A 72,089-nucleotide genomic window follows, 5' to 3' on the forward strand; every position below is an offset into this window, starting at 1 on the left:
AGATGGTTACTATCACATAAATTCCATTTTTGAAGATGAAGGGGAAGATGGTCCCGCAACTGACTCGGAAAGTGTCGCTGACAATGAGTCTCTTTATCCTAAAGACTGGGAAATACATCCTGAAAATTCTGAAGATTGTGACTCATCTTATGCTCTTCAAGAAATAGAAGAAGACCGTTTCAACTCTACAAAGAACAAGGTTGACAAACCAGGACCTTCAAATCCTGCTCGACCAGCGGTCAATGTCAATACTGAAGATAATTCTGAGGAGAATTTTCCTGAATACATAATACACAGAGGAGTTCGTTGCTACTGGACAGCTGTCGACGTTCCGAATGTTGTTCGCCGCTCAAAGTAATCACCTCGCTGTTATTTTGACCTCCTGCCTTGCCCAAAGCAGAGAGATGTTTTATAGGGCTTTGCTTTTAAATGTTCCGCCCAAATAACTTTGTGTATAGGGCTTTTTTTTTTTTAAAAGTTTCCCTCTTTGTCCCGCCCAAGACAAATGAGTTTTTGTTTAGGGCTTTGTTTCAAAAATGAATCATAAATAAAGTGTCATTTTGAATTCCCTACATTATATGTTTTATTTTTTGCTTTTTTTTTGGAAATGGTAATCCTAAAAAAACCAAAAAAAAAACTTTTCAAAAAAATCTGCATACACTCTTGCATTCATAAATTTTCTGAAATAAATATAAATCATATGTGCAGATTAACTATTGATAAACCCATTGAATGCAATAACCCTATGCCCTCTCCCAACTTTGAGTTTCCTGTGTTCGAAGCCGAAGAAGAGGAAGAAGAGGAGATCCCAGACGAGATCTCTCGATTACTTAAGCACGAGGAAAGAGCCATTCTGCCTCACAAAGAGCCTCTAGAAAAGATCAACTTGGGTTCTGAAGAAGACAAAAAAGAAGTGACCATTGGATCGCTGCTTGATACTGATGTCAAGAGTAAGTTGACAGACCTTCTCAAAGAATATGTTGACGTGTTTGCCTGGTCCTACCAAGACATGCCTGGGTTGGATACCAATATTGTTCAGCATTACTTGCCATTGAAGCCAGAATGTCCGCCAGTTAAGCAGAAATTGCGAAGGACTCACCCTGATATGGCTAACAAGATCAAAGTGGAAGTTCAAAAACAGCTCGACGCAGGTTTTCTAGTCACCTCCGAGTATCCTCAATGGTTGGCCAACATAGTGCCAGTTCCAAAGAAAGATGGAAAAGTCAGAATGTGTGTTGACTACCGTGATTTGAACAAGGCCAGTCCAAAAGATGATTTTCCATTACCACACATTGACATGTTGGTTGATAGCACTGCTAAGTTCAACGTCTTTTCTTTCATGGACGGGTTCTCCGGTTATAATCAAATCAAGATGGCTCCCGAAGACATGGAGAAGACATCTTTCATCACCCCATGGGGTACCTTTTGCTATAAAGTGATGCCGTTTGGATTAAAGAATGTAGGTGCAACTTACCAAAGGGCAATGACTACTCTCTTTCATGACATGATGCATAAAGAAATTGAAGTTTATGTGGACGACATGATAGCCAAGTCCAGCACAGAAGAAGAACATATTGAATACCTTTTGAAGTTGTTTCAACGACTAAGGAAATATCAGCTTCGCTTGAATCCTAATAAATGTACTTTTGGGGTTAGATCTGGAAAACTCTTGGGTTTCATTGTCAGCCAAAGAGGTATTGAGGTAGATCCCGACAAAGTCCGAGCTATTCAAGAGATGCCTGCACCAAAAACTGAAAAGCAAGTAAGAGGATTTCTCGGACGATTGAACTATATCTCCAGATTCATCTCTCAAATGACTGCTACTTGTGGGCCAATTTTCAAGCTTCTCCGCAAAGATCAAGGGGTTGTATGGACTGAAGATTGCCAGAAAGCGTTCGACAGTATCAAAGAGTACCTGTTAGAACCACCAATATTGATTCCTCCAGTTGAAGGGAGACCATTAATCATGTACCTTACTGTGTTAGAAGAATCCATGGGCTGTATGCTTGGACAGCAAGATGAAACCGGTAAGAAGGAGCATGCTATCTATTACCTGAGTAAGAAATTCACAGATTGTGAGTCTCGTTACTCCATGCTCGAAAAAACATGTTGTGCTTTGGCCTGGGCTTCAAAACGTCTCCGCCAGTACATGATCAACAATACTACTTGGTTAATCTCCAAAATGGATCCGATCAAGTATGTCTTTGAAAAGCCTGCCTTAACAGGAAGGATTGCCCGATGGCAAATGCTGTTATCCGAATATGACATTGAATACCGTGCTCAAAAAGCAGTCAAAGGAAGCATTCTCGCCGATCATTTGGCGCATCAACCAATTAATGAATATCAATCTCTCAAGTTTGACTTTCCTGATGAAGATGTCTTGTACTTAAAAATGAAAGATTGTGACGAACCGTTACCTGAAGAAGGTCCTGATCCTGGATCAAGATGGGGCCTAATTTTTGATGGAGCAGTAAACGCTTTTGGCAATGGAATTGGGGCAATCATCATCACTCCCAAGGGTACTCATATCCCATTCTCCGCCAGATTGCTATTTGATTGTACCAACAACATCGCAGAATACGAAGCTTGTATTATGGGTCTCGAAGAAGCCATTGACTTAAGGATCAAGATCCTCGACATATATGGAGACTCAGCTCTCGTGATCAACCAAATCAAAGACAAGTGGGAAACTTACAACCCTGGCTTGATTCCCTACAGAGATTATGCAAGACGTCTGTTGACTTTCTTCAACAAGGTTGAATTGCATCATATACCTCGAGATCAGAATCGAATGGCAGACGCCTTGGCTACTCTATCTTCCATGTTCAAAGTCAATCATTGGAATGATATGCCTAAAGTCAGAATTATGCGCCTTGAAAGGCCCGCCTATGTGTTTGCAACTGAAGCAGTCATCGATGATAAACCGTGGTTCCACGACATCAAGCGCTTCCTTCAAACTCAAGAGTACCCGCTTGGGGCATCAAACAAAGATAAGAAAACTCTAAGGAGACTTTCTGGCAGTTTCTTCCTGAACGGAGATGTACTATACAAAAGAAACTTCGACATGGTTTTGCTCAGATGCGTGGACAGACACGAAGCAGACATGTTAATGCACGAAGTGCATGAAGGGTCCTTTGGAACTCATTCAAATGGGCATGCAATGTCCAAAAAGATCTTAAGAGCAGGATACTATTGGTTGACAATGGAATCTGATTGTTGTAAACACGTGAAGAGATGTCACAAGTGCCAGATCTACGCAGATAAGATCCATGTACCACCGACGCTACTCAACGTTCTCTCATCTCCGTGGCCTTTCTCCATGTGGAGTATCGACATGATTGGAATGATCGAACCGAAAGCTTCAAACGGTCATCGTTTCATCTTGGTAGCAATTGATTACTTCACCAAATGGGTTGAAGCAGCATCTTACGCCAATGTTACAAGACAAGTGGTTGTAAGGTTTATCAAGAATAACATCATTTGCCGATATGGTGTTCCCAGCAAGATCATTACTGACAATGGTTCAAACTTGAACAACAAAATGATGAAAGAATTGTGTGAGGAATTCAAGATTGAGCATCATAACTCTTCTCCTTATAGACCAAAAATGAACGGCGCCGTCGAAGCCGCCAACAAGAACATAAAGAAGATCATCCAGAAAATGGTCGTCACTTACAAAGACTGGCATGAAATGCTGCCATTTGCTTTACATGGGTACCGTACTTCAGTGCGTACTTCAACAGGGGCAACTCCCTTTTCTCTAGTATACGGCATGGAAGCTGTGCTCCCCGTAGAAGTGGAAATCCCATCAATGAGAGTCCTCATGGAAACTAAGTTATCAGAGGCTGAATGGTGTCAAAGCAGATACGATCAGTTGAACTTAATCGAAGAAAAACGTATGACTGCTCTATGCCATGGACAGTTATACCAAGCAAGGATGAAACAAGCCTTCAACAAAAAGGTTCGACCTCGTGAATTTAGAGAAGGCGACCTCGTGCTTAAAAAGATCTTGTCTTTTCAACCAGATTCTAGGGGCAAATGGTCTCCTAATTACGAAGGCCCGTATGTTGTCAAAAGAACATTTTCTGGCGGCGCCATGACTCTTGTAACCATGGATGGTGATGAACTCCCACATCCTGTGAATGCTGATGCAGTCAAGAAATACTTTGTCTAAAAAATACAAAAGAACAGCTCGGTAAGTCGAAAACCCGCAAAGGGCGACTTAGGCAAAAATGAGCGTCTCGGTGGACTGAAAACCCGAAAGGGCGGTCCAGGCAAAAATTAGAGACAATAAACAGAAAAAATTATCCTGGTAGATTGAAAACCTGAAAGGGCAATCTAGGCAAAAATTAAGGATTTATGACAAAGTAACTGCATCAGTCCATACTTCGTCACCTGAATCGTCTTTTCCATCAAAGGATCTACGATCAAATCATCACCAATCTGAAGCGACAAGCACAGTTGGAACTCAAAGTTGTTAGGGGGAATAGTGGTTATTGCTTTCAATGTAGCCTTTTCCGCATAATTACCATTTCCAACTTTTGTAAATACTCCATGGAATCACGCCTTTAGCTGATTTCCATCCTATTAAATAAATTTGAGCCTTGTGCCCCTTTGTTTGCAATCTCTAATTTCTTTTAGCTTGCAAAATGACGCTTTAATTGTGTTATTCACTTTTGAAAAAAAAAAAGAAAAAATAAGTTTTAAATGAATTTACTTTCCTTTTTTCAAAATAAAAGCGAAATTTTCCTTTGAGTTGTGAACAACAGAAGGAACATCAACAGCTATCTCCGTAGGATGAATCAAGGATTATGATAGGAAAAGCTCTTCTATCCCCAGTGAAGAAGGTCTTCTATCCCCAATGTCGAAGATTTTCCATCTCCAGTAAAGAAGATTCTTCCATCTCAGTGAGAAAAATTGCTCATCTTCCCCAGAGAAGTTTAAAACATGCAGCACCATTCATCACCCGTGCTATCTACAACGAGTTGAAAAACATTAACCTAGTATCTGGTTGTATTGCGACGTTGGTCCTTCTCCAGTATATACTTCATTGTCTGTCAGTTTCGTCAGCATGCATGCTACAATTCATGACATTCATCATTCATACATATTTGCATCATTTATGCATTCTTGCATTTTTCAATGTTTGCTTCAATAATCACTTGTTTAGGATATATCTATCCCAAAAAAAAAAGAAAAAGGAAGAGAAAGAAAAAAAAAGAAAGAAAAAAAAGAAACAAGTATGGGCGTGTCATCTCTCCAGTAGGTTGTCACCCATAAGCAGAAATAACATCCTTTCTTTCTCCAGTTCCCCACTGAGATCATTCCTCGTGGAAGAAGGTTTCTTTAGTTTCTCCTCTCAAAACAAAGGAGAAAATCCCCATTTGAGTTCATTCCTCATGGGAACAAAGTCTTGTTTGACTGTTTCTTTCCAATTCATTCATGGATAGAACCTTGTCTTTACCAGAGATTCAAATTCCGATTCCTCAAACAGAGTCGTGAAAAAATAGACAATAAGCAATAGCCTCGTCATCTGAGCAGCTTATGTCTCTTTCAAAAGTTTTTTCCTCTCAAGGAAATCAATCATGAAGACCATTTGACAATTAGGGCCTTATTACTGTTCACAAGGCTGAATAACCAGTAATTCCCCTAGCAAAATCTCCAGGATCATTTTGTCACTTGGCTGATAATTGATCATGTCTTCAAAACCACTATCACGAGGCTGGTAGTCGGTAACTTTTTGTTCTGGTTATATTATTAAACATGTCTATCACCATGCTGATAGTCGGTAATATTAACCGAACCTTTGAAACTCTTTTACCATGTCAAGTCTATCACCATGCTGATAGTCGGTAATACAGTTTCATACCTTTCACCTTCGCATTATTAAACAAGTCTATCCCCATGCTGATAGTCGATAATGTCGATAGGCAAGCTTTTCTTACAAAGCTATCATTCCCCGGTGAAGCATACACTTGCTTTCCCGAAAAGACAAAACGGATTCTCTTCCTAAAACGGATTGAGACATCCTTCCCGATCTCTTTTCCCCAGTGGAGTCAGTTTGATATCCCTCGGTAAAGATATCCTTGCATCATTCGCAATTTTGGTATCTTAGGTCCAAAATTTGCGTCTTCTGATATTTAAGTCTCTTCCACCCTATCAAAACGAAGATTTTCAATCTTCATGTCTCAGGTTGAAGAAACTTAAATAGGGGCATCTGTCATACCCCAATTTTTGACCTAAGATACCACCTCATATCATCTGCATATGCATCATTTGCATCTCTAACAAATTGCATAGCTTGTGTTTGTTACTTGTGCTCAGCAGGGTTTAAACAAGAAATCACTCCTCAGTACAAGTAACAATCAATTAGGGTTTTGTTCTCCCTTCATCTCAAATGAACCATCTTCATCAACAATCAACATTTGGTCCTCAGAGATTCATTTCAACAAGCTCAAAGGCACTGAATCAACCAGATCAGGGTTTTGACTAAAGATAGCATACTCCTGACTTTTGCTCAGGATTTGACCTAATGACTTGGGACAAGACCTCAAGACCCCAAGTACATCATTTTGACCTAATCCATTAGCTCAAGACATCTCCTACACAAAGATTGATCAGACAAATCCTCAGATCAGGGTTTTGAACTATCAGGGACTGAAATCAGGGATCACATTTGGGAAACCCTAAAAATCCCCAGGAAGTCAATCAAAGGTTTAAATCATCTTCAAATAATCCCTATGACAACATCCAATGGAAATTGTGTCTCAATTCAAGATCCACAGTCATCAATTTCATCAGGTCGACAATTAGGGTTTTTTGACCTAATTCACTGAATAACTGACTTTTTAATCAGGACATGGTGCCACAACTCAAACCATGACTCAAGGTCTTCCAATAACTCAATATGATTCATTCATTCACTCATTCTTTGCAAGATACATTCATGTTCGTGGGTGATTTCATTTTAAAGGCGCCATTGCCAATTGGTGCGATTTAAGAGACTTGCTTGGAATCTATTTCTTGGTTTTTTAGGCTCATGGATTGCTCATGGTGAAGATTTGATTCATATGAATTATTTGATCATTCATGGGAATTTCATCAAAGTTGCAAAGAAAATATCATGTTTAATTCATTGTTGGAAAATTACTTCAAAAATGATTCAAGATTATGGGTTCAAGGATTTTAATTCAAGATCATTTCTAATTCATGGTGCAAGAATACATTTCAAGACTTGAAATTCAAAACTTCACTACTTCAAGGATATTCCACCATTTCCTTTTGAAAAAGGATCATTCAAAGGAATTCAAGAATTGATTCAAGACATAGAAATTGCATTTGAAATTCATTCAAGAAATATTCAAGTTTCATACAACTTCATGTTAGAACAAGATTTGTTCTGATCAATTATCTTAGTTTTGATGATAACAATAATATGAATTTTGCTTAAGATTGTATGGTACTCTAATCCAATGCAATTTCCCTTTCAGGAAATATATAAAGAGTACGCATAATTCAGCGCTCAGAAGCTTTGTCTCAAAGGGTTCAGCATGCAACATCAAAACATGGTCTGGCAAGACATCAGAAGATGGTCGAAGCAGAATCAGAACATGGGTCTATGGAAGCATCAGAAGAACAAGAGAACAGAAGCACTGAAGTTCTGATGGTATCACGCTCAGAAGCACTTCAAGGTCAGAAGATCAGAAGATGCTATGCACCAAGCTGTTTGACTCTGATGATATTCAAACGTTGTATTCACAAACATCAGATCAGAAGGAAGTACAAGTGGCAGGCTACGCTGACTGACAAAAGGAACGTTAAAAGCTATTAAAGGCTACGTCAGTAGACACAGCGTGAACAAGGCTCGAGGTAGTTGACAAAAGCGTATAACATTAAATGCGATGCTGTACGGAACACGCAAAGCATTAAATGCATTCAACGGTCATCTTCTCCAACGCCTATAAATATGAAGTTCTGATGAGAAGCAAGGTTAACGATCCTGAACAATACAATTCAAATTAACTTGCTGAAACTCTGTTCATATCAAAACTCAGAATCTTCATCTTCATCAAAGCTCACTACATTGCTGTTGTAATATATTAGTGAGATTAAGCTTAAACGATTAAGAGAAATATCACAGTTGTGATTATCGCTTGTAAGAAGCATTTGTAAACTCTTAGAATTGATTACATTAAGTTGTAAGGAACTAGAGTGATCGTGTGGATCAGAATACTCTAGGAGAAGTCTTAGGAGTGAACTAAGCAGATTGTAACTAGAGTGATCGTGTTGATCAGTAGACTCTAGAAAAAGTCTTAGAGGGTATCTAAGCAGTTGTTCCTGGAGTGATCAGTGTGTGATCAGAAGACTCTGGAAGACTTAGTTGCTGACTAAGTGGAAAACCATTGTAATCCGTGCGATTAGTGGATTAAATCCTCAGTTGAGGTAAATCATCTCTGCGGGGGTGGACTGGAGTAGTTTAGTTAACAATGAACCAGGATAAAAATAACTGTGCAATTTATTTTTATCTGTCAAGTTTTTAAAGCTACACTTATTCAAACCCCCCCTTTCTAAGTGTTTTTCTATCCTTCAATTGGCATCAGAGCGCCGGTTCTAAGGTGCAAGCACTTAACCGTGTTTAGAAAAGATTCAGGAAGAGAAAAACGCTTCAGTAAAAGATGGTTGATGAAAGTGAAAAGTCTACACCTACACCTGCATCTACATCTGGCTCTGCTGAGCAATACAACGGTAACAATGGTTATACTAGACCGCCGGTATTTGATGGTGAAAACTTTGAATACTGGAAAGATAAACTGGAAAGTTACTTTCTTGGTCTAGATGGTGATCTATGGGATCTTTTAATGGATGGTTACAAACATCCAGTAAATGCCAGTGGCGTAAAGCTGTCAAGGCAAGAAATGAATGATGATCAAAAGAAGCTTTTCAGGAATCATCATAAATGCAGAACTGTTTTGCTGAATGCTATCTCTCATGCTGAGTATGAGAAGATATCTAACAGGGAAACGGCCTATGACATATATGAGTCCTTGAAAATGATTCATGAAGGAAATGCTCAAGTCAAGGAGACTAAAGCTCTAGCTTTAATCCAGAAGTATGAAGCCTTCAAGATGGAGGATGATGAAGACATTGAAAAGATGTTTTCAAGATTTCAAACTCTTACTGCTGGATTGAGAGTTCTTGACAAGGGATACACCAAGGCTGATCACGTAAAGAAGATCATCAGAAGCTTACCCAGAAGATGGGGTCCTATGGTGACTGCATTCAAGATTGCAAAGAATCTGAATGAAGTTTCTCTAGAAGAGCTTATCAGTGCCTTGAGAAGTCATGAAATAGAAAAAAGCTTCAAAGACATTCTTGATTTCACTCTTCATTCTTCAAAGTCTTCATTCTTCAAAATCAAATTTCTTCATGCTTTCCTCAAGGATGCTCATGTCACATGAAAAAAGAAAACAAAAAGGGGTGAAATTAGCAAAAGTCAAAGAAAGCCAAAGAGAGATTTTTATGTCATAAAATTATGCAACTTAGAGATATCATAAAATGACATAAAAATTTCCACACATGGCTTATATCATGAAAAATATCTTTGCATAAGAATATTCTTATTCTTATTTTTTATTCTTGCAATGATGAAGAATATATTCTTTTTCTTATCTTGCAATGATTGAAACTTGCCAATCAAGATTACCAATTGCCAAACACATCCTAAGCTTTTCCTATAAATAGAAGTGTTCACTTCATTGCAAATCACACCAAAGAAACTAAAACTACTTGCTTTCTCACTTCTCCCTCTTCTCTCATAGTTTTCAAGTTTCTTGGCAAGAAGAGGCAATTCTTCAAACCAAAGAAAATCACTTGAGAAGTGAGAATTCCTAGTCACAAAGTTCCATGGTTTGAAGAGAGTGAAGAAGAAATTCTTCATACCTTGGTGTGGAGAGTTCCAACTTGAAGTCCATCTTCAAGTCTTGAAGCAAGTCACTTATACGGCATTCATCCAGAAGCATCATATTACCACTGAAGCGACAGTATCTGATGAAGAGCATATTGCTTTTCTAGCATTATGGCTTTCACGATGTGCCTTTTGTTCAAGGTCTATCCAAGTTGCGAAAAGGTACCTTTGCATGGCTAATCAATTGCATGCTGGGAAAAAGCTCAACCTCAGCCAACTACTTCTAGGGTCTCTTTATGAAAACCTTAGTGAAGCTGCAAACCTTACCAAGAATTTCAAATATGGTAGTTTACTTTACGCTGGTCCTTTCTGGCTATTGCAATTGTGGCTTAATGCTACATTCGAAACTCATCTTCCCTTTCGAGGAGATGTCAATGAGGAGGACAGCATAATCAAAAATCGAACTATAGAGGGGACCAGGTTAGCTTACCTAACTCCAAAAGAAGAAATGGGAAAGCTTCATGAACATTTCCTGGCGTATTCGATGATGTTTGCTCGGCGTGACCAGTTCGATCCTTCTATGGCCCCATTTGTACACAGAACAATAGGTCCTGAATGGTTTACTCGAAAATTTCCACCAACATCTCAGGATCAACAAACTGAATCTATGGAAATTTAGGAAGCCTTTCTGACCCCAAGATTGTTTTCCCACCGTCTTCGACCATCAAAGGGTCAATGTATCCTCATGTGCTATCAACCGAATTTGGTCTCAAGACAATTTGGGTTAACTCAAATAACACCCAAGTGCTTATATGAGAAAAGAAACCATATGTGTTTCCACACTTTGCATTTGACTGAAGAGGAATGTGAACAAAAAATCGACAAATATGTTGACGTCGCCAATCTTTCTCCTATTCCTTTTGAACCTTCTTTTTACTCTACACCAGATTTTCATCAATGGTGGACAGAGTATTATAGCTCTCAAATTTTTGATGCTGATAACCTTGCTCAGGAACTAACTACAGCTTTCAATGATGTGCAGGAGAACTTCCAAAAAGGTACTTCCACTCATATTAAAGAAATCCAAGCTTTTCAAAAATTCTTTGAAACTATCTATAGGCCTGATGATCTTAGTCGGACTGTTCGTGAGGCTGCAGTTACTTCGCGCGAAAAGTTTTCCGACAAACTAAATAAGTTGAAATTGCCCTCGTATGTTCGACCAGAACTACGTTATGAAGTGGCTTTCAAACTCAATCCTCCAAAATTCCCCCCACTACCAAGTGCTGATTTTGGTGTGGCTCTAAGTCCTCCTTTCCCAGACTGGTTCGTGTGTGGGAATGCTCTCAAAATTCTTCAAGAGAGTACCAAAAAACGCGCTGAACGAGTGGTTCCGACTAAGCATACCTTGGATACTTTCAAAGGACATCTTCATATAGATCTTAAACACGTTCGTGTCCTGACTCCAATACCTGAAGGTTTGGATTAAGGCAATCTTTTCGACTGACTTATCTTTTCTTTATTGATATACTGATTTCAGTCTCAACTACAGCTGTTGCACGAAGGAGGAAGATTAAGGAAGCTTCTGCCCCAAAAGACTCTGGGACGTCTAAAAGCAATAAACCAAGTGGGAGTGACTCCCTCGTCACTGATAAGAAGCCCACGGTACATACTTATCTCGTACTCTCAATCTTGTACAATACGTGATTAGTACTCATCTTTCTCATTTTCGACTTGCCAGAGTTCGAAACCCCCAACGGGTTCGAAGCGTAAAGCTTCTTCGACCACTGGTTCGGATGGCGAAGATAAATCCCCTCCTCAAACTAGACAAGGACAGAAGAAAAAATATAAAGCTGTTACCCCTTCGAGAAAAGGGAAAAAGGCAAGTCCTTCCAAAGCTGCTTCTCCTGGTGATAAAGCGTCCTCTGAAGAGTCTCCTTTGAAAGCTGCTAGTAATGCTTTCGTTGTGGAAAGCCATAATTCAAGTCCAGACAATATTCCACCCAAGGTACTTTGGGTTTGTCCCACATATTATCTTGTGATTTTAACTGAATAATCGTACTGACACTTTACCTTGTTATTGCAGGATGATGCTGGCACTGCTACTTCCGGTTTTAAAGACCCTGGCCTCACCATTGATGTTGACAAACTTTATGGTAGTTGTCAAACTTTAACTTTCGTTAACTAGACTCTTCGAAAGTTTATTTATTTTTGAATAACTTTGCTCTGTTTAACATAGGTACCTCTCAAAATCAAACTCGTGTTCTTTCACCAGTCTTCGAAGACGTTAGGCCAATTGCTACCATATTGCCTAATGAACCAGTCGAAGAAAGCCACTCTACTGACGAATCCCCACCTACCCATCAAGGCAAAAATTTGGAAGAGGATCATCCATTCTCAGGCAGCGATAATGTGAATCAGCAATCACATGGCAACGAAGATTCCGCGTCGGAGAAAGATGCTATGGAAGAAATTTCTCAGCCTGAAAAACCAGTTTCTCATGGAACTTCAACTCTTGACGCCAAAACCATTCATGAGACAACTTCGACGCCTGCCCCTGCAAAGCTTACTCCTTCAGAGCTTGAACAACTTAAGCAAACTGATCCTCTCAGTTTCTTAAAGGCCATTATGAATGTGAATACTCCTTCGCCTCCGGAGCTTAATGTCTCAACAGCTGTTACTGCAGACTCTAGTGACAAGGAAGATATCCCCAGTCTTCTTCGACAAATAAAAGAAAGATTCTTTGGGGTCAATCTTGTAGATGTTCTCAACCGGGACCCTATTAAGAGCCACAACTTAAATCAACTTCTAAAGAAAGTAGATTTGCTTCAAGTTTCCACAGAAGTTTCAGAGGTAATTGTTCTGCTGGGCTCTTTACTCGAGCAACTCCAAGCTAACATCCTTCGAAGGCAAAATGTCGAAAAAGAGTTATCTGAGAAAAAGGCCTCTCATGACTCTTCATGGAATTTTGCTATGGACGCAACGAAACAAGGTGAGGCCCTCAGGCTCAAACATTCAGAAAATCAGAAGGCCATTGATGATTATGAGAAGAAAATCAGCTCTTGGAAACAAGAAATCAAGGTACTCGAGGGCAAGATAAAGGAGGCTGAAAATTGTCAAGCAGTCCTACAAAAGTCTAATCAACAAGACTTGCTCGAAGTGGTGCAGTCAGGAATGAAACATTTCGAGGCTGCACAAAAGTTAGTGCCAGAAATCGAAAAGTTGAAGAAACACCGGGCACTAATTGAACTTCGCATGTCTTCATGGGAGACTCAATATTTGAAGATCAAAAAGGATCTCCCTGAGGATTTCAACTAAATGTTTTCGATCTTGTTACTTATTGCACCTTTATTTTGTAATCGAGGCCACTGTAGACATATAATATTTGTACGCTTGACTCCCTTTTATCTTTATCATATTTGCCATTGTTGTTTTAGCAAATCTTTCAATTTCTTGTCAAGATATATCTTTAGATTTCCTACAGTGCTTTTATTAAATGCAACATGTAGAACCTGAACATCCTTCGCAGCACTTTTGCCTCTAGACTTGACGTTTCCACTTCTTCTAGCCATAATCATTATTAAAAGTGACGTCACTTTCTCCAAAACGTCGGTTTTCAGACGTGCGTGCATCAGTTTTAATGATTACTTCTCCACTTCCAAGGGCGGGAAACGGCGGAAGCCATAACTTCTTTCTTTGGAAAACCAACCGCAGTCCAATCACTCATTGGCAATTAAAACCCACCCTTCAGTATTCCCCTTCTATATAAAGGGTCCAATATCACCTTTATTTCTCATTCATGCGTTTTCTCTCCAAACTAAACACAGAAAAAAGAAAACACACAACTTCTCTTTCAGAACAACTTTCTTACCTTGCAATGGCTGAACCTCTCTTCTTTAACGACATCAAAGCCCTCATTAGAGGCGAGTTCAGACTCTCTGAGGATGAACTTGTTCGCCATTTCATCAACATCGAAACCCTGTTTGTTAACCAGGAACTAGACTTCTACTTTGAGGAAGTCCTGGAGGGTGCCATTTACCCCAACATGGTGGCAGAATTCTGGATGAATGCGTCTTTACGCATAGATCCTGAAGGTAGGACCACCATTGATTCTGTTATTCGACACGCTCGTCTCAGCATTACTCCCACCACTATTGCTAATCTAATAAGATGCAATAACTCTGGTGAAACTTTTGATGACAACAGTTTCAACATGACTACTCATCTCATGCTGAGAGCTCTTGTGGATAATGACCGCTTCAGTGCCAAAGTCATCAGGATCTGGCACAAGATGCTCGTGGGGAACTTCCAACCTCGGCGGATTGACGAAAACGACATCATGGTTGAAGACTTGGAGTTTATCCTTTGTGGTCTTCGAGGGAAGAAAATTAACATCCCTTTGATGATCTTCAAGGGACTTGTTAAAGCTGTCTCTGCCGGTGTCGACCGTCGAGGGGTTGTGACTTGTCTTCCGTACGGGAGACTCCTTAGCTATATTTTTCTTAAGAAAGGCGTAGTGAGAAGGATGCGTACTTCTGAAGCTATGGATATGTTCGAGGCTGAACCTTCTCCCGTGTTGTGTTTGGACGATTTAAACCAAAGGATTGACTAGCAAGTTTTTTACCTTAGGTTTAATCTTTTTATATATATTTATGCCTTCTTCCTTTTGTAACTTCAGATCCTATTCTTTGGATCTTTTTGTAATGAATGTACTCCCATGCTTGAAATGAAAAAGAATATTTTGGTGCCTTCTTTGATTTTTCTTTCCATAATTCTTCCTGATTGTGAAGCCATTTTGGTGCCTGACCATTTTGGCTTTTCGTAGTACCCTGGGTATCTACGTCTTTGCAATCCTTACTTCGTGCATACTTGGTTTATATCTCTTCAAATATTTCCCGTTTACTCTCAAGATCCTATGATCTTCTGCTAATTCTTCGATTTCATAAGCATTGTTCGAGAATACTTTTAAGATTCGAAAGGGTCCTTCCCAATGTGGGGACCATTTACCAAGTGCCTGATTCTTTCGATCTATAGGCAAAATAACTTTCCAGACTAAGTCATTATTAACAAAAGTTTTACCTTTCACCTTTTTATTATAAGCTCTGGACACTCTTTCCTTTTGCCTTTTTATCATTTCCAGCGCTCGAAGTCTGTCTTCGTCCAAATCTACTAACTCATTCATCATCAACTCCCAGTATACATTGGGAGGAATGTCTGCTTGTCTTTGTATCCTTACTGATTGCAAACATATCTCAATTGGAAGAACTGCGTCATGTCCAAACGTCAACTGGAAAGGAGTTGTATTCGTAGCTTCTTTTGGAGATGTTCGACAAGCCCAAAGTGCTTGATCTAAAGTCTTATGCCAATTCTTGGGTCTCTTTCCTACATGCTTCTTGATAAGACCAATTATTATTTTATTTGCTGCTTCAACCTGTCCATTTGCTTGGGCATAATAAGGTGTAGAAGTAAATAGCTTGAAACCTGTTTCTCTGGCAAAATCTTGCATTTTTCGTCCAGTAAAGACTGATCCCTGATCAGTTGTTATACTTTCTGGGATTCCAAATCTATATATAATGTATTTCTGAATAAACTCGATCACCGCCTCTTGATCCACGTTTGCCAGTGGTATTGCTTCAACCCATTTTGTGAAATAGTCTATTCCTACCAAAATGTATCTTTGCCCTTTGGATGATTTGGGGTGAATCTCTCCAATCAAATCTAGTGCCCATCCCCTGAAAGGCCATGGTTTTACTATTGTACTTAGCTCGTTTGCTGGAGCGTGTTGGATACCTGCATGTTCTTGGCACTCTTGGCACCCTTTCGCGAACTCTATACAATCCTTTAGCATCGAAGGCCAATACATCCCATAACGAAACAAGAGCCATTTCATTTTGTGCCCTGCTTGATGTGCACCACATGCTCCACTATGTACGTTCGACAGAGCCAAGTATGCTTCTGCTTCTCCCAAGCATTTCAACAATACCCCTTCCGGAGTTTTCTTGAACAATTCATTTCCCATCAGAAAATATGACAGGGCTCTATACTTGATTTTTCTGTCTGTATCCGTCGAAGGATTTTTTAGATAGTTAATAATTGGATTCCTCCAATCTGTGTCAGCCAATGAATCTATATTTAGTACCTCGAATTGTTCTTTATTGGCATAACCCAATTGTGAATCTTCCAGATCACTTGGCGAAAGTTTAGTAAACATTGCTCTTCCTCTTACTTCAATCAATTCTTGCAACTTTTCTTTTGATACTTTATATCCCGAAGCTAATTGAGCCAAGTCGTTTGCTTCCTGGTTATTCGCCCTTGGTACATGTTTTAATTCCACGTATTCGAATTTCTTGAGTAACCTATTTGCGATGATAAAATACATGATCAGATTCTCTTTGATGCACTTGTACTCCTTTGTCAATTGTTTGATGACCAATTCGGAGTCTCCTTTAATTTCGACTCTGGTTGCCCCCAATTCTAACAAAGCCTCAAGTCCAGCGATTAAAGCCTCGTATTCAGCTTCATTATTGGAGCATGATGGACCTTCGATTTTATACTTGAGCTTTGTTGGAATTCCATCAGGAGAAATTATCAACATTCCAATACAAGTTCCCTCTCTATGTGTTGAACCATCGAAATATAACTTCCAAGGTTTCAAATCTACACAATGCTGATGATTCTCAACCACCGCATGGTCAACAATGAAGTCTGACACAATCTGACCTTTCATTGCCTTGAGAGGCTGAAATATTAATGAATATTCAGTAAGGGCTAAAGCCCATTTGCCAATTCGACTATGTAGTATTAGCTTAGATAACATATGTTTAATAACATCATAATGAGATGAAACGTAAACATCAATTGGTTTTATATAATACTTGAGTTTGATACAGGAGAAATACAAACAAAGGCAGAGTTTTTCTATATCTGTATATCTAGTCTCTGCATCATTGATTACTCTACTTAAATAATAAATGGCTCTTTCGATGCCATTCTCATCCTCCTGGGCAAGCATGCTGCCTATTGTTTTATCTGATGCTGAAATATATAGGCGCATGTGCTTCTTCCCATTTGGGGGAGATAGAATTGGTGGACAAGTCAAGTATTGTTTTATCTGATCGAAAGCTTCTTGATGTTCAGCACGCCATTCGAACTTCCCTTGCTTAAGCCGAAGTAGAGGTGAGAAAGCTTGCGTGCGTCCACTTAAATTAGAGATAAACCTTCTTAAGAAATTTACCCAACAATGATTGTAATTCTTTCTTCGTGGAGGGAGACTTGGTCTCCATAATGGCTTTTGTCTTATTTTGGTTGATTTCTATCCCTTTTTTGTGGACTACGAAACCCAAGAAATCTCCTGCCTGTACAAAGAAAGCACATTTAAGGGGGTTCATCTTCAAGCCATATTTCCTCATTCTTTCGAATGATTGGCTCAGATGATCGAGATGACTCATACCCGAGGTAGATTTTACCATAATGTCATCTATATACACTTGCATGAATGTTTCTATGAAGTCGTGAAATATGGAATTCATTGCTCTTTGATAAGTTGCCCCTGCGTTTTTTAAACCAAAAGGCATCACAACCCATTCGTAAGTGCCTATTGCTCCTGGACAACGAAATGCTGTCTTGGATACATCATCTTCTGCTATAAAAATTTGATTGTATCCCGAATATCCATCCAACATGCTTAAATACTCAAAACCTGCGGCCGAGTCTACTAGCATTTCTGCTATAGGCATAGGATACTCGTCTTTCGGAGTAGCTGCATTAAGGTCGCGAAAGTCTATGCATACTCTTAATGAGCCATTCTTTTTAATTACAGGTACTATATTAGCAATCCACTCAACATACCTTGTAGTTCGGATAAATTTGCACCGTAAGAGTCTTTCGACCTCTGCTTTAATCTTCGAGTGAATCTCTGGCGCGAATCTTCTGGGAGTTTGTTTTATTGGCTTCTTCCCTTCTTTTATTGGTAGTTTCAATTCGACTAAGTCTCTTTCGAGACCAGGCATCTCATCATAATCCCAAGCAAAACAATCTCTATTGTCTTTCAACATTTTGATGACCGTCGCTTTCAATTCTGGTTCTAGTTTCGCGCTGATATATGTTATTCTCTTTTGATCATTGTCTCCAAGATTGACTTCTTCAAGCGGATCTTGGGCCAACATCTTTATGTTCGACGCCATCGGGTCTTTTTCAAATCCCAACGGTTCTTCGTCGTATATTGCATCTAACCTTTGACTTGGTTCTTCTCCTATGATTTCTTCAACTGGACCCGTATCTTCAGGGAGTTCGAAACTCGTACGTATTTCTAATTCTGATATTCCTTCTTTGGTTAGGACTGTATTTATCTTTGCATTTGATAGTCCGGCTTCGAGAGCCGTTTTTCTTTTGTTCTCGGCCACATAGGCCGAAATCTTTTCGAAGAACGCAGACTCAGACATGATTAATGTCATCGTCCCAGCCCGTTGGCCGTACTGCTGGATAATTCTCCGATGTTGCTGGATCTGGTGGACCATCCATGATCTCCCTATCCCATTGGAATCCATTTGGGTGTAAAGTCAAATAGTACATTGCATTTTTGTTTGGGGTATACATCTCTTCAGCAGCATGACAAGGGCCTATGTTTGCCAAGTTCCTGTCGAAGTTGTTTTTGTTCACCTGGTTGACCTCAGCCATGTAATAACTCTGATCACCTTCGATATTCTCCACTATACCATCTTCTCTCCAAATTGTCACCCTCTGATGCATGGTTGAGGGTACAGCCGCTACTCCATGAATCCATTCCCTACCAAGCAAAAGGTTGTAGTTTGCCTTTGCTGGTATAACCATGAACATGGTTGGCCTGGTAACTGAGCCTACTGTCAAATTGACTTGAACAACTCCCAGAGTTTGTCCTATTTTGCCTTCGTAGTTGGATAAAACCATGTTATGTGGCCTTATATCCGTATCGAACATACCAACTCTTTTTAGCATGTATTGAGGCATTAGGTTCACTGCTGCTCCCCCATCAACTAGGACTTTATTTATGCCCATGATCTCAATCTTAGCCCTGATATAAAGTGGCTTCAAATGATTTCGCATACCCTCATCAGGCCTTTCGAAGAAAGCATTCTGTTCTTCTACTGCACCGTTATTCAGCACATAGTAACACACGGGTCTGTGTTTTGCCATTTCTTCGATATCAGCCTCTTCACAGTCTTCTACTTCAGTTTCCTGATTAAACTCGTGAGGGAGTACCGAGACAACATTGCAATTCAAGTTTATAGATGATACTCCATCAGAGTCAAAATCATTCGTCATTCTATCCTCTTCTTTCCAAGAATTTGAACGCATCTTGTCTTCTTCATCCAAGAGTTTTTCAGCTTCGAATAGTCTGCGTTCCACCGGAGGTTTGTTCGACTTTGCCCCCTGGTATGGGACTTGGTTGCTACTAGAGTCTCCTGCTTCTCTTGGCCTGTATTCCTTCTGAGCCTTTTTTATTCTCTGATGCCTTCTCCACTGGGACCGAGACATAGGATTTTTTCCTTTATAATTCTCCAACCGATACGCCTCTCGATTTGACCTTTGAAATTGTTTCCTATATGCCATTGCAGTTCTACCATCTTGGTCCCAACTTCGCCATTTGTTGGTTCTTGCATCAGCTTGTACCCACCTATCCCTGGGTGCATTTGCAGGGACTTTGAACGTCACCCTTCGAGTCCTAGGATGTGGGCTATCAGGCCTCTTTGCTGGAGTCCAAATGTCGAAACCGTACAGGTTGGGACGCAACCCCTGAGTTTCTTGACTCATGTAGCAATACACACGTTCGAATGATCGTGCTAGCATTTCGTCATAGACTGCCCCGCATCTTGGGCAGAGAGCAACTTCAGTGTTTTCTTTGTGACATCTGACCAAAAATCCTACCAAGCTTTCCTCCATCTTTGGGTACAGTCGTAGTAGGGGATTTGGCTCTCTTCCTGGGTGTTCCCACCTTTCGCGTCGAACCCTTTCAAAGTTGGCTTCGACCCTTCGATTCAGCATGATCGAACACCTTGGACACATCCATTGCTTACCACCATTTCTCTCGTGGCAATTCCAGAGATATTCTTTGAGGCTTTCAGTTCTTGGAGGAACTTCGATGCCCCCATTTTTCCTCGTCAGCCATGTCTCTAGTTCGCCAAATTCAGACGCTGGTCGTCTGGCGCTAACCATGTTGACCGCTGCTGGAGGAACTTCAGAAATCTGGATTTTCTGGAGTTTCATCCTGAGGTCTTCAGTGGCCTCGCTGTTTTCTTCCTTCGAGGCTTCAGTTATTTCTGCCTTGGAAGATTCTTCAACATCAGTATTGAAGATTATGTCACTATTTAGGCTTTCAGTAGCCTGCTTTCCATTGAACATTGCTTTAGTCTCCTCAACCTCGATTTCAGAAACTTCCACCATGTTGATATCTTCTACCTCGCAGAGGCTGGCGTCAGCAATGTTTAAGGGATTGGTATCGACCCTCATATGACTCTTGGTCTTGTCAGCAAACTTCAACCTTCCATCATTGAGAGCATTTTGAATTAGATCCCTGAAAAGAAAACATTGAGAAGTTTTATGGCCTAAAAACCCATGATATTTGCAAAAACCTCTTTTCTTCCGTTGTTCCAACGGAGGAATTTTTGAATTTGAAGGTAGTATCATTTGGCCATCTTTTACCAATAAATCAAATATTTCATCACACTTGGTAATGTCGAATGTATAAGTTTTCTTAGGGAACCTATCATTCTTATCGTTTTCTACTGGATTTTTTCCATTGGCAGGATTTAGCAGTTTGCAAGCATAAGGTGGCGCTTCTTTCAATTCAGCCAAGTCTATTTCGACTTCTTCAGGGCTATATGAGTCATCGAAAGACTCATTCTCAGCATCCTTGGCTTCGACGTATGCCACTCTTTCTTTCTTATAACTTTTATTTGCCCTAGCTTTTTCTGCCTTCAGGCGTTCGACTTGTCGAACCCTATCTGCTAATTGGGCCATGTCCCTAAGGTATTGCGTATCTAGTTTCTTTCTTATTGAATAATCTAGACCACCTGCAGCCATTTCAACAAGTTCATGCTCTGGGACTGTTGTAAAACACCTTGACTTCAACAGACGGAACCTATTTAAATAATCATCAATTGTTTCTGTGAATTTTCTTTTAACACTGGCCAATTCTTTCAAACTTATCTTAGTTTGGCCCATGTAGAATTGCTCATGGAAAAGTCTTTCCAAGTATGCCCATGCATCTATCGAATTTGGTGGCAAAGTAGTAAACCAAATGAAGGCATTTTTTGTCAGTGAACTAGGGAAATACTTGATCCTTAAATCTTCGTTTCCCGCTAAGTCTCCTGCTTCCGTCAAATATCTAGCAATATGTTCCACTGTTGACTCGTTCGTTTCGCCTGAAAATTTTGTAAATTTGGGTACCTTGGTGCCCCTAGGCAATTCTGTTTGCATGATATAATCTGATATAGGGGATGTATAGTTTGGACGTCTAAGTCCAGTACTAAGGCCATTGTTGTCCATAACCCTTTCTATCATGGCAGTTAAGTTATTTTCTGTAGCCAGATTTTCTCTTCTGACTCTTTGAACAATCTCATCTGGGTGTTCGTTCCTACCCACAATCCTTAATCTGGGTTGCTCATCCTCCGTTTCTTGTCGGACGGGGACAGTTCTTTGATTTGAAGCTTCTAAGTTAATTATTGGAGTTCCTTCGAACACCTTTGTTCTTCGTGAGGGGCCTACATCCCTAGTAACCGTCCTAGATGATGGAACTATGTCTTGTACACGTTCTAAAATGGGCCTCTCTTCTTGATTCGAAGGCTGTTTGTCTTTTCTTTTGGGCGGCGTTACTCCCATGAATTCTGCCATTCGATTCATCTGAGATGATATTTTTTGGAAAGTTTCCATGTTTTCTCTATTCGTGGTAGTAACATTTGCCATTAGTGGGCTTAAAACTGAAGTCAATTCTCTGGCCAAAACCCCTACCATATCATGGTTGCTTGCATCCATTTCTTGTCGAAATGCTGCTTGGTTATTTGTGGTAAAGTGAGGCATCTGGGTAGAGAAACCAGTGTTATGTGCACTTCGACCCACTGAACTAACATTTGGTGAAAATGTCGCATTGTTAGTTGGGGCATATATATGTCCTGCCCCTCGTACGCCTGTTCCATGTGGGTATGGCATTCCGTATGGATTATTTGGTCTCCATTCGAAAGCGGAGTTCGTGCCTTGACCAAATAAATTGTTTGCAGCATTTGTCGAGGCAAACAATACGTCCTCTGCGCTTGTGGATGAGGGTGCGGTTGTCGACACTGGAACTGGAACAGTCCTTGAGGGTGCTGTATTATTTTCAGGCATATTCTGGGAATTATCTGCAGGTCTCGATCCATTTGGACCCGTTGCATCTCGTGTTTCTTGAGTAGAAGTCGAATTTGCCGCTCCTGAACCTGAACCTTGTGGGGGATCTTGATTACCCCCTGCACTGGCCGTAACGACCATTTTCCTGTTGTACCTTCGTTTGGGAATCGGTTGTGCACTGTTCTTTAATTTACCGTTCCTAAGGTTCATACAAGATCTTGATATTGTCTAGACAAAAATAAAGCAATTGATTAAAACAATCTGCTTGACACTGTCCCACTGGGCGTGCCAATTTGTTTACGGTGATTTCCGGTAAACAACCGCTAGTCTTCCAAACTATAATAAATATGATTTGGTTACTTGCAGGATCGACTAGATTGATCCTAGGACACATAGTCAAGAAGATTGTTATCAATGTTTGTTCTGACCATATTCATCATTTGTCTTCTTCAATAAGCGTTGTTCGATTAACAGAACAAATAGTCTCGACAATCACTTTGTTATATATAAATATGACTTCATCGAAGTGACATGACATAAAAATTAAAAGGACAATTGAAACGTAAAGAATCTTAAACTGCAGAAATATAAAAGACTTTGAAAGTAAATAGCGTGAAAGTAATTCGAAAGTAAATGACGTTAAAGTAAAGATGCAGAAACGTAAATGGCAAGAAATAAACGAAATGCAGTAATTCTGAAAGATAAAAACAAAAAGATAATACACATGTATTAAAATGGTGGTGTCATACGTACATTTTCTCAGCGAACTCTTTCTCTTAACGCTTGATACTTGAGTAAATATGTGAGTGATTTGTACAAAATGAACACACAGAATCCTAACACTAAGACTCCTATTTATACTAGTTTCGACCTTAACGGTCCTACACTAATCTGCTGCCACGTTTCTCATCAGAACTTCCAGCGAAGCCATCTGTTGTTGAACGGTTACGAAACCGTCTTCGAATTTCAAATCTTCCCGCCTGAGTCCATCTTCGACGCGTGGCAGTGTATTAAACAAACACTACTAAAAAACACGCTAAGTAGTAATACTTGAATACATATTCTATGAATTTTGTCTAAGTCCCGAAGACATATGCTTTCATTAATCTTTCAGCGTTCACTTATCTTCATCGAACTTAGAAGTCTTTATTTTTCCGAAGCATGACCATCAGTAGCCATTTTTTAAGGGATGGCCATCAGTAACCATCTTTCCTTCGATTCTCAACTCCTTCGAAGGATAAACAACATAAAACGAAATCTTTAGCTAACACTGTCCTAAATGGAAGCAGGAATCAGAAGCTGTGAATGTTCTGAAGATCAAAGAAATTCAAGTTCTGAAGCTGTCCTAAATGGAAGCAGGAATCAGAATCTGTGAGTGTTCTAGGGATCTAAAGAAATTCAAGTTCTGAAGCTGTCCAATGGAAGCAGAAGTCAGAAGCTATGAATTATCAGAAGACATAAGCTTATGTGATCGTCTCTACCGAAATAATCAGGGAAGTCTTTTATTATTAAAGTTCTTCGAGTATTTATTTCAGAGGGAGATTATTCATCTCAGGGGGAGATTGTTAATCTCAGGGGGAGACATATTCACATGCTTGCTATAGCTGTGTAATTTGTCTTTAGCCGTCTGCTCTTTCTGATCGCAAATTCATATCATTTATATATGTTTTTTGTCATCATCAAAAAGGGGGAGATTGTTAGAACAAGATTTGTTCTGATCAATATTCTTAGTTTTGATGATAACAAGGATATGAATTTTGTGTGAGATAATGTGGTACTCTAATACATTGCAATTTCCCTTTCAGGAAATATATAAAGAGTATGCACAAATCAGCACTCAGAAGCTTTGTCTCAGAAGGTTCAGCATGCAACATCAGAACATGGTCTGGCAAGACATCAGAAGATGGTCAAGGCAGAATCAAAACATGGGTCTATGGAAGCATCAGAAGAACTTGAGATCAGAAGCAGAAGCACTAAAGTTCTCATGGTATCACGCTCAGAAGCACTTCAAGGTCAGAAGACAAGAAGATGCTATGCACCAAGCTGTTTGACTCTGATGATATTCAAATATTATATTCACAAACATCAGATCAGAAGAAAGTACAGGTGGCAGGCTACGCTGACTGACAAAAGGAACGTTGGAAGCTATTAAAGGCAACGTCAGTAGACACAGCGTGAACAAGGCTCGAGGTAGTTGACAAAAGCGTGAAACATTAAATGCAATGTTGTACGGAACACGCAAAGCATTAAATGCACCCAACGGTCATCTTCTCAAGCGCCTATAAATATGAAGTTCTGATGAGAAGCAAGGTTGACGATTTCGCTAACAATTAACTTGCTGAAACGCTGCTCAAACTCAAAACTCAGAAACTTCATCTTCATCAAAGCTCACTACATTGCTGTTGTAATATATTAGTGAGATTAAGCTTAAACGTTAAGAGAAATATCACTGTTGTGATTATAGCTTTTCAGAAGCATTTGTAATACTCTTAGAATTGATTACATTAATTTGTAAGTAACTAGAGTGATCAAGTGTTGATCAGGATACTCTAGGAAGTCTTAGCTTGTGTCTAAGCAGTTGTAATTAGAGTGATCATGTGGTGGTCAGGATACTCTAAGAAAGTCTTAGCTTGTGTCTAAGCATTTGTTCCTGGAGTGATCAGGTTGTGATCAGGATACTCTAGAAGACTTAGTCGTGGACTAAGTGGAAAACCATTGTAATCTGTTGCGATTAGTGGATTAAATCCTCAGGTGAGGTAAATCACTCCGTGGGGGTGGACTGGAGTAGTTTAGTTAACAACGAACCAGGATAAAAATAACTGTGCATATTGTTTTTATCGTTCAAGTTTTTAGACTACACTTATTCAAACCCCCCCTTTCTAAGTGTTTTTCTATCCTTCAAGCTGCACTCGGGTCACTGTGTCGGGAGCAGCCTCAAAAGGTGACCTGGGTATCATCTGCACAAATCCGAACTGACGCATGCACCACTCAGGGAGATACCGAACCATGGTGCTGGTCCCGCATGCCAACCAGCCAGAATATAAAGATATGCCGTCAAAGGGGACAATATGAGTGTAGTCTCTGAATGGTCTCCAAGTGACGTCATCATGCATCGTGCGGTCCAGGTACCCACGGTATGGTCCCACTGCATTGTTCCCCCTCTGGAGAACGTATCTGGCGGCCCTGGGCATGGCATCATCGTAATCAGGATCAATGTGGAAGCCGTGGATGTGGGAGAAGTAAGAGATGATCCAGCTCTGAAACACAAACACGATAATGTATTAAAAATAAATACGAAACATAAATAAATACGAAACAATTAAAATGAAACGTACCGTAAGTAGTGTGCAGGATCCGGTGAACTGCCTCGTCCTCCAGTTGGAGGCCTCATTCGGCTTCTGGTATAGGTATACCAGAGTAGCTGCCCCCCAGTTCCACTGGTGAACGGTGGTCAAGTCCATCAAGTAGCGGAGGTAGGTCACGTCGACGTACCTCGCACTCTTGTCCACAAAGATCGCAGCGCCTACCACATGCATGTAACAACACCGGAGAGCGCAGCCATGGTGATAATGTGTAAATAGGTCGTCACCCGCATCCTCGGCTTCGGCCGCCGCCACCAGGTGGTGCTCGAAATAAGTGCTCAGTGTGGTGAACTGGATATGAGGCCCACAGGTCGTGATGCACTCAAAGTGAGCAACTTCGGTCTCCATACCCAAATAGAGCGCCATCCACTCACTGGCTTCGATCCTCTAGATCCGGGAGTGGTGCAACAGCGCCCCCTGATCGGCAGGTGGAGAAGACACTGCACATCATGCAAGGTGATCGTCATCTCCCCAACCGGTAAGTGGAAAGAAGACGTCTCCTTGTGCCACCGCTCCATAAAGGCCCCCTGCATGCCGTGGCTGATGGTGGAATACCCCGTCATGCAGAGCCCACTAAGCCCTGAAGCTCTCACCGCGTCGTTAAACCACTCGGCAGTCGGTTTAAACAGACTGAAAACCTTCCGGACGTGGTTCACCATTTTCAACGGCTCTCTCTCCTGTTACAAAAAAAACAAATAAAAAAGTATGTTAAATAGACCGTTAAGAAAATATTGAATAAACGTCTAAATTATAAACGGTTAAATAATGTAGTCGGGCAAATTATAAAAATACCTCTCCCTCCTAGATACGCCGAGCGACGTGCTCGCGGCAGGTAAGCAGCACGAAAGTGTCACTGGGCCCTCCCGGGTAGCCCTTCTCCTGCTCATCCTCCTCCCCGAATGGAGGGTCAACATCCGGTACCTCCTCCGCCTCGTGGTATGGCACTGCCACCTCCTCCTCCTCTCGCTGGCGGGAAGAAGATACCCGAACCAGACGACTCCTCGATCCAGATGTAGAGGTACCGTCGTCCATCTCCACGGGAACTCGCACACGTCGTCCCCGGCCCTGCCCCCGTCCCTGTGTCGACGCCAGCTGCGCCGCCGCCCGCTCGCGTCTAGCCGACGTAGTCTGGGTCTCTCTACCCTGTCTGATGCGTGCTTGGTTGCCTGACATGTTCCTGAAAAAGATTGAAATCGATTAATATGCGAGACAACATAAAGAACTAAAAAAATTGCACTTCTGATACAATTCGGAAGTTCATTTCCGAAACTGGAAATGGAGGTGTTTTCGGAAATGAACTTCCGAAACATCCCTGCGAGGAATTTTTCTGCAACTTCCATGGCAGACCCCAAAAACAAACTTCAAAACAATGTTTAATCATTCTAAACAACCTAAATATCAGTACCAACCTAACCTAATACATTTTTTGCTATTTGTAAACACCCTAATATGAATTTTAATCATAGATCTAAAACTCGAAATGCTTACCGATTGAAGAGATTGGAGGGCTTTTGAATGTAGTATAGCAAGGTTATTGGAGCCTTTGATGTAGCCTTGGAGGTGTTTGCACAAAATTTCTCTAGGGTTGTGTTTGATGTTGAATTAGGGTAAATGAATGGGGGAGGGGGGCTGTTTTGCTTAATCTGCAAAACGCGCAATATTTCAGAAATGAGCTTCCGAAATGGTGTTTTCGGAAATGCATTTCCGAAATAAGTCAAATTTTGAAAGAAAAAAAAAGGCGCTTTCGGAGATGCATCTCCGAAAACACCTTTTTCTTGCATTTCGGAAATGCATTTCCGAAGTCAGGGGTATATGTGGTTTTTCACCAGAGGTGACCTAGAAGGTTGGGAGGTGGGCAAAGAATTTTCCTTCAAAATTGAAGTTGTCGAAGTCTTACTTGCGGTCTACCATGTTACAAGTAAGGCTTAACAAGTTAACTTTGATAGCAATTGAGAATGATTTGTTGGAGAATATACAATATGAAGACTTGATTGAAGAATTTGCTTCGAAAAATGCTAGAAGGAAGACTTTTTTTAAGTAGCTAAAAGATATTTTAATATTATTGATTCAATATATTTATTATATTAGTTACATGGATTAGTGACTACTTTTGATGTTGTTAATACAATTTATAATTTAAATAAATGATGTTATTTTTTTAATCAGGAGTCTATATTTATCATTTGTCCCGCACCTCCAAAAAATCGGGTCCGGTCCAGAGATTAATGGTAAAATTATGACAGTCCAAATACAACATATCTACTTATGTTAGTTTAATTTATATATTTTCTTACAAATTGATTTACTTCTTCGTTTTTAAACATTCGTACTTGCGGTGTTTTGCAATATAATCTTTACATTTGAACTTTAAACCCACTCATTTAGAATTCTTACAAATCAAATTTAAATTTTAGATTGATGATGGAATTTATTTGTTAAGATTGATAAAGATATAGAGTTGTTATATGTATATTTTTCTACTTATACATAGGCTATATTATCTCTTACTTGCAGTGAAAAGGTTTTAAGTTACTAAGATACCTAATCATGTGTTTTACGATGTTATTGCGCTTCTTTTTAATGAAATTTTGTATTTCAAAATTTCTAATTGTTAACCATTCAAAACCACGAATACTTAATAGAGTCTGCATTGTTGCACTAAACAAAAAGAACCTTCGGCAGACAATAAAGGCAAAATTTTAAATAATGAATACTCGAATGTCAAACTATATTAGCAAGAGCTGCCGTAACATTATTGTGTCATAAATACAGTCATAACATTACGATAAGCTTTCAAGAACAACTCATCTATACTATCATCATAAATGATGACTTTAATGAGGAATTTTTCTTTACCCACCTCCCTATGGAGGAAACCCCCAGCGAAATCCCAAAACTGCCCCTGCTTCGGAGATGCATCTCCGAAGTTTTTTTTTTTTTTTGTTTTTTTTTTAGTTCGGAAATGAATCTCCGAAAACATCAAAAATTTTATGTTTTCGGAGATTCATTTCCGAACTAAAAAAAATTCAAAATCCGTGCATATTTTCGGAAGTTCATTTCCGAAACTGTTGTTGCATATACAAATTTCCCTCCCTCACTTTTTCATCATTTTTCTCCAAAAACTTATCAAAACCCTCTCTAAACCCTATCAATCTCCATCAATTTTTCGCCCTAAAAGCAAGTTTCAAACCGTTGATCACGTTAAAGGGGGCATAGAAAGCTACAATTTCAGGTAAACATCTCTCATTTCATCCTCTATTTCACTACATTGATTCAACAAATTTATGCTGAAAACTGATATGGTTCGGAAGTTCATTTCCGAAATATATTACCTAACAAATTTCGGAAATGAACTTCCGAAATATGCCCTGGCAGTTTAAAAAAAAAACAGTTTTGGCCAATTTTGCTAATTTTTGCATTTGCTAGGTATGGTGCATCCGGACAATATTGTGCAAGACGATGGAGTATTAAATCCGGAAATTGTCAACGTTAATAACGATCCGGTTATTGACGCTACTCATATGATCAATGCGGTCGATGTTAGGCAACATTTTACAAATGATCGGAGCTTCGTTAGTCGAGAACAATTGATTGATTGGGTTCGAAACAAAGCTCACAAACATGGATTTGGAATTGTCATTTTAAGGTCGGACAACGGAAATAGTAGGCGGAAAGCTTTCGTTGTTTTGAATTGCGAACGTGGTGGTAGTTATGTGCAATCAAACCGTGTGCTAAAACACGAGGACACGAGATCGAGAAAGTGCGGGTGTCCGTTTAAGTTGCGTGCCACTCGGAGGGTTGATGATTTGTGGCGATTAACCGTAATTTGTGGAATGCATAATCATGCCTTGGATGTCAAGTTACACGGGCATCCAATGGCGTGTCGTTTGTCCCGCGAAGAGAGGAATGTGATATCGGACCTAACGATAGTCAAAGTGGCGCCTCGCAACATACTTGCCGATTTGAAGCGTAAGAAACCGGATAGCGTTTCAAATATCAAGCAAGTTTACAATGAACGGCACAATCTCAAGGTTTTGAATATGGGCCCTCGGTCGGAAATGCAACAACTTTTGAAACTTCTAGGCGATAACAATTACGTTTCAAGCTTCCGAACCTCCGAGGACAAAGTTACCGTGCGTGATATTTTTTGGACTCATCCCGAAAGTATCAAATTGTTCAACACATTTCCAACCGTTCTAGTCATGGATTCGATGTACAAGACAAACAAGTATAGGCTTCCTCTTCTAGAGATCGTCGGTATGACCTCGACGGACAAGACTTATTCGGTGGGGTTTGCTTTTTTGGAGTGTGAAAAAGAAGACAACTTTACGTGGGCCTTGGGAATTTGCAAGTCTTTGTTAGTTGATCAAGAGGTTATGCCAAACGTCGTTGTCACCGATCGGGACAATGCTTTGATGAATGCGGTCGATACCGTCTTCCCGACATCTACCGCTTTACTTTGCCGGTATCACATAACTTGCAACGTGAGAAGCAAGTTGAAACCCGCGGTTGGGACAAAAGATAGGTTGGATGAAAATGGTAAATTTGTCAAAGCCGGTGTTGTGGTTGATAGGATAATGGCGACATGGAGGGGAATTTTGGATGCATACTTCGAAGAGGATTATACCGAGAAATTGGTACACTTTAGGTCTTTGAGTGGTTCCATTAGGACATTTTGTCATTACGTCGAATCCACCATTCTTGACAAAGTTAGAGAAAAAGTCGTGTGCGCTTGGACAAATCGGGTTAGACATCTTGGTTGCACCACGACTAACCGAGTTGAATCCGCACATGCGGTCTTCAAGAGGTGGTTGGGTGATAGTAAGGGAGATTTGTGTCGCGGGTGGGACACCGTGAATCAAATGCTTGAAAATCAACACAATGAAATTCAAACATCGTTCGGTCGGAGCAAGACGGTCATGGAACACCGGTATAAGGGCCAAATTCTATTCTCCCAATTGATTTACAACATATCTCGAACGGGTTTGAATTTTTTGTTTCATGAAGCTAAGCGGTCGGAGACCACGGGGGCGGATAGTTCTTTATGTGGGTGCACCATTAGAACTACATACGGCCTTCCGTGTGCTTGTATAATTTTAAAAAAGAAGGAGTTGAATTCACGAATACGCATGGATGAGGTAGCCGACCATTGGAAGAAACTTCGTTTTGATGATTTTGACCCGCCGAAGGAAAATTACTCCAAAATCACCATCTCCGACGAGTTGGAAGTGATAATGGAGAAGTTTGCTAAGGCGGACGACACAACAAAATTGCACATAAAAGAACAATTGCGAAAGATCGCGTTTCCGGAGACCACCGATTTGAAACCGCCATCTCAACCGGTTAAGACGAAAGGTGCACCGAAAAAGTCAAAAATTACACAAGATGACAATTCAACAAAACGATCTCCTTCCTACTTTGAACATGTTGATTCATCGTTGCCGGAAATTCAAGAGACACCGAAGTCCACGTGTAGTGGTAACAAAGGAGCCCTTATTTCGAAGCCACCTCGCACAGCGCCGATCAAAAAATCACCGATTGTCTACATTGATGAGATGCCACTTTTCATGCACAAATATATCGATAACATCGTTGATGTTGGAGGCGACGGTAATTGTGGATATCGGGCCGTTGCGGGTTTGCTCGGTAAAGGGGAAAATAATCACACTTTAGTCCGACGGGAGCTCATTGCGGAGTTGACTTCGTATCGGGATATCTACGGCCGACTATATGAAAATCAAGAAAAGTTTGCAAAAATTCATGATGCACTTGTTCCATCACTTACCGGTATCGCTCCGGTTTCGAAGTGGATGTCATTCCCCGAGATGGGTCATCTAATAGCAAGTGCATATGATATGGTGTGCGTCGATTTGACGAGGTTCGGATTATGTGAGACTTTCTTTCCACTTCATAGTCGACCGCCGTTGGACGCGTCGGGCCGCGTCATATGCATCGGGTATCTACGATCGCGGCACTTCGTTCAAGTGTTTTTGAAACCGGGTTGTCCTATACCGGCTACTTCTTGTCAATGGACGGCACATCGTTCAAATGAGGCGGAGACTTGGCCGGATCCGTTCGTTGCGAGGATGGCGGAGTTTGAAGAAATGATGAGCAAGGAGCGCGAGCAAAATAGAGAGCGTTCGAAGAACGTGCCTATTTTGGACTTAGGATCCACCGATTGGTTCGGTGAATTTTAGTTCGTTCCGGATCGTTTTTTGTTTGTAACGATCATTTTTTGTATGTATTGTTGTTTATCATGTAAAATCGGACCGATTCAATACATATATAATATAAGTATGTTTTATGTCATCAATGTCTAATTTATGTCTATTTTGAATTCCTTTGGTATTGTTTACACAAAACACTAAGCAATCAACAAAATGTAAAATTTAAGTCTGTTTTCTGCATAATTCGGAAATGAACTTCCGAAATATAAATGTCTGGAGCCTATTTTTGGAAGTTCATTTCCGAAATGTCCCCTGAGGCAAGATAAGGTTTGTTGGGCCATCAATGCTCCAATAAGTCTATAAATACCACACACTCTTCTTCATCCTCTTCACACCACAAAACACAAATGACACAAACCTACCCTCACCTAGCATTCGTCTACTTTGAAACCGGCTACCCGATGCCGTTCCAATTTCGCTTCTCGCGCGACACGCCGTTTGCGGAATTGATACCGTCGCTCAACACGCTTTTTCGCTATCCCGAGAATCGAAAGGTTGTCAAGCTCGAGTACCGCTCTCCATCGCTTAACGACGAGGGAGACATTAAGTTCACACCTTTTGAGATCAAGAACGACGAAGACTTAGCGGTTATGTGGACAACGTTCGACCGATTTTCTTCGAAAGGCCCGATCGAGTTGGACGCCAAACTTCAAAGATCGGCGGACGACGTTATCAAAATGTTGACTCATCCCCACCTACCCGTGTTCAACAATATGTAACTTTGATTTTCAGTAATATTATCGTTGTAATCTTCACCCGATTAAATAAAGCGAATCGTTGTTATTTTTCATTCTGTCCAGACATAACTTCGGAAGTGCATTTCCGAATTCCATCATGGGGGGTGCGCTCGGAGATGAACTTCCGAAACACCACATTTTCTGAAAATTTAACTTTATTTCGGAGATGCATCTCCGAAATCAATTTTTTATATTAAAAAAAACACTTTTTCGGAAGTTCATTTCCGAAAACACCTTTTTTGCAAAAAAAAGTACCGTTTCGGAAATGAACTTCCGAAACAAGGGGTAGTGTGGTAAATTCACTAGGGGTGGGCAAGAAGGTTAGGAAGTGGCTAAAGAAATTCTCTTAATGAGCTATGTCATATTTCCAACTTTAGTAGTAAAACTAAAATATAAAATAAAAAATCTCGGTTAAACCAGTTCAGTTGACCTCTGTGTAAATTCAGATATAGGATCGCAGGTTCGAATTTTACTTTTTACATAAAAGTAAAGAGTTTGGAGTAATATATTTTTGAGTCCATTCAAAACAACGATTTTAAAAATCAAGTCCATTCAGACTGTTCCAGAAACTTAAGAAGACGTGTTCTTCAATTAAAAAGTTTCAATGGATATGTTTTGGTTGTATTCTATTGGTTTAGAATTCTGGTTTATGGTTTAGTTTGATGGTTTTGTTGTTGCAAGAACCAGTTTTAGGGAAAGGATTTAGATGGGGACCATGGTTATCTGCCCGTACCATTTTGATTTCGAGATATAATAAAAAATTGTTTCCCTTTTCAAAATAAATCCGTGTCAATAAATTCTCTGCACTATGGTCAAGGATGGCAAAGACCGCGAAACTTCATACCACTCTTGTTCCTTTGCGCGCTTCCGCGCATCTTCCTGTTTTCTATCCATCTTTCCCTAATGAATTATTATACAAGATAATATTATTATAAAAATAAATATTAGTGTCAATTTGTTTTCATGAGTTTTTCCTAGTGAATTAAAACTGATTAGGTCATATAAAGTTCCTTAACTTCTACTAAAATGTGGTGGCTATGTCGGTTGCACATTTTCCATCAAAGTTTTGAACAATTTTACATCTTTCACTTCAATCATTTTCATAGAAAAAAAAAAAGAAAAAGACCAAAATCAAAATCAACAACTATCTAGAGTTTTACATCTGAGTGTCAATTGTGAATGACGGAAAATAATAATAATAAGACCAAAAACGGTGTGTGTGCCACATAAGAACACAACAACGACAAATAACACTGCCTAGTTGCTGTTTCTGTTTGTGTTTTTTTTCCGACTCGGTCCCTCGAACCCGAAAGACCCGTTCATACTACAAACCCAGTTTTAAGTTTCCACCCAAAATGGTTTCAATTGAGTTTACTTGAATTCAGTCTTCCATTATCAGACAAAACAAAACTCTCGCTTCATAAAACATATTGGGATTTCATCATAATTCACACAATTTGAACTTTTTTTCCGATCAAACTACAGGTTAGGTTTCTTTTTTTACCTCTTTATTATAATTAAACAACTTCTGCAAGCAATTCACCCCAAAAGGGAAAAGATAATTAGGTTTCTTTTTTAAAATTGACAATTGCTAGATTTAGAATAGGTTTGTTTCTGTTAATGATGTTGCTAATTTGAATAATTATGATAGATTTCTGATTTCGTTAGTTTAATAACATTTCTATTTTGGGGGCAGAATTGGAACTCCAATGATTCAACCTTAATTGAAGTTCATTAACCACTTGAGGTCGATCATTCCTTACTCTGAAGTTAGATTATACGACAGCAACAACCAAGCCTTATCGCAATAGGTCGGGTTCAAAATGATGCTATGATCTTCTATTTTAGATATGAAGTTTAATCCTATGGTTACTTAATTATGTAGTCTGATCGTAATGTTAAGTTTTTTGTGGTTCGTGAACAAATGTGAAAGAGGTAGAGGATAGAGTATTTTTTTGATCCCGGTGAATTCTCTCCTTCACTGATTGGCTTCAAAATCCTATCCTATGTCTGAGCCAATAGTGGCTCAAGAGTGCTGATCTGGCCCCTTGGTGGCTAGTGGCTTCTTGGTGATTCCTTGTGGTCTTTGTCCGCGATTGTAGGGTTTGGTGCCAGAGCTCTCGCTTGGTCAGTGTTGGATGTTGGTTTGCTGATCCTTTAACTGCCGAGTTTTCCTTTTTTTCGGCTTGTTTTGTTGTTTTTTTTCTTCGCTTTGTTTTGTTTTTTTGGTAGTTTTTTTTGTTGGTGTTTGCTGGCATGGTACTTCTTGTGCCTGTGGTGTTTTTGTATACCAGTTTTTTTGTATACTGTTACAGGGTCTTTTGCCTTTTTATTAATATATTATTGGACCATTAAAAAAAAAAATGCAACTTTGTATTTACTTTTTGAACAATGAAGTGTTTGGAAAGTCGTCATCATCTATGTATGACCTTCAATTTAGATGCTGTGTTGTTTTTTAATGACAACATGGTTCTTAATTTCATTTCAATTTTGTGAAAATGCAGTGCGGTTTGAATCAGGTGGCAATGAATTGTTTCCCATTCAACATCTACTATGGAGAAAAGAAGGGTGATGATAAGGGCATGCAGACACTATCGGGTCTGTCGAACAACTCTACTTATGGTGGGAGTGACATGAGAAGAACTGGCTCTGAATTAAATTCTCTAGATGCCTCATCAGGCAACAGCTCTGACTCCCTCAGGAGGAATGCGTTTCCCAATTTGTCCCAAAGACCAAGCAACCTGAGAGTGTTTACTGTATCTGAACTGAAATCAGCCACCAAGAATTTCGGTCGTTCAGTTATGCTTGGTGAGGGTGGATTTGGGTGTGTCTACAAGGGATTGATCAAGAGTTTAGATGATCCCCCTACTAAAATTGAAGTCGCGGTTAAACAACTTGGTAAAAGAGGAATTCAGGTTAGGCTCTTCTCTCTCTATTTCCTTCTGAAAGTTATACAAATTTAGTTGCTTATGTTAAGAGTCTCATGTCAGACAATATATGGTTTGAACATGTGGTTATAAGTTGGGGCAATCCTCACCCTACAAGCCGGTTTTGTAGGGTTGAGTTAGGTCCAACCACATTTCTTAACAGTTTCTGTTTTGTCGATAGGTATATGTTAAAGTATGATAAGATCCTTTCATGCATTGTCTAGTTCTTTGACTCCATCATGTACTTTTGTGTTCAAATATCAAATATCATAAAGCAAGCTATAATAAGCATAATGTTATAAAGCTTAATTGAATTGTCACATGAGTTATTTGTAGAGTCAATTAGAAATGAGAAACTTGTGAATCTGTGTCGTCCCCACACTTCAATTTTGCTACACCAGATAGAATTTATGCTTTAACCTTTGATTACTTTTTCCTCTGCATTTTACAATGTGTGTGACTTACTTACTTACTTACTTTCCTTTTGGCTTATAGGGCCATAAAGAATGGGTAACTGAAGTGAATGTTCTTGGTATTGTTGAGCATCCCAATCTTGTGAAACTAGTGGGCTATTGTGCTGATGATGATGAAAGGGGAATCCAGCGGCTTTTAATATATCAATATATGCCCAATGGAAGCGTGGAACACCATTTATCCCCACGATCGGAAACTCCTCTCCCATGGAGTAGGAGACTGAAAATAGCCCAGGACGCTGCTCGTGGCTTAACATACCTGCACGAGGAAATGGATTTTCAGGTATAGCCATAGCTTTCCTATTCAAGGGTATAAAATTTAAAGGCTACATGTAGAAACTCGCCCCCTAAAGGAAGCTAGTAGGAGCTAAATTGAACTTTTTAGAAATAATTTATTTGCTATATAAAAATGTTGTGCAACTTGATATTTCTGTACTAACTGTTTGTGAGGGATATTTAGATAATTTTCAGAGATTTCAAATCTTCAAATATCCTTCTGGACGAGCAGTGGAATGCAAAGCTGTCAGACTTTGGATTAGCAAGATTGGGACCATCTGATGGGTTAACTCATGTCTCAACAGCGGTATGATCATGTTTTTTCATCTCTCATTTCACATATTAATCCTCGTCAGCGGTGTGATCATGTTCTTATCATCTTTTTAAATCAGCGGTTTGACTGCTTTTATTTTAACGATGTTTGCATGGCTGGTGTATAACGTATTCATCAGGTTGCAGGGACGGATCCAAAACTTTTAAGTAATGGGGGCAAATTCATGCATACATTTATTGCATTGAAAATATATTTTAGGCATAATTAGTTACCAAATCCCTTAACTTAATTTAATATTTCGCTTTAGTCCCTTACCTAAAAAAAATTATAGAGTAGTCCCTTAAAAACCATTTTGTTGCTTGAAATGGTTCCCGCCGTTAGTTTTTTCTGAAAAAATGTTAAGTACTGACTATGTGGCATGACAAGTAGGCAAATGGTAAAATGTTGACTCATGTGTTATAAATTGAATCGTCGTGAAATAGGAAGATGATGATTCAACCCTAGAAGGCGTTTATAATACACTTACTTGAGTCAATATTTTACCACTTACCTACCTGTCACGTCACTTAGTCAGTATTTAACTCTTTTTCCAGAAAAACTAATGATAGGGACCATTTTAGACAACAAAAGGATTTTTAAGGGACTACTTTGTAACGTTTTTGAGTTAAGGGGCTAAAGCGAAACATTAAATTAAGTTAAGAGACCAAAACATGGCTATATCTTAATAAATTTTTATCTTTTATGAAATTTTACTTATGATTTTTAAAAACGTTCGTAGCAAAGGACCACCTTTAAATACATAATTTTTTTGACCCCACTAATGTTATAAAATATTATTAACTATTGTAATTTAAAAAATTGTTGTCTTAAATAACATTCTATTCTATAAAATAACTTTCAATCCATTTGTCTATATATATTATATAAATATTATTTATGAATAAGTATTACTCCATCCGTCTCACAATAGGTGTCCCTTTTGTAATTTCAATTGTGTTAATTTTAATATTCACTATATGTGTTGTAGTTTATGAATAGGTAATATATCCTAGTGAGGTATGTGTTGTATTTTAGAAGAAAGTGGGGGCATCTGCCTCCAATGTCTTGTTAATAGATCCTTCCCTGTCAGGTTGTAGGAACAATGGGCTATGCTGCTCCTGAATATATTCAGACAGGACGACTCACTTCAAAGATTGATGTATGGAGCTACGGTGTCTTCCTTTATGAACTCATTACTGGGAGGCGTCCTTTAGATCGAAATCGCCCCAAGGGTGAGCAGAAGTTGTTGGACTGGATAAGACCATACCTTTCAGATGTGAAGAAATTTCAAATAATATTGGATCCAAGACTTGAGAGGAAACACTTCTCAAAGTCAGCCCAAAAACTTGCTTTAGTGGCTAACAGATGCTTGGTCAGAAACCCAAAGAATCGCCCTAAAATGAGCGAAGTATTAGAAATGGTTAATCAGATTGTGGAGTCTTCGGCGAGTACTATTCCACAACCATCCATGAATAGCGTAGCCTCAGCCGATGATTCTCAAAACACTGAAATCAAGAACAAAAAGAGGATCATGGATCCAAAACCAGATTGTAATTGGTTTAGGTCCTGGAGACCAAAGCTTTTAAGAACATGCTGATTGTTACAGATTTAAATGAATCAGAGCTATGAATTGCATGCAGAGTTTCTTTTATACAAAAGTTATCCATCTATATTTACCATATATGTAGCATAGACACATCATATTGAAGACATGTTCACTGTCTGACACAAAGACGACATTGACACATTGACACACGTGGTTACACTTAATCACCTCTATTTTCTCAAACTATTGATAGTTTTTGGTTGTCAGGATCTTGATATCCATGTACGTGTCAGTGCTTCATTGGACATAGAGAGAAGCTCATCATGTTAATGCTATGTAGCTATCAGGAAAGTCTAACCTCTTCTCCCCTAACAACTTATAGGAACTGCATGTGGTTCTCGCCGTTGCATCCTGCATGTCAAACTGTTTTAACAGAGGTTGGATTTCTATGATATGCTAGCCAAGTTGATGAGCCTAATGCATCTGGTTGAGTTGTAGTTATGCACATTGCATTTTCAGTCCTCACATATAGAGATCCCTAATATTTTGCGAGGTCTTGCATAAAATGTACAAAGATTAAGATTAATATGTTTTTACACATGTTTATTTACATTCTGAAGTATTGGCTGGCTAATGAGTATAAAATCTTGTGTGTTGTAGCCAAAACATTTTTATTCAGCCTTAGTTTTATACTTGTAAACAAATCAGTTTTTGCTGTGTATATGCACATAATATAATTAACTAAATTTGCCTGAAAAATAGAGGTATGGCTCTCTCTCACTGCCTTAAGCTGAGCTTCATTGTATGATTCATAATTTCATATTGAATAAAGGAGATTCAATGACTCATATTTATAGGCTACTGAACTGATGCCATAACAGAATAACAGGAAAATAGAACCAACCAACAAATTGTATTATTCAGTTTTCTTACACCTTTCCCTGTTATATTTTTGAAATAAACCTAGCTTAAATTTTTTGTTACTAAATACTGAACAAGTGTGACTGTCTTACTAAAAATTTAGTGTTGCTTCCCCTAAAATATGTTAAATAATTTTATTTGTCAACAATAGTAAAAAATACATTTTGTTCACACAAAAAAAATTAATAATGTTAAGAGTAGGTAATATAGTTTTAACATATTTAGATAAATAAATAATTGGAAAATAATTTTAGTAACAAAAACAAATTGAAGTCTAATGGTATGTTTATTGTTTGAGATTCGGAATGATTAACTTTGGGGAGGAAATTGTCTTTTAACTTTTTCTCTCTATCTCTTTCTAATAACACACCTCTCTGTAACTTCTTTTTTTCCTATCTTATCAAGTGTTTAGTATAAAGAAGTAGCAAAGTAGCATAGAAAGCTAGTTAGGAGCGGTCTATAACTAACTCAACTATCTTGTAAGTGTTGTAAATAACTTTAAGAATAACTTATCATATATAAGGTTGAATCATTTATTGTAATATTCAGATTAGTGAAATACACATTTGAATCAGTCTTCTTCTTCTCCATCTATGTAGCTCTAATTCTCCGTTTTCACATGGCATTATTGACTTGTAAATGTTAGAATAGATTGTGATAGAGCAAGATTCAATCACTTTCTTGATTAATTCAAAATTTTCGTTCTTCACTCTTCACTCGAGTGATTCAACTACACCTTAGTTGCACGACGATTTTGTTGCACAAAGATTTGAGAATTTTTTTTTGAAGAAAATTGAGAGATAAGATTGAATTGAGAAAGTATGAGTTATTGAAGTGAAAGGGAGATAGTATTGATCAATCTATCAATTATGAGTTTCTCTCTATCTATGTATATTTCACTTACTTGTGTGCAGTGTATTTTATTTACAAATGCTGGGTGTCTCCCTATTTATAATGAGACTGCTTGCACATCACACAATCTCTAACAAACTCACTAACTAACCGTCCTCAAAAAGTTGTATTCGATTATGTCAGATACATGCAGCTTCAACTATGATTAGTTGTGTTCGACTCTCTGTCGAATACATGACAATTCAACTACTACAAATGATATTTGAATACTACTATATCGAATACAAATGGATTCAACTATGTCGAATCTCGCATATTATAAATATGTTTAACACAAAGAATTATATATTTAGCACACCAACTAATTCATTTAATAATTTTATCTGCACATCCTTTGTCACGATGTCTGCAACCTGATTCTCAGTTCTGCGATGTTACAAGTTCAACTTCCTATTTGTTACTTGATATCTAAGATAATGGAATCTCATCTCAATTTATTTGCTTATTCCTCGTGCTATCAGATTTTTGGCTAAATTGATAGCAGACATGTTATCGATTTTTATGATAATTACTCCATAATTTCACTTGCAATCTCCTCGATCAGATTCACCATCCATGTTGCTTGACATGCACAAAGAGACGCAACTATGTACTTAGCTTCACATGACGAAAGTGATATCATTGGTTCCTTTCTTGAGATCCAAGCAACTGGTGCTCCACTTAGCATAAAGACATAACCATTCGTGAATTTTCTATCCTCAGCATCACCACACCAATTCGAGTCAGTGTATCCCACTAGTTTGCAATCCTTTCCTTCATCTGATGTAGGAAACAAAATACCATAATCTAGTGTTCCTTTGAGATTAGACATGGTAATGGGGCAGGTCGGAAACAGTTTTTACGTCTCCTAAACCCAAACCCGAATCCCCAAACAATCCTCGTTCCCCGATCTAAACCCAAACGGAGATGGAGAATTAAAATCCAAACCCGTCCCAACGGGTTCGGGTATCCCCGCCCCGCCACCATCCATTTAGTAAAATATTTATTTATTCCAAAATCAAATTACATTATAAAGAACAAAATAAAACAATATCGAAAAATTTAATACATACATTTCAAATATTTTAAATAATAAATACAAATTAAATTATCAAAATATTGACCACATATTTAATATTCTGAATTATAAAAAAAATAGTAATGTACATAACAAAATAAATGGGGCATGTTCGAGGTGAGTACTAGTGTCCCCATTACCGACTCGTCCCCATATTTTATAATCGGTGAAAATCCAAACCCAAAACCCAGTCAAAACGGGCTTTTCCCGTCAACTTCGGGGCGGGTTCGGGTGGGTACCCGCGGGTACGGATTTTGTTGCCATGCCTATTTGAAATGCCTCAATATCCTCTTAGTGGCTACAAGATGAAATACCTCTAGCTTTTGCATGAATCTATTCAACATACTTACAATGTATACTACATCAGGCCTTGTGTGACAAAGATATCTTAATGATCAAATAAGTCTTCTATACTGAGTTGGATTGAATTCATCTTCATCTCAATCCTTCATCAATTGCAGTCATGTTTCAGCTGGCGTCGAAGTTGCATTGCAATCCTCCATCCCAAATCTTTTGAGTATCTCACTTGCATATCTTATTTGACGCAACATCGGGCCTCTACTACTCTTTTAGAATTTCATACCAAGAAAATATGAGATGTTTCCCAAGTCATACATTTCAAATTCCTTTCTCATGTCATATTTGAAATCTCCGATCTCCTTCTTGCAGTTGTCTGTTATCAACAGATCATCTACATATAGGAAAAGTATGAACAGTTCACTTCTTCTTCTTCTTCTTCTTCTTCTAACATATAAACCATGCTTAATTGTGCACTTTAGAAAATCCTCCTCTCTTAGAAAGTTGTATATCTTCTTATTCTAAGCTCTTGGAGCTTGTTTGATTTCATACAAGGCTTTATGTAACTTGTATACTTTGCTTTCTTAGCGTTGCTTCACAAGACCAATTGGTTGTGCCACATAAACTTCTTCATTTAAAGGGCCATTCAGAAATGCACATTTCACACCCATATGATACATTTACCGGTTGTTTATGTTTCTTAGGTCAACAATCAACATGATTGTTTTGATCCTAGTAACTGGTGTAAACACTTCATCAAAGTTGATTCCTTCTTTCTGAAGAAATCCTTTTGCTACAAGTTTTGCTTTGTGTCTGGTTACTTCTCATTTTGGATTCAACTTCACTTTATACACCTACTTTACATCAATTGCCTTCTTACCTTGCGGCAATTCTACTAGTGACCAGGTTTTGCCGACTTCTATGGATTTCAGTTCCTCCATCATGGCTTTCATCCACTTTGATTACTTCAATGTATCAATTACATTGATTGGGTCAGTATCTTCATTGAAATCATAGTGTACCAACTCACCTTGATAATATACAACATAATCTAGTGTTATCACACACTCTCACAACCTTGCAGGCATGTTTCTCACTCTTTGAGGTCTACTTGTGCTTGCTTGAACTCTGCCTTCTTCTGGTCAAATCTCCTTTTCAGCTTCACTAGATGGTTTATCACATAAGATTCTTCCTCAACCCTTCTTGATTATATATTTCTAGTCTCATTCCTTCAAATCATCAATGATTACATCTCTGGTGATCACTACTTGCTTGCCCACAAGATCATACATTTTGTAACCTCTAGTCGAGTGATATCCTATCAAGATCATTAGGCTTGACTTGTCATCAATTTTCTTTCTCACATGATCATGCACAAGTATATGTGTTATAAACTCAAGCTATATTTAACACCAGACCAACATTCTTCTGGTGTAATCCACTCCAACCTCTTAGTTGGACATCTATTAAGGATATATGTTGTAGTTGACACAACCTCGCCCCATGATTAATTAGGTAAGTGCTTGCCTATTAGAATCCTCATTACCATGTTCATGATGGTCATATTCTTCCTCTCAACAGTTCCATTTTGTTGTGGAGTATAGGGTGGTACCACCTCATGCATAATCCCTTCCTTTTCACATAGAGAAACAAAATCATTGGAAACATACTCTCCACTATCATTATTCCTCAGGATCTTGAACTTTCAACCACTTTGTCTCTCTACCATAGATTTAAACTTTGTGAACACCTCAAGCATGCCACTTTTTTTCTTGATTAGGTATGTCCATAATTTTTGACTAAAATCATCTATGAATGTGACAAAGTATCTGTTAACTCCAATTTAATCCACTTGGATAGGACAACACACATCAAATATATCAATTCAAGAATAACTTGAAATCTTCTTGCTGCATCCTTGTTGAAGCTCTTCTTGTGTTGCTTGGCCTGCACACGTTCCTCACATACTTTATTTGGAATGTGGATTTATGGCAGTCCTGAGCCATATTCTCCCTCTTCAAGTTTTTAATATCTCTGAAATTAAGACGATCAAGTTTGTAGAGCCATAGCCATTAACTTATCACATCAAATTCAATCTTAAAGGTTCTATTTTAAGACATGGGTGCCTTCAAGATTAACTTGCCAATTGAGTCGAGTACTTCCATCATCTTATCTATGATTAACCCTTTGTAATTCTTCTCAATCAATTACCATATGATGAGCAAGTTGATTTTCATTCCTGGTATGTACAATACATTGGAAGTTAATGATCATTTGTCATCTTTCCTCATTATTAGAACATTACCAATACCTTCAGTAGCTAAGGTATTGTCATTTACAAATTTCACCTTGTTCTTCATAGAGGGACCGACGCTGACAAACCAATCACTCCTTCCACTCATGTGTGATGATCATCTTGAGTCTAAGTATTATTGATCCTTGAATCTTTCTTCTTCTTCTTCTTCTTCTTCTTCTTCTTCTTTTGTTGTGACCATCAACAACACTTATTCTTTTTCATGTCTTGCATGTCTTGGACCCCTTTCTTGGTGATTTATTTTGTTTTATGGATAATCACAAGCATAATGACCATCCTTTTGAAAAATGAAACCCTGAATATGACTCTTATCAGGTTTCCTTCCACCGCCTCTTCCTCTACCTGCAACACCATCTTTGTGATTGCCCTGGTTTAAGAATTGTCTCCGTTTCAATTGATTTTCTTCTTGTTGGTGACTCCTACCATTCGAATTTCTATAACCTCCTTTACCTTTGTCGTCGTTCCATTTTCCTTTTCCTTTCCTTTCTTTTTTTGATTGTGCCTACAGACCTACATCACCTTTCGTCTTATTTGCAAATATTTTCGACCATTCTTTGTTCATGAGATTCAAGCGTCCCTTGAAGCTCTTCTTTTTTTCATGCTTGACAAGTTCTTCAATTCTTATTTAGCTACTACCATATAATCAAATTTTGGAAGTAACAACCTCAAGATCTTTGCAACTATAGATCTTGATGTCAACATTTCTTCACACATCTTGATTTGATTCACCAGTCTTGTTACCCTAGTGAAGAAATCAAACACACTTTCACTTTCTTCCATCTAAAGCAACTCATACGTTCTTTTGTGAGTTTGTAATTTCACATTTTTCACCTTCTCAACACCTCCAAAAGATTTCACTAGGATGTCTCATGCTTTCTTCATGAGTCTACATCACTAAATTTCTCAAAGTTGTCTGGATCAACATATTGATTGATTATAAAGGGCGATTTATAATATTTTTTCTTCAAATCTTTATGCGCTACCTTTTATTCATCCGTTTCATTTTTGCTAATTGGCGTTACTCCATTCTTCACAAGATCCCAAACGTCTTGATAGAAGAAGACAACCTTTATCTACTTACACAAATTATCATAATTCTTGCCATTTAGGATGGGAAAATTTGTTAGAAATTGTCTATTTAGATTAGAAGTCATTTCTCTATGCTTCCCTAGAATCACCGTCAGTGCTCTATATACCAGATGTTAGAATTGGTCTTGATAGAACAAGATTCAATCACTTTCTTAATTGATTCAAGATTCTCGCTCTTCACTCTTCACTTGAGTGATTCAACCACACCTTGGTTGCAAGATGATTTCGTTGCACAAAGATTTAAGAAGAAAATTTTTGAAGAAAATTGAGAGCGAAGATTGAGTTGAGAAAGTATGAGTTATTGAAGTTAAAAGGGAGAGAGTATTGATCAATCTACCAATATTGAGTTTCTCTTTATCTGTGTATATTTGACATTACTTGTGTGTAGTTTGTTTACGAATGCACACCTTATTTATAATGAGAATGCTTTCACATCATGCAATTTATAACTAACTCACTAACTTACTGTCTTCAACAAGTTATATTTGACTCTTTCGAATACATGTAGCTTCAACTATGACTAGCTTTATTCGCCTCTCATTCGAATACATGCATATTCAACTACTGCAAATGATATTCGACTACCACTCTATCGAATACAAATGAATTCAACTCTGTCAAATCCTGCATATTATAAACATGCTTACACACAAAGAATTACATATTTAATAGTAAATGTATTTTCCACCATTACTGTTGTAATAAGTTTCTTCCTAAATCTCACACAATTCACAATTTGATTCAACTTTCTTCTTCTTTTTTGTTTGCTTGGCTTCTCTGCCTCTTCATCATGTCTGAAATAAGTTCTGAAAGTATTATTAATGACACAACTTCATCTAATACAAACAAATGATACCAAACTGACACTTTAAACTTGTATTTCATGCATCCCAATAAAAATCTCAGTCTATTTTATTACTCCTTTATTAACTAGTTGTAATTATAATACTTGGATTCGAGCAATGATTATGACATTAAGATCTAAGAACAAATTATACTTCATCAACGGATCCTTACCACGACAATCTGATACAAATCATGGTTATATTGTTTGGGATAAATGTAGCATCATGATAATGTCATGGATTAAAAATTCAATAGATAAATTTTTTTCCCAAAGTATCCCGTGAATGAAAAATGCATCTAAAATAGGGAAAGAATCAATAGATTGATTTTACTAAAGAGATGTCTTCATAATAACTAACGTTCAAGAAGCAATATGCACCTTGAAGCAAGGTGATTGTTCTTTTTCATTCTATTACACCAAATTGAAGAAGTTTTTGACAATAATTAGAAAATTTTGGTTTATTTTTTCTGTAATTGTGACATTAATTACAAAGCTATTGACAAAATAAATGAATAAAAAGATAGTGATTTAGTTATTTTGTTTTTGAAAGGTCTTAATTACCAATATTCAATTGTTAGACATTAGATTATTTTAGGCGTGACAACATAACCTCGACCAGTTAAGAGTCACTCTAACCCGCTCAGAGTTTGATGACGAAAACTTTATTTGACTAGGTTTGGGTTCGAGTTTAGGTTTTCTCTGGTTATCAAATATGGGAATAAGTTGGATAAATAGGACACTAGTATCACCCTCGAATCTGCTCTGTTAATTTTACTATGTACTTTATTATTCAGTACGCTTTGATAATTTAGAATATTAAATGTATCTTCAATGTTTTGATATTTTGGTTTTAAATTTATTATTTTAAATATTTGAAATGTATATGGAATTTTTGAGATTATTTTATTATATTATTAGTAATGTAATTTGATGTTGAGAAAAGGACCATTTATACTAAAAAAATATTAATTCTACTACAAGGATGATGGAAAGGCGAAGATATCTGAGCCCAACGCAACCCATGCAGGATGAGTTTAAGTTTTAATTCTCCATCCCCATTGGAGATTGGGGGCAGAGAATAGGGATTGTTTGGAGATTTAGATTTTGGTGTGAGGGATGTAAAAATCGTCTATGTCGTGCCATGTTTCCATGCCTCTGACTCCCTCATTCTGGTATGGTTTACAAATTACAAAGATCCCTTTATGACTTAAAAAAAGCAAGCAAAAAAGCAAGCATACAATGAGACACTAAACTCACTAAGAAATTGATTCATTCTGACTACCTCTAATCCAAAGTTGATTACCTCCTCTTTATCAAGAAGAATTACGTAATATTTACAATAATCATAGTTTATGTAGATGATTTGGTCTTAGGTGGAACTGAACTTAATAAAATTACAAAAACTGAGACCCTATTAAATGACAATTTTAACATTAAAAATTGGGGGGTGCTAAAATACTTCACAGGTTTTGAAGTGGCCGGACTAAAATAGGAATTTTCCTAAGTCAAAAAAAGTATGCCTTAGATCTACTCCAAGATGCAAGGTTACTTGGAGTCGAACCTTACTATAAACTTATGCAACCATATATTCAACTTCATAAATCTCTTGGTTAACTATTATCTGATCCTGCAACTTATAAAAATTTGATAAGAAAATTATTGTACTTGATTCATTCTATATCTGAGACTTTTTATGTTGTAAGTAAACTCAATGAATTTCTCGAGTTTTACGATCCTTCGATATCTAGAAATGTAATTCTAATATTATTTTGATCTTTAATTCACTATGAATTTGAATGAATTCGAAATCAAAACAATCACACACCTCACGTACACTCGTGTTTTCCTTCCCATGGATCTGAACCGAGCTCTAGACACCAATTGTTGGAGCACAAGGTTGAGGATGAAGAAGATGATGATGGAAGAGAGAGAGAGAAAAGAGAGAAACTGTAATTAACTTTTTCCTCAATTGAAAAACAGTTATAATGAATGATTCTACACTTCTGTACCATTACAAAGCAAAATGCAATATATACTAAGGATATTTCTTTTTCTACCTTTATGCCTTCTTAGGGGCCTCTGACGTAATTCCTTTTTGTCCCCATAATTCAGAGATGCATCTCTGAACGCACCACATTTTGTTTTTTCTAGGTGTTTTCGGAGATGCGTCTCCGAATTAATTTTTTTTCAAAATCAGGGGTGTTTCGGATATGCATCTCCGAATAAACCAATTTTTTTTTTTATTTTGGGCTTTTCGGAGATGCATCTCCAAATTAGACTATATAATGTAACCCACGATAAAACCACCCTCATTCTGTCTATTTCCAAACCTCAAACATCCTTAAAACTCAGACACCCAAAAACCCTTAAATCTACATTTCCAAACTTCATTTCCATCTATTTTCACAAATATTATTCCATTCATTGTAACTCCTTACAACTCATTGCAACACCATTGAATAAATTTCAACACATTTCAACAAATTTCCACACATTGAATAGGTTTTTGATTTTTTTTTCTATTTGCATTTGTTTAAAAAGATGTTTAGGATCATTTATAGTTATTAGGTATTGTTTAATGTTGGTTGTTTGAAGTTTAAAATGTGTAAAAAGGGTATTTTTGGGTGATTGAGGTTGAAGCTCCAAAAATGGAGGTCACATGTATTTTTGGAAGTGCATCTCTGAAAACACCTCTGAGGGGTTTTGGAGATGCATCTCCAAAATAATGACTGAGTTGTTTTTAAAATTTTTCAAACCTGACCTATTTTTGTCAATTCTTTTTCCAAGAAAAATGTCTGACGATCCGGACACAATTAGACTCTGCAGGCCAACCCAAACTGCTTCCGCTAGGCATGAAAGAGCTAAGCAGGCTACGAAGGGCTGCGAACGCCGTCGGGTACCGCAGAAGGAAGTGGAGGGACTAATTACTTCTTCTCCCAGGAGTCGTCTATCCCGTGCGTCCTCATATAGGGATAATGAGGAGACCCCAAAGGAGATACATGTTTCTGCACCCGAAGAGGCACTAAAGGGGTTCGTGTTTCGACACCAGAGGAGATTCGTGTTCCGGCACCCGTGCATGTTACCCCGACTTACCCAGGAGGGCCCTTTGACACCTCCCTCTTAATATATTACTCCAATCATGTCGCCAGACATGTTTCCCGTGGGGAGGTATAATTTTATTACACTTTTTAATTACAATTGTACTTTTTTATTACACTTTTGTATTATACCTCCATTTTGAAATTAATTTTTGTTTTATAGGAGCGGTCGATAATAAAGTCCGTGAACCAGGCTCGCAAAATTTTCACTCTGCATCGTCGTCCTACGAATTGGTTCAGGTATGCCATTATTGCCTTCGAACTTTTAGGACTTTGTTGTTTCAGTTGCAACACCATTAACAACGGAATGCAAGGGGGAATTCATAGAGAGATGGCACAAGGAGACTTTGTTTTTCCACTTTCCAGTTGGAGAGATGACGATCACTCTGGATGACGTCGCTTGCTTGTTACACCTTCCTATCTGAGGGAGGCTCCTTAACCAATCCCGAATCACTCATGATGTTGCCATTGAGTGGATGGTTGAGTATTTGGGTGCTCAACCAGAAATGGAAGTTGATTAGTGTTCCTCGACTAATGGGGCACATGAGAAGTTCTCGTTCTTGAAGGACCTTTATGACGACCATCTTATTGCGGTAGCTGATTCCTAGACTAAGGGTGTTGACTTTTTTGTTCAGTATCATCTTCAGTATGTTTTGAGGTGTTACTTCATGTACTTGGTTGACACGTCCCTTTTTGTGGACAAAAATGATAACAATGTGGATGTAACATATCTCCGGTACTTTTTGAATTTGGATGCGGTGAGTGAGTGAAACTTGGGGGTCGGCTGTTTGGTATACCTATACCAAAAGTTGAATGAAGCCTCTAACTAGTGGACAAGGCAGCTTACAAGCTCTTGCATGCTGCTAACGGTACCTTTCATTCCCACTATTAAATTTATTTTACTATTAATAATTTTTTCTTACATGTCTCTTATTCATTACTTCAGGGATGAACCATTTCTCACTTCCACCGCATTCATGGATATGATCTTAATTTTTGACTATATAGAGGTTATGCCGAGGGCTGCTGTAACACCCGGTATTTAGTTAATTATTTAATTATATACATTCAAATTATTTCGAATTTAATTATTGAATTTGTGGAGTGTTGAGAATTGTTGACATGGGTTTTTATGATTAATTAGTCGATTAATTAATTGATTAAGTTGTAGAAATAGTATTGAAGAAATACTAGATTTATTATATGGACTTAATTAAGTGATGGTGGTAGTAAAAGGTGGGGTGTGAATGTTAGGCCCAATAGATTTAATGAAATTAGGTTAAGATAAGGATTAGGCTAATTAGAAGAGAAAAAGTCTTGGGGAATTGGTCATGGGAAGTTGAAGAGAAGAGAGAAAATAGGAGAGAAATTCATTCCCGTTTTTCTTGCAGCAGTCTCACTAAATCGAAGATCCCCGATTCTTTAACCGTTGGATCGTCGCCAAATTTTGTGGGTAGGTTCGAAACACCTATAGCTAACTTTTGACCGTTGGGATCTTCAAAATAAGGTCTGAGTTATGATATATGATCATCGCACTGTAGCTGCATATTTGGGAAAATTTTCAGCTTTTGATTCTGATTAAAAGAGGCAATGGTTGGGAGCTAAGGCTAGATGGCTTCGATCGATAGAATTGTAGAACGGACTCCGAATACAAGGTAAGGGGTGGGGTTCTAACTCTATAACCGGACTCATGATGAATGATATGCGGGGGTTAATTTCGTAGGAAATTATTCCGGTTTATTTGTGTGTGATTTATGTTGCAAAACAATATTTTTTATGCTATTGTGTCGAATCTTGTTGTTGTTGAATCGATAGTGTAGTTAAATTTGTAGTGCAAAATAATTATTGGAATACTTGGAGATAGGAATATGATGATTGTGTGTGGGATTATGGTGTATTTAGTTATCCGGAATTAATTGAAAATTGTAGAGGTAGTTCGTATATGCTAGTAGGTGATTGTGATCGGCTTGTTTTGTGAATTATAATGAGTACGTTGTGTTGTTATTTCTTTGTGATTTCTGAGTGATGTGTATATTGTTGTTGTTTTATGCGAAGTTGCAGGATGTTTCAGTGACGATGTATACCTCTATTTATTGGTATAGCGACGATATAGGCTTATGCCTTTTGTGACGATGATGTTGTTGTTGTTGTATGTGTTTGTTGCATTCATATACATATGCATTTTGGCGACGGCCTAGATTGGAAAATTAGTGACGAAGGCTTATGCCTTGATGCCTCTGTTAACTGGCAATTGGCGATGGGGGCTGAAGCCCTGGGTACCACATGCATGTGCATTTGTTAGAGTCTCATTATATGTGACATGAGTGTGATTTAATTGTGACGTGATGTGACTTGAGTTGTTGAATTGTGATAATGTGAAGTTGTAATTATAAGTTGTTATACTAATGACGCGTTGTGGCAGGTATTGTCTGGAAGATGAGAAATAGTTGTTATAACTATTAATACGTTGTTGTTGTTGATTTTTGTTATTATAACTGTTCAGGTTAATTGTTATTATAACTGTTGTCTGAAATCCGTAACGTGATAATTTTGTATGATTTAATTCTAATATATTGTTTATCATGCGTTTGTTTATATTGGTAGATATCTCACCCTTTCTGAATGATGTTTCCCTACCATGGGAAATTGACAGGTACTCAAGATAGCGGTGGAAGTTTGAAGTGATTTTATGAAGTCTTTAGTTGCTGTTATTCGAGTTGGTGTCTTGCTCTGATACGTAGCACTCGGGGGGATAAAGAGATTGTTTTATTTATTAATTCTTTTGCTGAATTTTTATATGGTTTTGGTTTAAATTGTAACTTAAAGTTACCGTGCAATGATGCTACGACTTGATTTGAATAGTTATGAAGTTTGTTGATTCCGCTGCGAGTTAATTATTGAATTTAAACAAAGTGATTTTTTTGTAATGATTTGATTATCGTTTTAAATTCTTGTGCTATGTATCTATATGAAGGCAAGTAAGCCGTAAATGTTTTTGAGATGACGAATATGTGATACCTCAAATGAAATTGTTTGGAATTTATACTCTGATTTTCTGTATAATTTATCGGGTAGATTTGGGGTGTTACAGCTGCCATGTATCTCCACCATAGAGGGAATCAGGTTGTGTTGGTGTTCTGGGTGTATCTTGATCGGATTGTTCATGATGACATCTTATGGACGCCGTTCCAGGATCACAAAGAGATTATCCAATTCGAATTCATATCCTTGTACTCTAGATGGCAGGCATGTGGGACTAATACTATGGTCAGGTATCTGTCAGAGCGATGCATACGACAGTTTGGCTATGTCCAAATCATACCTAGATCTCTATCTCAGGCTACTCCCGACATCATTGTCTGCCAGGATCTCGATGAGATATTTGATGATTGGGAGCATCATTTGGTGCCACAAGATTATCGGATGATGCCAACATCCAACAATTAACATTAAGTAGATGGATACGTGACATGGTTCTACACAGTGTCGCACCCTATCATGACACTGGATGCTCTTGAACGTCCACCTAGGCCAGCTCATGAGGAGATTTTGGAGATCCAGTAGGCCGAGGATGACCATGCCACTGATGTCTTGGCGATCTGTAAGCAGATACACGCGATTAGGCGGGAGGATATAGACTTAGGGATCATTGAGAGGGGCGGTCCCGAGGCGGTGGCCATCATGGAGAGGGTGGTTAGCGAGGCAACGACTGCGGTGGGATACAGGAGGCGGAGGAGGGGCCAGGTGGTGAGGATTAGAAATACGCAGTAGACTATGTTTTTTTAATTCCAAAATAATTTATGTATAATATTATTATGATTTTTAGAACACCATTTTGTGCTTTTTCGTTTATTTTGGAGATGCATCTCTGAAACACCTTTCAAACACATAAAGAGTTCTATCGGGGATGCATATCTAAAAACACCTCTATTGTGGTGCGTTCAGAGATGCATCTCCGAAGGGAGTTTTTGGGTTTTCAGGGGATGATTTTTACCACCACCGGGTGGAAAAAGAAATAGCCTATACTAAAATCATATTGGCCAACTAGCTAAAGCCCAAAACACGGCCCAAAATAAACTTACAGTAAATACTGAATGTGCAATTACATTTCAACAATGACACAATAGGAACTGTCAAAACTTCACTCACCCAACTTGTCTATATATTAACTCAACATGTTTGCAATACTAGTGTTACATAAATTGTTTGACAATTTACACATAACTTGGTGGTGGTGACTCCGGTGGCAGCCGCAAAAGAAGAAAAGGAAACTCGATGATTGGTAGTGGTGGAGAGAGGGAGATTCCGGTGAGAAGCTTAGTTACGGTGAGGACATGAGAAAGAAGATGGATGAAGGGTAAAATGCTCTCCAAAGAGAAGGAGGTGGCCACCATAAAGGTGGAGGGAGATGACCACCATGGAGGTGGGGAGAAACCACCAAACCCTAGAGGATTAGAGGAATGTTTTCTAGAGAGAAGGGAGAGCATCTCTCTCTAGAAGTTATTCTTGTAGAATTATGGATAGCTGTTAGTTGGATGTTATTGTTCGGTAAAAATGTTATTTTGTTTAAGGGAGGGATCGAGAGTGTGGAGGATGTACTGGATACAGGAATGTCAATGAATCGAACCAACTCAAAAATAGTTTGAAATTCGGTTCGACAATTAAATCGTTGAATAATGTTCATGAACCAAATGAGCTGAATATGAGTTAAAAATTAAGTTAGTAAACTAAATCAGTTGAACTTGAACTATACATTGTTCGACTCGTTAGGCTCATGAGTCAACTCGATTACATATGAGATGAATTATATTGTCCTTAAGAATAGGTTTAAAGATTTGCTTCAAGTCTAAACCCTATATTATTTTAATCAAACTGTTTTAATTGATAATTTATATTCTCAAGTGAACAAAATATTTTATAAATTAATTATACGAATAAAATCAACATCTTATAAATTCCAATCTTATAAATTTTATTTTATTTCTATATTTATTATTTAAAAAAACTATTAATTTAAAATATCAAATATATAAAAAAATTGACTTTAAATAATGATTCTTAAGTACGTGAAGCATGCGAAAAGCTAAAATATCTTCAAATTTTTCTTACGTATCTTCTCTAATAGCCCTGAACCACCTAATCCTCACCTTACCTCCCACACATTCAAATTCATATGGCAATTCTCAACCTCTCCTTGGTGACACATAACAAATGACAGATTGCTGGACCATAAGTCACACTTTCAAACCCAAACTGATGTATATATTCTTCAAAGTCATGTATTTTCCAAAAATGTCACATTTCAGATATGACAGAATAGGAACTGTGAAATCTCCACTAGCCCAACTTGTCTATATATTAACTAAACCTGTTTGCAATACTAGTATTACATAACTTGTTTGACAATCTACACATATACAGCCGTTGATTACGTTTGCTTAATTGGATATTATTTTCAAGATACGTAGCAAACAAAAACTCTTACGTTAAGAGCACACGCATTTATTTTTATTGCATGAACGTGAGCAATTTTCTTTTCAATGATTTGAAAGGTTGAAAATATGACACAATTTATATATAATGGAAAAAGAGTTGAGTGGAGGAAAAAAACTTAATATTTGACTATTTTGGACAGGATAAGGATAGATTAAAGATGCATTATATATTTTTAATTTTATTTTGTTATAGAGTAGTATATACGTTATATAATGCGATATAATTAAGGTGAATTTTTATTTACCCACCTCAAAAAGGTGGGTAAGGTTACCTTTAGTGTAAAATGCATTGAAAACATCACATAAGTGTTTTATATAATAAATAATTAAATACATAAAAATTAAATTGTGTCATCTGATTGGTGGAATGTACACTACCCATTTTTTTGTGATGGGTTAGAGAAATTGTCCCCTATAATTAATACTCTTCTTCTGTTCAAAGTTTTGTTATGACAGCTGCATCAAAGTCTTGCTCTTAATTCATTTAATCAATCCTACAATAAGTTATCAACTATTCATGACATATAAAATTGGTCGATTGGATGTAATCCATACAATTAGCAATTTTTCATCCACCCTAGTTAAATGGAGCGTAAATATCCAAAAATATTTCTAGATACATTTGAAGATCTGTATCTTTGAATATTATTTTTTTGGTAAATTTTATTTTGGAGATGTATTTTTGAACAAATTCAAACGTAAATTCATATATGCATGTTCGAAGTCATCTATTTTATTTAGAAGAATATTTTTTTACCTCTCAGTGATATTTTCGAAGATATATCTCCGAAAAGGTACGACGAGAATTTGAGTATATGACCACCTTGCATGATCATCTTGTTCCCTTTTCAAAAACTATATAACACCTCCATAACTAAAAAACCTTGAAAGAATAATCTCATTATCAACCAACTTTTCGATTCAAAATGAGAGTTTGTGCATTCTAACACATCAAAAGGAACATCATAAGCTGCAATTTCAAATGAAATTCCTTCATTTTATCCCTCATTACCTGCATTGATCTTTAGTTTGAGCTGAAAGAAAGAACACGTTGCTTCAGAAATGAGCTCACCTATATTTATTCGAAAATGTATTCTCGAGCTCGTCTGTTAGTGGTTTTAAAATTTTTGTTGTTTTGTTTCTTATTATATATGGTTCACCCGGATATGTTTTCCAAAGTAGATGTACGTGACGATGTAAAATAAGATGTAGTGAAGGATAATGTTAAACTAGTTGAAGTTAAGGAGGATATTAAACCGGATAAATTGAAATATGATGTTATAATGATACAAATATAGACGTTGTTCAACATTTCTTAAATGAATGAATAATTGTATACTGCTCGCGAACAATTGTTTCCGCTTCTTGAAATGGTTGGTGTTACTTTTACGGAAAAGACTTTTTCAGTGGGATTTGCATTTTAGAATCCGAAAAAGAGGTCAACGTTACATGGGCCTTGGAAGTGTGTAATACTTTGTTGAAGGATTAAAAAAACATGCCGAAAGTATTTATCACCGATCGAGACACCACACTAATGAATTCAGTCGCAAAGTGTTTTCTACATTCTACGCATTACTTTATCGATATCACATTACAAAAGATGTGAGGAGTCGGCTAAAACCTGTGATAGGCACCAAACAAATCAAGGTTGAAGACGGAAAAATGGTCAAGCAAGTGTGGCGGTGGAAAAGATTATGAATGCATGAACTGGTATATTAAATTCATCTATGAAAAAGTTGTCTGTTGCCTCTGTAATGCAATTTAGGAGCATGTGTGTCTGATATTCAAAATTTTATATGGCATCTTCTGAGTACACAATGCCACAATTATATTATAAAAATATAATAATTTAACAATATCATGAATCCTATTTTCATACGGGGAAAGCCATATAATAATAACAACGAATAAAGTAAATATTAGTTGAGTTCGGTAGGATTCGATTTTCGACGACTTTAAAATAATGATTCGAGTCCGGTCGAAATAAATTTATACAATCCAAAATAAGAAATGAGATCAATCAAACACTCGACCTAATCCAATTTGTTTGCTCAAAAAAACAATGAGTAGATCGGTTTAATAAGACAATTCAAATTAATCCACCCCGATGCGAAATAATGTCAAAGTGCTAATCAATTACTAAAAATTTAAATTTTTTAAATAACAAAAATAGAAAAATGAATGAGAGACTTCAACTCCTAAAAAATTTTATTTATAAAATACAATAACTATAAATTTTAGAAGTGGTTTTTATTTTTAAAATTGAGTTAGGGTCTCTTTGGTAACACAAAAAAAAGAGCTTTTAGTTTTTTAGCTCATATTAACAAAAAAAGTTATGTTTGGTAATTGTCATTTAGCTTTTAGCTCGTAGTTTTTTTTACTAGCTTTTAGTTTTTTTCTCAAAAGCTAATTAAAGTAGCTTTTAAACTTTTAGCTTTTAGCCTGTGACTTTTTATTTCATTTATACCCCTATTATTTGAACAAAAGTACAATTTTGCCCTTATATATATTTAAAATAGTTTTTGCGTTGTATAATTATATTCGTGTCGATTAACAAAAAATAATGTAATATTTCATATTTTTTTAATAACATTAAAATTACATGCATTGTAATGAATGTAGAGATAGTGTTGCTAATTTTTAAATTTGTGAAACATTAAGAGATTATTATTTTAAATTAATATAATTGAATTCAAAATCGTAATGGTGTTATTTTATATATCTCATTAAATTTTTATATAAATTTTATTATATAAGTTTATTTAAAAATTTATATATAATTGTTCGATATATTTTGATGTTATTTTTAATTTTAATATATATTAATTTTTTTTGCATGTGTTTGCTAATATATGTATTTTTATTTTATAAAAATTAATTTAATTATATAATACAATAATATAATGAGATTATCAATTTCTTAATTAATTATGTAATTTTGTATGTACAGCTAGTATGACAGCTAATTTAACAAACACTCAAATTAACTTATCAGCTATCAGCTACTAGCTACCAGCTACAAGTCACCAGCTACCAGCTATCAGCTACTAGCTAGTTTTACCAGACAAGCCTTATTAAAAAAATCAACATACCATACAAATGTGAACACAAAAGACATACTTATCATTAAATAATTTTATAAAATTCTATATTATGTAATATTTACAAAGTAAAAATAAAAACAAATATATAGCTTATAATCTGTAATATTTTTACATTTCAATTCTGTCACATTATTTTTTAAGAATGGAATCACTGAAGAAATTATTACACATACAATATTTAAAAACTGGAATATATTTTTTCATTAGTATACTATCTAGTATCTACCCATAAGTAGTATACCCATCTCATATATCATGCACCCTTACAAGTTGCATGATTCATGATGTATGCATTTTTTAAGTAAAAATAACGCTGCATATTTTTTTATGGCATGCATGCATGATTCATGGCCGTATTGGATTCTTTTTTTTAAGGGAACTCATGTGTCCCTTTCCATCGGAAACAATTAATTAAGTCACAGATTTATAATTAAGTGCTAACTAACCGTATGGTTAATTAAGGAATGATTATAATTTTATAAACTAAACTGATAATCTAGATTTACAATATCTGTACATACCCAACTGTTTAAAAAGTTTATTCTGATCAATTTCAGCATTCACAGTCACATGTGATCAATAGTTAACTTATTCATTGATTAATGACAGAAAACGAATATTGTACCCTCAGTGCAGGCCGCATAATGATATAAAGATTCTCTTTCAATTATAAAAAATTTAACCACACACAGTCAATAAACGGTGGAGTTTATCATACTATTCCTGTGTGTCCTAATCTCAAAAAATAATTTGTCAATATTAATTAATTTCTTATTTTCTTTGTGGAAAGTATTTTGACTAGTGCTTCCAATTTGTCTATTTACTTAACGCTGATTTGGTGCATTTTGTAGTCCGTCAAAAGAGGCCATTCATGCACCAATCACAACGTCAAAATTAAAGAGGTAAAGAGGTTAAAGATAGTGCACTGTTGACCGGTCAATGTATCACAGCCCTTTAAAATAAATATTTTATATGTAATTTAAAGAAAAAAATCAAATTTCTATAAAAATTAACAGTTATGATTTTACCGTCACTGAGTTCAAATCCAGGACGACCATATTTAAATTTGATTTATTTTTTAATTAATTAATTGAATAAAATAATAATGAATGGCCATATGGTTTAGAAATGTTAGGAATTTTTGGGTTAAAGAAATTTCAATAGAAAAATGCCGCCCAATAGCTCATAACAAGAAAATGACCTTTAACGCCGTCGCGAACTGTATATATAAACGCGTCAAAGTGCGTTTTCTTTTCCCACTTTCATACCACAAATTTTCAATACTTCATTCTTATCTATCGCATTTTGGTACTTCCCATGTTTGAACTGTGACGAACATAAGAGGCTTTGAGGATCGTGTAATTGCGTTGGTGCTGAATCAGGTAGAAGAGTTTTCTTCTTTGATGTGTTGATTTGTTGAATTTTTTTTTTTTGGTTCTAATTCAATTTCTGATTCTTTTTTAATGCTATTGTGTTGATTGGATCATTTGGTTTTGGTGGTTATTTCTATTTTTGTTGGATTGATATGAATTTGTTTTGAAAATTGGGTTGTTTTGGATTTCAATTATTGTTCATCTTGTTGTTTTGGATACAGTTGAACTGGAAGATGCAACAAGACTTACTGTGTCTTATGGAAATAATTTATGGGGATAGAATCATAGATATGGATTAGTTTATGCATGTTGTCCTTTTATAACATAGAGATTGTGGCTAGAGTTAGTTGATAACCAAGGATCTGGTGTTGTCAATCGTATATATCAGAAGATATTGGTCTGTTCAAATAGCTCTGCTATAGTTGCTATTTGACAATATTTTGTACTAGATATCGGGTTTTAATTAACGGTTGCCGGTCACATAAAGGTAGGTGTTGCGATGCTGATTGCGATTGTCACGGTATGAATTAACCACAATTTGTTCTTTATCACAAACGGTATAGGTTTCGTCACCTTCCGGTACCGTTTTATTGCGGCTGTTTTTGCGGCAACAGATCGTTTTCTAAAAGATAGTGTATTGCTGAACAATAGTGATTAGGTCAAATTCCCCTATGCTATGGTGCTATAGGGCTGCTATGGAACAGGGCTAGAAGGATCTAGGTAATAACTAGCATGGAGCAGTTGTTTGTGACTATCATTTGTTATTGATGCAAGTCTAGCTAAGAAGATTATGGAAGGATGCAGTTGTTTGATCTTAAAAGTTATGGTTTCTGCTTTTGTTTATTTTACCCTGGAATCATCCTCTACACATGAACTTCTTATGTGCAAATTTTGTTTATGTTTTTCTCTTTATAGTCATTGGATAATTGAGATCCTATTAAATTTTATGAACATTTGCCTAGACAATTTTAATTTCTGTCCCTGCCGGTGCAGTTTAATTTTACACAATGCCTATAGTGATGAATTTAATGTTATCTGTTCATGATTTAGTATATCATTGTCTGAGCTCCAGGTTCTAAATGCACAACTTATTTTGACAGGAGTACAGTTGCTGTTGCGGAATCATTCAATAGAAGACTTTCAAATTCATTGTCATTTTTAATACTCAAAAGATGGCTTTACATGAGCATTCAGATGTTGTTCAGTGGGGTATGAATCTTTTTGATGTCGATCCTCGTTATAGTCCTGGATACTATGGCGACATGATTCAACATGATACTGGTGATGTCTATGATGAAAACTACTTTCACAGCCACTATGATTCTGAAAGTAACCAAGTAGAGAACGATGAGATCATTGCACGGACTCTTCAAGAAGAGTTTTCACAGCTAGAGATTGCCGAGCGTTCGGGTTATTCGCAGGCAGATGAAGAACACTTTCATGCTTCTGAGCCTTCATATGATTGGCATAACACACCGATGATGAACTATTGTTCAGGAGGTATAAGTAAATACATGCATTAAGATGTTCAGTGCTTGTGTATGGTTGAAATTTATCTTTTTGGATAATTTGGTTAACTCAATCAAAATTCTATGTGCAGGTCATAATTATGTCAATGAAGGAGTTGGTGACATAGAAACTTCTAGCTCATGCTGTAGTCCTGGTGAAGTGGCCGGATGCTCAATGGAGCTTGTTGACAACTATCCATTTGATGATGAAATAGAGAGGCGATTGAGTGAGATAACTCCCATTCCTGTATGTTTAGCTTCTTGATTTATGTTTTGAATAGATAATTATATACTCTGCACTTTTTAATGGTTATTTTGTACCAAAGAACTTGTTTACTATGCTCTTTTTTGTTAAGATATTGTTAGGATATAGAATATAGGATAATTAGAGTGGTTAAAAGTAACCAAGTAGAGAACGATGAGATCATTGCACAATTAGTAGTTCTTTATGTTATTTTTTGTTATGGTGGTTTGTCTCTTCATTTTCACCCTACACTGAGGGATATGTGTTAGGATTATCTTTGGGATAGAATAAAAATAATTGTTGTGTTAGTCACTTAGTGCATTAGTTAGCTTCTTAGAAGAATTAGAAGGGGATATAAATAAGAGGAAATCAGATTAGGGGGATTTGTTGTACATTTTAAAGTTTGTAAGAGAAAAGAGAGCTCCTTCTTGAAGGGGAAACCCTTGGAAGAGAGACATCTTCCCTCTCAATCAATTCTTCAACAAATTAATTGTTCTTTTTATTCCTCCTATTAAATTGTCTGTGTTCCTAACCTCATGTCTTATTATATTAGCAAGTTTATTTCTTTTGATCAGTTGTATGGCCTGCTTACGAATTTCGTTTTTACCCTCTTGTGTAGCACATTCCAAAAATTAATGGAGAAATTCCTTCTATTGATGAAGCAACATCAGATCATGAAAGGCTTCTAGAGAGGTATTAGTCATAGGCATATTGCTCCTTTGTTAAAAGCTAATAAAAATGCTTCCATTATATGTATCATTGTCTAGAAGTTTATTAATTGCCTAGAAGTTTATTAATTGTCATTAGAGAGAATCCATTGCCATAGATGTCTAGCTTCATTTTGTGTCTGCACGCAACGCCCCTATATTATTTTTGTTCATTCATAGTCTTTACTCTATAAAGCTTAGGTTGATTTAAAGGATTATTTATTTGTCTATATTTTCTTCTAAAAACTTATACTCAACATGCCAAATTAACCCACCTATATTTTTAAACAGATTGCAATTATATGACTTTGTGGAGAATAAGGTACAAGGTGACGGTAATTGTCAGGTTTGTTACTTAACATTCACTTTTATGTACTAAATCTATGTACTCAACATTCACTTTTCCAATTTTTTGTTCCCCCCGTGTGCAGAGTGACTTTAATCATTTTCATTTCAGATCATAAGTTTCTACATTCATCAACTTATAATTATTTTATCTTTATTCTGAAACCAGTTTCGTGCATTATCTGATCAACTGTATAACACACCTGATCACCACAAGTTTGTGAGACGAAAAGTTGTAAACCAGGTTAGTGGTCTAGCCACTAGAGAGCTATGTTTCATCATGCTTACCGGAATTTTGATAGTTCCACTGTTTCTTTTTTATGAACTATTCTAAGGTTCTGATTAGTGAATGATCTCTTAAACAGCTGAAGTCTCATCCAGAGATTTACGAAGCATACGTTCCCATGGAGTTTAGTGAATATTTGGAAAAGATGTCTAAGTAATAACTTTCACTTTTTTCTCTATCTATCTTTCTATTTAAAAATTATTTCATATAAGCTAACCAATAGCAACTTCCATTTTCATTTTCAATGAAATTAGGAGTGGTGAATGGGGTGATCATGTCACTCTTCAAGCTGCTGCAGATTCGGTATGAGTTTTGCAACTTACTACATCTATAAAACTGTTTGAATATATTACATTACCATTCCATGCACCTTAAAGATTCTATAAACTTTACTGTTTCTCTTCAACAAAACATTTGTTTGAGTATCTTATATTGCATGGTTTAAGCGTGTTCAATATCTTTCTCCTCTCAACCGGGGCTGAATTTAATTTTCATTCCCCATTTCCTGCACGTTTCTTCAATTGATGCTATTGACAAACTTATAATAATATTTGAAATTTGAGAAATTGGCAATGTAATATGATGTGCCTTTTAATTTGTTACTAATACCATTTTTTTCTCTTCAGTATGGTGTGAGAATATTTGTGATGACTTCTTTCAAAGACACCTGTTGCATTGAGATTCTTCCTAGTTTTGAGAAGCCAAAAGGAGGTAAGATTTTCCTAGATTCGACGATGCTAAATCTTCACATTAACACAATGCAACTATAAGATGTTAGTGAATGAAACTACGGGTTCAATATCTGCTTCTTTTTCAGGATTTTCATAAGTAGATATGGATACCTATGTGGAAATGGGTTTTCAATTTGTGGCGTGTGATTAATTTTTTGTACTATAGATTTGTTCGACTTTTTTGGAATATTGGCGCATTTTCCGTATTTTGGCTCATACTATCTACTTTAGATCCTTTTCTTTATTGTTCATCATATAATTATCGGTAATTTGTGTTTTTTTGCAGTGATTTTCATAAGTTTTTGGGCAGAGGTGCATTACAACTCCATCTATCCTCAAGGAGGTATATTTTTACAATTCTTTTTACTTATATAATCAGTTTGAAACTATCTCACCAAACCAAAGGTTCTTTTTACTATTTGGTTTGTTTGAATTAACATGATTGACCGAGAAAGACATCAAACTTTCATGTTGGGAGTTTCTTTTCCCCCTCCAAATATAGTGTATGATTTGGTTGGTATGTGATATGTTTCTATTGATACAGATATAACTTCAAATGAGTCAAGAAAGAAGAAAAGGTGGTGGAGCTTTGAGAGCTCACATTAATAATATGACTATAGTTTAGAGGAGACCAACTTTCATTCTATACATGGGTGTCCTGCCTATCGCCAATAAGGATTTTTTATCTCTATTTATCACATTTCTTTGATGATAATATTGTAATGATATAAATTTTGGGATGCTGACCTAGCAACAGTCCAGTGATATTTTGGATGTTCTCGAAAAGAAATAAGGTTTTATATATAAAGGGGTAAAAGTATTAATCTACAAAGTTATGTTTTTATTTTGATTTATAATCTACAAAGTTATGTTTTTATTTAGATTTATCAGTTCATTCAAATATATATACATACCTTTTTGACTTATCCATCGATTCTTTCAGAAATCTTTCATAAATGTATTTAGATCGAAATAAGATTACAGAATCCAAATATTTTAAAAGATTTCACTAACACTTATTTTGAGGCATTTGGTATATTTTTATTTTATAACTATGTGAAATTTTATATTATTTTATTAACATGATTCCATGAGCTGAGCGACTGCCCCAGGGGCCATATTTAAGAAGCATCCATAACAAAAAAGGTATAAATATTTATATTAAACTAATTTTATATAATAGTATATGCAAATAGTCATCACATTTTTATTTTAGTACTAGCAATATATCAGCATGTTTAAACAAATATCTTTTATCGTAAAAGAAAACAAAGGAAGGATAATTCAGATGTGAAAAAAATTAATTTTAAGTAAATTAATTATGTAAAATTTATTATGAATAAAAGTGAGTTAGAGGTAAAGTGATTTATATTTGAAGAAATTTTTGCAAAAAAGAGTTGAAGAATAAATTCTAGTGTAAAAATCACGTTTAAAAATCACGTTTGATGAAAAGTTATAAATCATAACTTTAAGTAGAATCAATTTCGAAAAGCATAATCAATTCTGCTCAAAATCAACCAAACACGTCAAAATCAATTCTAAACGTCCAGAATCAATTCTAGATGTCTCAAACTTGAAACCAAACATAAACTTATATTTTACAAGGACATGAGTTCAACTTTAAATATTTCATTGACAATGTGATAACCTCTTTAAAAAATAATTTCTTTCAAAAGAAAGTGAGCGGAGAGGAATAAATATAATTTTAATATTTTTTTAGAGAAATTTTTTAAATATAATGATAAATAAATATATTATTAATATATTTTTAATGTTTAAATTATAACATCAACATATTGAGTTTCTCCTGACTAAGGAAACTTCGTTATAAAAAATGCCTCCCAAAACCCACCCCTCCTTAATTATTAATTCTTTCTACTATCCTTTATTTTTAAAGTCATTCTCTTTAGGTCTCCTTTAAACTCTCAAACAAAATATATGTATTTAAAATTAGGGTTAAGTATATTTTGGTCCATATAAATATTTCAAATTTTATTTTTTAGTCTCTATTAAAAGTAACATATTTTAGTCCCCGCAAAATTATTATGCACGTAGTTTTAGTCTCTACTGTTAAACCGATAGATATTTTTGAATGATTATTTTAGAGAATGTTTAAAACGTTATAAAAAATTCTTCAAAAAAAAACTTAAAATTTGATTTCTAAGTAGAAATTTACAATACTTTTATCATTATCTTTTGAAATTTAAAAAATTCATATTTAATTCTTCTCATTTTAAAAAATTCTATAATTTAGTAAGGAAATATTTTATAATATTCTAAACACGTATGAAAAAAATTATTCAAAAATTTAAAATTTTAGGAGTAATTAAACAGTTTTCAAAATTTTAAAAAATAGCAGGGACTAAAACTGCATGCATAAAAATTTTATAGGGACTAAAATATGTCATTTTTTTAATAGATACTAAAAATGACATTTGAGATATTTATAAAGACCAAAAACATATTTAACCCTTAAAATTATTAATATATGATTAAGGTTTTGTGTGGAGTATATATGGGTGATGACACCTGCTAGCAACTCATCATGACTTCTAATATAACCCTTAATAATCTCATATAGTAATATGTAATGTCACCTTCTATGATGAACGGGAATTTTGAGGTGACAACCAATTAGGATTTGTAGATGAGAATTTCTCATTGTACTCGTATACATATTGGCAGATCTGCGCGGTGAAAATCCTAAAATATTCATATACTTTAGAGATGTATATCCGAAGACACCTATTTTTAATCATAAGGGGTGTTTTTGGATATGCATCTTTGAAGTCATTTTTTTTAATAAAAAAAGGTGTCTTCGGATATGCATCTCTGAAAACACCATTTTTTTTTTATAAAAAAAAGTAAATTCGGAGATGCATCTCCAAAATATTTTAGGATTTATGAGCAAACGTAAACAACCCCCCTCCCCTTCAGTTTTCAGAATACATAAAAATCAACTTCAAACCCATTTTGAAGTGTTCCATTCTACGCATTTCATACTCTACAACTTCAACTCAAGTCTCAAAGCTCCATTATCTTTACACTAAAAGCTTCAAGAAATTGTAAGTTTTAACAATCTCCAATTATAGATTCAAAATGTTGTTTTGTTGTTAGATATTAGGATAATCCTGTATGTTGAAGTTATTGTAGTTTAATGATATGTTTTTGATGCGAAAAATGCGATTTTGGTTGAGTTAGGGCAAGAAATGAAACTCTGCCAAAAATGGTTGTTCGCATGTAATTTCGAAAGTGTATTTCCGAAATCACTTCTGACGAGTTTTAGATATGCACTTATGAAATTTGGTCTGAGTTGTTTTTTTTCTAATTTTCAACTTTGTTTTCTTCATACTCTTACCAATGGCATTTTTTCAAGAAAATGACAGATAATCAGGTACCGACCGCACGACTTGGACAGGGGAGGAAGACACAGACAACATCGGTTCTGTGCGAGAAAGTCGCGCAGCAAGGAGTGACTATAGGACGAGGACAGGGTCGAGTCTGAGTCCAAGTACAAATGGATGAGGCGCTTGAAGGATCATCATCTGCACCGAGAAGTCGGCTGTCTTTGGCGTCTTGCTCTCGTGAGGTTAGTCAATAGGAGTAGGAGGAGGTACCTGAGGTTCATCTTGAGCACATAGAGGATGCTCATGACGATGCTCACGACGCACAAGAGGGCGACTTCCCGGGAGGGCCTTCTGACACATCCCTCTTGGTTTACTACCATGACCATGCCACTCGACGTATTTGGGTCGATGAGGTTTTTTTTGCACTTTCTAATTTAATCGTTTTAATTACAAATAGTACAAATAAATTTATACAGTTTAACTAACATTGTTTTTTTTGTGACAGTAACGGCCTACCATAAAATCCGTGAACCATTTGCAGAAAATATTTGATTTATTTAAAACGCAGGCTCAGTGATTTAATGATGTTGCAGTTGGTTTCGGACTTGGCGGGTTATGCATGGTCGGATATAGTACCATAAGCCACGACACGCATGGGGAATTTGCTGTAAGGTGGCACAAAGAGACCTCGTCTTTCCACTTTCCTGTTGGGGAGTTGACGATCACCCTATACGATGTTGTCTGTCTGCTCCACCTGCCGATCAAAGGGAGGTTATTGGACCATTCCTGGATACAGAGGGTTGAGGCCATAGAGTGGATGGTGGATTATCTGGGTATAGACCCAAATATGGCGGATAATAAGTGCAGAGCAACTAATGGGGCGCATATCCGGTTCTCTATCCTGAAAGAGCTTTATGAGAACCACTTGGTGGCGACAGCGAAGTCTGAGGAGGAGGGTGATGGGGTTTTTGTTGAGTACCACCGTGGTTTCGCTTTGCGGTGTTGGTTCATGTTCTTGGTTGACACTGCCCTCTTTGTGGACAAAATTGCAACCTACGTGGACATGAATTATCTCTGTTACTTTATTGATCTGACTATAGTTTACGAGTGGAACTAGGGGGCCGTCATTCTAGTATACCTATATCAGAAGCTGAATGAAACCTGCAACTGGAGAACCAAACAGTTGACTGGCTCTTGCACACTAATCACAATACATTTCTTTTTAATTATATCACATTTAATTATATCACATTTCTTTTTAACATATTATCGTATTTATTTTTCAGAGTTGGATCATCTCTTACTTCTACCGCATCCACGACTATGATCCTAATCCTTTTTACACTGACGCCAAAATCAGGGCTACACGATATGTCCTCCATTGGGAAAATCATAAAGTGGGACCATATCGTGTATACCTATATCGTACTGCTCACGATGACATCTAGTGGACGCCCTTCGGTGATTACGGTGATGTTGTCCCATTCGACCGCATCACATTATATTCCAGATGGTTGGCATGTGGGGCCAACACCATGGTCAGATATCTTCCAGAGCGGTGCATGAGACAATTTGGGCGTGTGCAGATTATATCGAGATCTCTATTTGAGACTGCTCTCGACATCGTTACCCGCCGAGATCTCATTGCTATATTTGAGGATTGAGCGCATCATCTAGTCCCGGAGGAGTATCGGTGTATACAGGCCACCAGAGCTGGCACTGTGTAGATGGGTACATGACATGGTTTTATCAGGTGTCACATCCTATCATGACACCCGATGCTCCAGGGTGTCCACCTAGGCCAGCACACGGGGAGCTCTTGAAGAACCAACAGACTGAGGATGACCATGCCACTGATCTCCTGCCAATATGCCAGCGGATATACTCAATTAGGAGGGAGGCATTGGAGAGAGGGATCATTGAGCATGGCAGTTTAGAGGCGGTTGCCATAGTACAGAGGATGGCCAGTGAGGCGTTCGGTGTGGCGGTGTATAGGAGGCAGAGGAGATCTCAGGGAGTTCTTATTAGGCATACTCAGTAGTATTAGCCTATTTATATATGTTTATGACTTTTTTATGGTGTTGTAATATTTTGACGTTTTGCACTTATTCGAACAACTATTTATATATTATGATATAGTTTTTTTTTTAATATAATCTACGTCTTTTTTATTTTTATTAAATATTTGTCGGATAATAGAAGGTATTAATTTTAGTTGCTACAATGCTCCTATTGTAACAATGTAATGTTGTTGTTTTTAAAAATGAAGAATTAGCGCATATTTCGGATATGCATATCCGAAACTGCTTCATGGCATTTTCGAACATGTATATCCGAAATATTTAAAAGTAGTTTAAATATGGGTGTTTTCGGATATGCTTATCGGAAATATTTGAAAATGAGATAAGAGTGTATATCGAAGAGTATTTTGGAGTTTTCAGGGGGTTCCACCCTATATGGGTGCAATGAGAAAGGCCCTTTGTATATATCTATATAATTGGGCTCAACTTGTGAGTTGTATGATTTAAAATAAGCCCATAGACTCATGTCTTTGGGAATATCTTTATGCACCCATATACATACTCACAAATTTGCAATGAAAACCCTAAAATACCCCTATATTTCAGATATGCATTTCTAAATATACATTTTTCTAAAAAAAGGTTATTTCAGATATGCATATCCGAAATCACCTTATTTTTTTAGAAAAAATGTGTCTTCGGAAACGAACATCCGAACAAACCTTATTTTTTAGAAAAAAGGTGTCTTCGGAAATGAATATCCGAAATAACCCATTTTTTATAGAAAAAAGTGTATTCAGAAATGCATATCCGAAATTATGTCTGAATCAATATGCATAACAAAAAAAGCAACAAAGCTTTGATTTATCATAAATAATCGAAATTACCTAGATAGTTCAATAGAAAAATAAAGTTACATATTATTAAACACGGGTAGTTGAGGACGACACACCATTTTGATAACGTCCTCTCTCAATCTTTGAAGATTTGCATCCAATTCGATCGGACCCGTCGAAGAATATCGTTGAAAATTTGTCCATATAACCTTTAAATCGTCATCGTTCTTGAGCTCAAATGGGGCGAACTTGATGTTTCCTTCGACGTCAAGTGATGGTGAACGGTACTGAAGCTTGACCACCTTCCAAATTTATGGATATTACAAGAGAGAGTTCAGTGTCGGAATCAGGGTAACCACTGCCGAAGTAGTCAAAGGCAAGGTGAGGGTAGGTTTGAGTCATTTTTATTGTGACTTGAGATGTTGATGAAAATACATTATTTATATACTTTTGGATGAATGTGGACCCAAAAAATCTTATCTGACCATCAGTGGAAGTTTCAGATATGCATATCCGAAATAAGCCCTAAAGCTTAAAAAATTTGGAGATGCATATCCAAATTATGCAGAAGAAGATTCAGCATCAAACCAATTATAATGACTAAACTGGTACGGATAAACGTTGACTATATTAAATATAGATATATTATATATGTATTAAATCGTATTGATTTTGCATTCGTTACGATAATACATACAAAAAATGGCACATACCCGGTAAATACATACAAAAAATGATCCAGTAAAATCTAAAATGCACCGAACGAATCTTCACCGCTTAATTCTAAAATCGGTAAATTCTTCGACTTCTCCGTATTTTCTTCCTTCTCTTGCTTCATCATTTCATCGAACTCAACCATTATTTCAAAAAAAGGATTCGGCCAAGTGTCCTCCTCTTTTGTATGATGCGCCGTCCACTCACACGATGTAGCCGGAATAGGACAACCCGGTTTCAAAAAAACTTGTACAAAGTGGCGCGATCTTAGATACCTGATACAAATGATGCGTCCGGACGCGTCTAAAGATGGGTTACTATGAAAATATAAATCTCGTCAAGTCGACACACCCGGTCGTACGCACTTTCTATAAGATGTCCCATCTCAAGGAAGGACATCCACTTTGAAACTGGTGCGTGAATGGTAAGGGATGGAACAAGCGCATCATGAATTTTACCAAACTTTTATTTATTCTCGTAAAGTCGGGTGTAGAGGTCCTTATGCAAAGTCAACTCCGAAATAAGTGCTCGACGAATAAGTGTGTGATTCTCTTCTCCCTTAACGAGTAAACCGGAAATGGCCTGATTCCCATAATTACCATCGGTCCCCATATCAACTATATTTTGAATATGCTTGTGCATAAATATAGGCATCTCATTATGTAGATCATTGGTGGTTTTTTAATTGGAGGTATGAGGAGGTTTGGAAATGCGCGCTCCCTTGTTTGCACTACAATTAGATTTTGGTGTAGGTGAATCCTAGATCAAAGAATCAACATATTCATGATAAAAGGAGTCCTTTTAGTTTATGTGTCATCTTGGGTATTTTTCGTCTTCTTAGGTGCACCTTTTGTTTTAACCGATTGAGATGGAGGTTTCAAATCGGTTGTTTCTGGAAACGTGACTTTTCATAATTTCATGGTGTCATCTGCTTTAGAAAATTTATTTATGATATCTTCCAACTCAGTGGTAATGGTTATATTGGATTCACCCTCTTTCGCCGATTCGTAATCATCAAAACGAAGTTTTTTCCAATGATCGATTACTTCATCCATGCGTATCGGGGAATTCAACTTCTTCTTTTTAGAAATTAGACAAGCACATGGAAGCCTGTAAGTTTTCCTAATTGTACACCCACACTTCGAACTATCCGGACCCGTCATATCCGCCCGCTTCGCTTCATGAAAAATAAAATTCAATCCTGCCCGAGATATGTTTAAAAACAATTGCGAGTAGAGAGTTTTTCCCTTAAACTGGTGTTTCATAATCGTCTTGCTTCGACCAAACAATGTATGAAGTTCATTATGTTGATTTTGTAGTATTTGGTTCACCATGTCCCAAATGTCTAACTCGGTCCGTACAAGCACAAACAACTTTCTCTTTTACTTTTACAAGGATAGTAGATTCGACGTATTTAAGGAAATTGGGATATCCGACACACAATGTCCGAAAGTGTACTACATTCTCGGTATACAACTCTTCGGAACATGAATTTAAAATATCCGTCCATGCACCCATTATCTTCTCGACCGCAACACCGAGGTTGATTATGTTTCTGTTGTCATCCTTTTTCTCTTTCGTTCCAACCGCGAGTTTGAGCTTAGACCTCACATTTTTTGTTATATGATACCGACAAGTATTGCGGTTGATGTCAAAAAGACGGTACCGACTGCATTCATAAGGACATTATCTCGATCAATAACGATGACACTAGGCATATTGTTTGGTTCAACTAATAAATTCTTGCAATTCCCAACTCCCATATAACGTTATCTTCTTTCTCACATTCCAAAAAAGTGAATCCAACCGAAAATATCATGCCCGTAGAGGTCATACAAACAATTTCTAGAAGCGGAAGCTTAAACTTGTTGGTCTTTTACGTCGAATCAATTATAAGGACGGTTGAAAATGTGCTGAACAAGTTAATACTTTTAGGATGAGTATAAAATATGTCACGAACAGTAACGTTTTCCTCGCAAGATTTGTACCTTGAAACGTATTGGTTATCACCTAAAAGTTTCAAAAGTTCTTGCATTTCCGTCCTCGGACCTATTTTCGCAATGTTAAGTTTGAACATTCATTGTATATCTGCTTGATATTTGAAACACTATCTGGTCTTTTTCGCTTCAAATCGGCAAGTATGTTTCTAGGGGCAACTTTCATTACTGATAATTCTGAAATAACATCCTTCTCTTCGCGATTTAGCCGACACACAATTGGATGCCCATGTAGCTTGGTCTCCAATGCGTCATTATGAATTCCGCATATGACGCTAAAATGCCACAAATAATCAATCCTATAAGATACGCGCGGCTTAAACGGACTCACACACTTTCTCGATCCCGTGTCATCCTATTTTAACTTCTAGTTTGTTGGAACATATTTTCCACCCCTCTCACATTTCATCACAACAAATGCTTTCCTTCTACTGGTGCCATGGTCGGACCTTGCTATCACAACGCCAAATCCAAGTTTACTAGCTTCATTTCGGACTTACTCCAGCAAATGTTCACGAAAAGTGAAAGTAATTTCATTTGTAAATTATGGTCGAACATCCACCGCAATGGCAATCGTTTTAACATCGTTAATCACCTCTTTAGACTTAGCATCTTCGTTGACCTCTTCCGGTACTTCTAAATCATCTCTGGCAATATTGTCGGGATGCACCATACCTAACATGTGCATTAAACATACATATTGTCAAAACTGTTTTTTCAAATCTGT

General features: G+C 37.0%; 2 protein-coding genes across 5 annotated transcripts; both read left to right on the forward strand.

The window, feature by feature from the left end:
• The first annotated feature begins 33,568 nt into the window (after nt 1-33,568).
• Nucleotides 33,569-38,362, forward strand: LOC131644614 (serine/threonine-protein kinase PCRK1-like). 4 transcript variants are annotated; one of them, XM_058915164.1, is made up of 6 exons: nt 33,570-34,069; nt 34,281-34,395; nt 35,089-35,499; nt 36,007-36,267; nt 36,445-36,567; nt 37,664-38,362. In XM_058915164.1, the coding sequence occupies exons 3-6, from the start codon at nt 35,110-35,112 to the stop codon at nt 38,168-38,170; spliced, it is 1,281 nt and encodes a 426-aa protein (XP_058771147.1). In that variant the 5' UTR covers nt 33,570-34,069; nt 34,281-34,395; nt 35,089-35,109; the 3' UTR covers nt 38,171-38,362. The 4 variants fall into 4 exon arrangements, with proteins under 4 accessions (XP_058771148.1, XP_058771147.1, XP_058771149.1 ...); XM_058915165.1 differs by lacking the exon at nt 34,281-34,395 and having other exon boundaries at nt 33,569-34,069; XM_058915166.1 differs by lacking the exons at nt 33,570-34,069; nt 34,281-34,395 and adding an exon at nt 34,412-34,711.
• Nucleotides 38,363-58,476: 20,114 nt separating this feature from the next.
• Nucleotides 58,477-63,279, forward strand: LOC131644615 (OVARIAN TUMOR DOMAIN-containing deubiquitinating enzyme 12-like). Its single transcript, XM_058915168.1, has 11 exons — nt 58,477-58,635; nt 59,727-60,126; nt 60,227-60,381; nt 60,998-61,071; nt 61,377-61,431; nt 61,600-61,674; nt 61,796-61,869; nt 61,971-62,019; nt 62,343-62,427; nt 62,734-62,790; nt 62,992-63,279. Exons 2-11 carry the CDS (start codon nt 59,799-59,801, stop codon nt 63,051-63,053), a joined length of 1,014 nt encoding a protein of 337 aa, XP_058771151.1. The 5' UTR covers nt 58,477-58,635; nt 59,727-59,798; the 3' UTR covers nt 63,054-63,279.
• The last annotated feature ends 8,810 nt before the right edge of the window (nt 63,280-72,089 follow it).

Source organism: Vicia villosa, linkage group LG1 (genome assembly GCF_029867415.1).
Source record: "Vicia villosa cultivar HV-30 ecotype Madison, WI linkage group LG1, Vvil1.0, whole genome shotgun sequence".
NCBI lineage: Eukaryota > Viridiplantae > Streptophyta > Magnoliopsida > Fabales > Fabaceae > Vicia > Vicia villosa.

Coding starts and splice junctions, on each gene's coding strand:
- LOC131644614 (XM_058915167.1), top strand. CDS start 35,110: ATGAATTGTTTCCCATTCAACATCTACTATGGAGAAAAGAAGGGTGAT. Junction 36,268..36,444: donor ACGAGGAAATGGATTTTCAG/GTATAGCCATAG, acceptor AGGGATATTTAG/ATAATTTTCAGAGATTTCAA. Junction 36,568..37,648: donor TAACTCATGTCTCAACAGCG/GTATGATCATGT, acceptor TCTTGTTAATAG/ATCCTTCCCTGTCAGGTTGT.
- LOC131644615 (XM_058915168.1), top strand. CDS start 59,799: ATGGCTTTACATGAGCATTCAGATGTTGTTCAGTGGGGTATGAATCTT. Junction 61,432..61,599: donor AAGGTGACGGTAATTGTCAG/GTTTGTTACTTA, acceptor TTCTGAAACCAG/TTTCGTGCATTATCTGATCA. Junction 62,428..62,733: donor TTTTGAGAAGCCAAAAGGAG/GTAAGATTTTCC, acceptor GTTTTTTTGCAG/TGATTTTCATAAGTTTTTGG.